At 36.8% G+C, this 72,089-nt stretch overlaps 1 long non-coding RNA gene across 1 annotated transcript; it reads right to left on the reverse strand.

Moving 5' to 3' along the window:
• Window positions 1-6,422: 6,422 nt before the first annotated feature.
• On the reverse strand, window positions 6,423-54,807 carry LOC141278463 (uncharacterized). Its single transcript, XR_012331218.1, has 3 exons — window positions 54,672-54,807; window positions 16,821-16,867; window positions 6,423-6,611 (listed from the first exon to the last, which is right to left on the reverse strand). It is a non-coding gene; the product is annotated as an uncharacterized lncRNA (long non-coding RNA).
• Window positions 54,808-72,089: the final 17,282 nt, after the last annotated feature.

Consider the following 72,089-nt stretch of genomic DNA (forward strand, 5'->3'; position numbering starts at 1 on the left):
TCCTAACTGCCCAATTCTCAAATTCCACTGCAAAATGTCGTGACATGACTCCTCGTATAATACACATGTGGTCCATAGTAAATGCTAAATAATGTCCATTTACTGAATAAGGGAATGAGGAAATGATGATGCTCAATTAAAAAAAGCATAATAAATTATGAAAATTTGTGAATAGAGTTTAGATATTGGACTGCTCTTTTGGAAGAGACAGGATGATTGTCATATAAATGGAATTCTACATGGTTGATGAAAATGATAAAAAGATATTGGTAAAAGTATATTTAACCAATTTCTTGATGCATTGAGTTCTACTTTTGAAAATCACATAGATGATTGTTCAAATTTCAACTTTTTTGACATCATTAAGAAAAATGTAATGCCTATAACACATAACTGAGTATTTCATTATATAACATGCTGTTCACTTATTGTTTATTTATGATAAATAGTCACTGTAAAGTTATGGAAAATTATTATTCATAATAATACTACCATCATTTATTGAGTGCTTACTATATTTCATACATTTCATACACAACATTAAAACAGTCTCTTAATGCATATCAATTTCTTTCTTCTGAGAATTTGTCTCAGTTATTTGTATGATGTTTTAAGAAAATTCTGTATCCAAGACTGTAAATTTTATGAGGGCAGGAAGTAAAGACATTCTGTTTATCACTACACATCCGGCATTTGGTACAAAAGAGTCACATATATTAGTTCAAACATAGATTTTTCAATAAATAAATGAGTAAATAAATAAATTAATGCTTCATGGTAGGTATTACTGTACCCATCTTACTTATAGAAATAACTTAGGCCTAGAGGTTGTAAAAAGCTTGCCCAAGCTCAAATAAGTGTGGAGCCAGAACTTGAGGCCATATTTTTAAAAATCCAAATTCATGCCATTATATGCTATGGTCTCCAGCTCACAGTGTTTTTTTCTTCTTGGCTTAGTCTGTTCAGGATGCTTAATAAACTACCATAGACTGGGTGGTTTAAGCAATAAACATTTATTTTGCAGAGTGGAGAGTGAGAAGTCCAAGATCAGTGTGCCGGCAGATTTGGTACCTGATGAGGGCCCACTTCCTGATTCATAGATGGCCATCTTCTTGCTATGTCCTCACATGGCAGAAGAGGGCAAGAGAGCTCTCTAAGGTCCTTTAAAAAGGCCCTTTAGGGCTTCCCTGGTGGTGCAGTGGTTGAGAGTCCGCCTGCCGATGCAGGGGACACAGGTTCGTGCCCCGGTCCGGGAAGATCCCACATGCCGCGGAGTGGCTGGGCCCGTGAGCCATGGCCGCTGAGCCTGCGTGTCCAGAGCCTGTGCTCTGCAACGGGAGAGGCCACAGCAGTGAGAGGCCCGTGTACCACAAAAAAAAAAAAAAAAAAGGCCCTTTAGTCCCATTCATGAGGTCCCCACTTTCACTACCCAATTACTGATACTTGCCAAAAGCCCCACTTCCTATTGCCATCACACTGGGGCTTAGGATTTCAGCATATGAACTGGGGGAGAGGGGAGACACAAACATTTGGTCCGTAACACTCCTCATTTATTCTCCAAAAAAAATTATATAATGTGTGTTATTGGTTTATATTAGAGACTTAGACAAAGGTCTCTAAAGAAACAATATGGACTACTAGAAACAATTTTTGAGACATTTCTGGTGAAAAGTAGGGATTAATTCATTGTTCAGCTTTAGATTTTGTTAAGTTAAATATGATAAAATAAGGGTTACAAAGGCCAATGCAGTGCAGGAAAAAAAACATAATAAAGGAAAATAAAAGCAATAACAGAAATCTCAACCTCAATCAATTTTTTAAAAGACTTTAAGAAAGAAGAAAAATAATATATAATCTGGATATAAAAATAAATATGTATATCAACCAATAAATGTCAGTAATCATAATTTTGATTCCTCAGGTAAAAGATTTTTCAGAATTAATTAAGGAAATAAAGCTATATGTAGCAATAGATTATAAGAGAAACACCTAATGCACAAAGAAAGAAGAGGCTGATAGTAAAAGATTTGAAATGACATACCAGGCCAACACTAGCTAAAAGAATTCTGGCAAGTAATACAGTATCAGTAAAATAGACTTTAAGACAAAAAGTTATATTAGGTTACATGCTACAAGAGGGATGAAGCTTAAAAACATTACACTAAATGGAATAAGCCAGACAGAAAGAGCAAATATTGTATGATTCTACTTGTACGAGGAATAGGTAAAATCACAGAGTAGACACACTCTTAGAAACAGAGTAGAATAGAGGTTATCAGGGGCTGGGCATATGAAGGAATCGGGAGTTATCATCTGATGGGTACACAGTTTTTGTTTGGATTGATGAAAAAATTCTGGAAATGGGTGGTTGTGATGGTAACAAAATATTGTGAATGTACTAATCCTACTGAATTGTACACTTAAAAATGACTTAAATGTTTTTTCAAAGTAAATGCATTCAAAGATTTTTTTATAGCTCTACTAGGTAGAGACAGGATCATTACCTAATACTAAATGTTCAATTCATATAGAAAGATACCACTTGGATGAACCTAATAAAATTACCTCAAAATATATAAAGAAAAAAATGAATAGACATCCAGGTAAAATTGATAAATCCATTTTCATAATGGGAATTTCAACATACTTTTAATCATTTTGCTAGGTCAAAGCAGAAAAAAAATAATATAGACATAGAAAAGTTTTAGTAAGCTTAATGTAGTAGAAATATACATTATACTATATCCTAAATTATAGCATATACATTCTTCTCAAGCACATTTATAGTATTTACAAAATTGATTGCATTTATATTAGGCTATAAAGGCAAGCCTCAACCATCCTAGTTTGTACTCAGGAAGAAAATAAAAAGAAGTTAAAGACATCAAAAAGGAATTAATAACACCAAAAGAATCTGAGTTGTTGAGGATAATATGAGTCTATAGAGCAAGTTAGCAGAATATTAAATTAAAATACAATAATCACTTGCATCATTATGGAATAGAAACAAAGAATAGAAAATGTGTATTTTTATAAAAGTCATTTGTAATAACAATAAAACATATAATTTATCGGGGGAATTCGAGCAAAAGACATGCAGGACTTAATAATATTTTAAAACTTTATCCAAATAATTTAACCAAGACCTAAATCAATGAAGAGATGTTTTCTATGTAGATATTGTCACTGTTGTAGAGATATCATATGTCCCCAAACTGATCTATAGCTTTAATACTATTCTAATTAAAATTCTAACAAGAGTTTTATGTAGGATTTTAAAATCAGATTCTAATATTTACATAGAGGAGAAAAGAGCCAAGATTGGTTAAGACATTCATGAGGGAGAATAATAAAGAGGGGTGATTTGTCCTACCAGATATTAAGAATTAAGATTAAAGCCATAGTAAATAAGTAATTGTGGTATTGGCGCATGGATAGACAGACTGACCCATAGGACAGAATACAGGTTCAGGCATAGAAGAAACCTTGATTAATACAGGGGCGGCACCTCATATCACTGGGGAAATGAAAGACTATTCAGTAAAAGTAGCTTAAAAAAGTAAATTCATATTTAAAAATTAAATTGGTTCCTTCCTCTCACCATGTTAAAAATAGTTGCTAATGGTTTAAAGATATCTCTATGAACATAAAGCTAAAATTTTTTTGAGGAAAATGTAAGAGAGATCCCTCTGAAATTAGGATAAAGAAGACTTTCTTAAAAAAGCATTAACCACAAAAGATTGATGACTATGATTACAGTAAGTTAGCAACTTCTGTGTCTTAAAAGAAAATGAAAATAAAGTCACAAGCTCTAGGAAGATATTTTCAGTATATATAACCACCAAAAGATGATTGTCTCAAATATATTTTTAAAACTCGTAAGTCAATAATACAATTACTCTGTAGAGAATTGGGCAAAAGACATGAACAAGAGTTTCACAAAAGAAGAAACATTTCGCCAAGCAAAATTATGGAAAGCAGTTCAGTCTCATTCGTAATAAGGGAAATGAAAAGTAGGATGCAATGAGATAGCTATCACTTTACCCACTCAGTTGGCAGGAACTAAGAATTTGACGACACAATAATTGGAGAAGATATGGAAACTCAGTCATTGCTGGTGCAGTATTAATTCTTTTTTTATTTATTTGTTTGTTTGTTTGTTGCATTGGGTCTTTGCTGCTGCACGCAGGCTTTCTCTAGTTTCAGTGAGCGGGGGCTACTCTTCGCTGTGGTACATGGGCTTCTCATTGCGGTGGCTTCTCTTGTTGCGGAGCACAGGATTCTAGGCGAGTGGGCTTCAGTAGTTGCAACACGTGGGCTCAGTAGTTGTGGCTCGCGAGCTCTAGAGCACAGGCTCGTTAGTTGTAGCACACAGGCCTAGTTGCTCTGCGGCATGTGGGATCTTCCCAGACCAGGGATTGAACCCATGTCCCCTGCATTGGCAGGCGGATTCTTAACCACTGTGCCACCAGTGTTAGGAAACCATATGTTTCCTAGCAGGACTGTGTAATATACACATTCTTGCTTATGTCCTAGTTCTTAGGCTCATGGTTGTTGGGTATGTGTGTTCTTATGATTTATAACACATTTGTTATTACATTGTACATCATTTTGTAATACATATATTATGTATATTCTTTTACATGTATTAAAAGGAAAATGCAAATTTAAAAATAATTTATTATCAATATAACAAGTCATTCAAGAAATCTATAAATTGTATTTTGTTTATACTTCTAGTTCAAAGACATCTAATTAAACAGAGGTTTTTATTTATACTAATCCCACTTATAAATGAAATTTCTGAAGCACTTGAATTTCTGCATTTGTATGAAATAGCCTTCTGAAATTTCCCTATTCCCGAAATTTAGCTGTGGTTTTAGTTCTCCCAGAGAGTGACTATAATCAAGAAGAACACATTTTATAAATTTCAAAATTATTTATTGTGCTTTGCAGTTCAAAAAGGTGTTTTTAAATATTTTTGACTCTCACAGTAAGCTTGGGTGGCAGGTGGATAAGGCAGTTATTAGAGGGACTATTTAAATAAACAGAAACTAAGTTTTTAAGAAGGTAGATGCCCTACACAGGGCCACACACTGGCTAGCTACATAGATTATACTTGACTTTTCACTTTTTTCTACTCTCTCCCTTACACCATTTTACCTCAAAAGATAATAATAAGCTTGTAAGTCTGTGAAATGTTTCACCACTTTCAAAATACCTTCTGAGTCACGTCATCTGTTTTGATTCTTGCATTCACCCTTGAGTTTCCTTAGCATATTTCTTCGTTTTCATAACATACATAAAGCATAATTTAAACCAAACAGAGTATTAGCCATGAAAATATAAGATCTTTCTGTTAAAAAATTTACTAGATAATCAAATCAAAGTAACAGTAATCTTGTTTTTGTTTCATAAACCCCACGGTTGTATCCACTGATTTGTCTGAGAAGTAACTAAAATGAATTATTTTGGAATTTTTTGTTTGTTTGTTTTTTTAAAGTAAATGCATGAATGAATGGTCATATCATCCAAACAGCTTCTGCTTTTCTGGGCGTCGTGAAGAGAGAAAGAAATGTTCTCCTCCCTCTAGAAATCTACTTATTTTACATTTAACAAAGTACAAAGAAAGTCTTTCCAGAAATATTTCTTTAATTATTAATTTAAATATAGTGATTGTTATTCAAATGAATAATGCAGTGTTATTAAACAGGATGATTTATCTTCAGTCTTATTTGTAAACATCCTGCTTAAATTTTCTCTCTCTTTCCCTAATGCCCATGTGGTCCTGCCTGCAAATGGTAGTCTGGTTATAGGCAAACTACATTTCACATTCCATCAACCCCACCTGCTCACACTTGGCAGGGTTTGGCCTGAGTTGCTGCTCATTAGAGGCTCTGGCAGAGAGAAAGAGTGGGTGGAAGAAGCAATGAAAGTAGTGCCTGAAAAGTGAAACTGAGGTTTAGGTTTTATATGGGGTTTTATTTGGTGAGTGGTTACACTGCTTTTCATTATACCAGATAACAGGTTGCTGGCAGCATATTTAAGAGATATGGAACTTTTAATGGGCTGAACATGAAATTAAAGCTTGATGAAATGAATTCTAATCGGTGCCGCATAGTCATATGTGTGCCAGGAAACGTACACGCTGGTGCTTTCATTGTAATCAGCTGTTCCCTTAAAAGCAGCAACAATCTCCACTTTGCTGCACATGGAGAATCTAGGAAACAATGCCATTAAGGGGTTATATGCCATCTTATGTTCCACTTTCTTTGTAACATTGCATCAGTTCTACAGGCATTTTCTGCCCCATTTACCAAACTGGCTCTAGTCAATGAAATTTTGCATTATAAGCCCCCAGGGAAAAAAACAATGCAAGAATTTTACTGTCCATGTTAATGTCATTTAAAACATTACTCAAACACATACTTAAGACCCACAGTTCTGATTACACAACTTTGGTTTAAAGTGGCTTCCAAACGGACTTCTTAACTGGCAACTTCTCAACACCTCACGTCTTCCCAAACTCCTCTTTTGAGGATAGGAGGGTCGAGGGAGTACAGTTTGAGATGCTGTAAACTGGGTTGTTTTCAATGTTATATCTTCATTGTCTGAAAAGGAAGAGAAAAGGATGTCCAGGCTGTTTGTTTTGCTTTGTTTTTCAAAAATTTGCGTGTTTAAATGTTGCTTCAACTGGAACTAATCCTGACCTACCTCTTGGGAGGCTAATGCCTCTGAAAAATGGTTTAACATTCTAAAAATGATGTGAGTCCAAAAGTTAAAGTTTGAAGTAGGAGTGAATAGTGAGGTAGAACAGCATTCTGTCTCTTTTTTGGAGGATTTGGATTTCACTCCACTCTTTTTGAGTAGGAGAAAACAGATCTGTCTTTTCTCTGTTTGGATAAGGAAGGGAGAGGGCTTAAAGAAGAGAAACATTTTCAATACCAGCTGTTCCCTAACTCAAGCCCTGAATAAATTTATTCCTTCTTGAGCTGGAGATACTAGAACAAAATCCTAAAGAGAATGGAAAATGGAGAGTGAATCAATGAAGCCAATTTTATTATTCTAAGTACAAATTTTTTAGAAAACACAAAGGGTAAGGGATAGGTTAACCACAGTTTAATCCAGAACCTGTGATAAGAGCATAGGTTTCTAACAAAAGCTCTGGACTATCGTGGGAGAGCTTTCAAGACTTCTCTGAGTGATAAACCCCAGTTGCTAATTCTTTTCATAAGGGTCTCCATCATATTTAAGCAATTATTACCAGATAGGTGAATCAAATAATGCCATCTCAAGACTGAGCAACCTTTATTTTTGGATAATTGTGGCTTTAACATCTAGTCTAAATATAGTCTTAATAGCAGTGTCTTCACATCAGTACACTATCTAGACTTAATATTTAAATTCTTCGCCAAGTTTAAGATCTCATGAGAAAGATTTAACTCATAAACATATTGCTAACTAAATTTACAGAGCAAGTTTGGGATGTGTGTGCTTAAGCTCAGCAAGAATTTAACTATTTCAGTAAAGATTTGAGTAGAATACAAATGAATAAGCATGTCAAATGGGAATTTTAAAGGAATGCTTCAGTGTGACTGCATATTTTATTCATTTTGGCCACTGACAATATGTCTGCTTAAAGCTCATATGTGGGACCTCCAGGCAAGCTAGAATTCTATCTTCCTTGACCCACCCATTCTTTTATGAGAAAATATTTACTACACAATCTTTCTTTTCTCCCCCTGTCTTATCCAGATGCTCTCTTCACAGAAAATTTCCATTTCTTTTGAGGCACCAATTTTTTTTTTATTTTTTTTATTTTTATTTTTATTTTTTTTTTTGTGATACGCGGGCCTCTCACTGCTGTGGCCTCTCCCGTTGCGGAGCACAGGCTCCGGACGCGCAGGCTCAGCGGCCATGGCTCACGGGCCCAGCCGCTCCGCGGCATGTGGGATCTTCCCGGACCGGGGCACGAACCCGCGTCCCCTGCATCGGCGGGTGGACTCTCAACCACAGTGCCACCAGGGAAGCCCTTGAGGCACCAATTTTTTGGATTTGCTCAAACAAAACTTGTCATTTTCCCTACACTCTAGTATAGGTTCTATAATGTTGCCTGGATTTTTCATCCTTCCAAACAACTCTCAGCTTTGCTGTCTGCACTCAGCAGACATGGGTCCAAGCACCATTTCTATCACTTGCTAGTACATGTTCTTTTAAACTTAATATGGTGAGCATCAGTTTCCTTGTCTAGACAATGAAACAGTTTTGCATAAGAATTAGAGGCACAGTGCAAAGATAATGTTGAACTTATTGGAAGCTCTTTTTTAAAATTTATATTGGAGTATAGTTGATTTACAATGTTATGTTAGTTTCAGGGGTACAGCAAAGTGAATCAGTTACATATCATATACATATATCCACTCTTTTTAAGATCCTTTTCCCGCATAGGTTATTACAGAGTACTGAGTGGAATTAATAAGGAGCTAAGGGAAGCTAGAATGAAGGTGAATGAAAAGCCATTCCTGTCCCTTCCAAATAGAGTCGGTGTGTGCTAAGCCCATGACTGTGGGAGCAGCCATGGTCTGTGAGAGCAGTGAGTCTTCTCTGAGAAAGGAGTCGTTGGCTGGGGCTTCGTTTCCCCAGTGACTAACTCATCTGGGCAAGGGAAGCGAAGCCTGAAATGTTCGGATTGCTGTGAGGGGAAGTCAGACCGACAGGCTGAGTTGCCTTTCTTGTCCTTGGCATTGTAACAGTGCACGGTCTTCTGTTGTTGCTGGAACCACTCAAGCATATAATGAATGGAGTACCAGTGATTGGAAACGGTCGGCCCTCGATGATATTTCCGCAAGTTGTTTTCCTTCTACAACTTGGTAATGGATTTTTCTAACTTTAACAGGATGGTTGAAGTGTCTCATGATTTTATATGCTGTTGCCCGCTCTGGACCCAACTCTGTCCAGTTATCATGTCATCTTTTTCAACACTGAAAATCAACCCCTCTCCAAAACCTTAAACGCTTTCCTTGGATGGTTACATGATCCTAAGCAAACAAAGAAAGTGAAGAGCCATTCTGGTTCTTCTGGAGACATTCGAACTCTTTTTTTCTTTTTTTGAATGAGTTAAGTTTCTGGATCTGTAGATTAGGTTCACTGAATTCCGCAGAGGTCAGGGCAGAGTAATGAACGTTTGACAGTCTTTAGTGCCGGAGGGAAATGGAGCTCTGTGAGGCTGACCCATTGCTGTGTGCAGAGGCCTGGCGGGCCATTTCCCTGAATGGTAAGGCAGAGGGCTGAGTTGTGAGTATCGAGTAATGAAGCACTATGAAGACAGACTAGCAAGACATACCTGGGTTACAATCCCAGCCTTCAGCTAACTAGGTGGATGAACTTAGACAAAGTTCTTAAAATTCATGAGCTTCAATTTTTACATCCTTTGTAGCACTGTGATGATTAACGTGTATTGCGTACTTCTTATATGCTGGTCACTAGTCTAAGCACTTTGTTTATTATATTATTCTATTTAATTTTCACAATAATCCTATGAGGTATAAAGCAAATATTACTCTTTGGATTGTAAAGGGAAGAAAACTAAGATAAAGAACACCTAGCTAAAGGTAGCAAAGTTAGTAATGACAAAGTTAGAATTTTAACCTAGGCAGTTGGACTCCAAAGCCTATATTTTTAACCACTGTGGTATAATTAAGTCACTTGACATATAGCCTAGCATATAATTAGTATTTAATAAATGGGAGACTCCAATATATACTTATATATTATTTTTATATTTCAATATATGTCATCTGTATTCAGGATTTGTTTTTGGAACTTTAAAGAAGAATCAGTAAACTATGCTTAAATTTTTTTTTTGTACATTTTCGTCTCAATTCTGTCTAAAATTTTTTTTTAATAAGCTCTGAGAATTTGCTGAGGGAGCTTTAGAGTTGGCAGCTACACTGGTAACTGATTTAGGAAGTTCTAGTTCCCCCTTATCACTGAGTGTAAACTCAGAGGTGACAGAGACGCTCTAGAATTGGTTTCTGCATTGGATAGGGATCTCTTTCTCTTCTGTTTCTAAGGACATGATTTTTTTCCCATGGAAAGGGAAACTTAAATGAGTCGATTTTTCATTTTTACTCTGTCATCTTTAGCTTTCTATGAATTGATATGATCTTATGATTCTTTTCCCTAACTTTTTGGGTTCATATTTTTTCAGTCAATCCACTGATTACCCTTTCACCAGTTGAGTTTCTGTGCTCTAGACGCCATGAAGACACCATTCTACAGTGGCTACACACTAGGAGGCAGAGTCCCTTCTGCCCTTACTGTTGACACAAATCAACACTATGCCTTAATGCTTTATGGAAAGGCCCTGCTCTAGTCCATCTTGAATAGAAAACCACAGAATTAACCACAAGGCCCTCTACATGCCTTCCAGAAGCCCCATCCAGCTTATTCTTCATACCCCCAGACACGAAAAAAAAAACTAATTAAATCTTTAAATTTGTAGAATTTAAAATATTGAATCAACCAGCCTTATTTTCAGATTTCCATTCAAGTCAATGTATTTTTTTTCTTTTGGGCACCTTAAAGTGTTCCTCAATTTTCCACATTATCTCCTAACATGAACATTTTTCTCCAGCCCCACCGACGTCCTTCCTTCCAGTTCTTACCTTGTTTACCAGCCATCGGGACTCTGCTCTTACAGCCACACGTCCTGTGTGTGTCCTCCCCACTGATGGTCCCTCATGAATCTACCTTCAAATTTATGTTATCTAAAAATATTTTTGCTGACAAACTTCACCCTATGATAATTCTTTGTATCCTAAGTATGAAATAAGTTTTCAGTAAATTATTGATTATATACAGATACATGGCTTGTGAATTCCTTGCTAAGCATATATTTAGATACATAACACACGAGGTAATGACAGCACATGAGCATTGTCTGGTGTCACGTCCTGTCATTGTTACTCAGTTTGTATCAGAACTTGATCTTTAACTTTTCCCACTTAATTCTGTCATCTGACCTCCTGTAAAGTCCCTACTCAAATGTTTCCTGAGATAATAAAAACACGTCAATAGTTCTTTATTCTTCATGTCAATTAAGTCAAATTTCTTATCCCTCATAATTGCTTAAATTTTTAAAAATTCTGATTTACTTTTGCTCTTTCTTCTACATTTAATCCTTAACTAATGTCTGTGTATATGACCTATTTCAGGATCTTATTTTTTAATAACTGTGCTTCATTCTAAGATTTTAATAGACCAGACCACTGAATTAAAAAGGGCCTTCGGGTAGGGGAAGCCCAATACCATTTTGATATTCGTGAACGAATTCACATGAGAAATCTAAATCCATGTGGTACATAAACTGAGCTTAGCAACCAAGTCTGGCATACTGACCATTTCACTAGACTTGTAAAAGCTGTTATTTTTGAATGAAGAAATGAAATTTGCATTGATTGCCTAAATAGACTGACATTCGTTTGCAAGAGCTTGATCAACTACAGCAAGCACACTAGCCAACTACCACGTTCATTGGAAAATAGCTTCAGCTTAGTGTAAAATTAACACGTTCTTTTCCTTTCTTCAGCATGGGCAGTAGGAACTTTTTGGTTTTGCTTAAGTATTATCTATTCCAGCTTATTCTTTGTTTACTTTTCTTAATGTAATAATAACACCATGGCACAAATGCATTCTTTCCATGTGAGATAATTATATGAATTAAGTTAGTCCAACACTGACACCTAGCTTGAGTTCAAAACAGTTTTTTTTTTTAATGTTTTGATTATAAGCAAGTAAATGAGCATATGTCCAATTACATTTTGGGTGCAATAGCTTTAGCCACCACATTTTGGCATTTTATTTTATTAGCTAAAAGTTCACATATGGTTTCCATGTCTCCAAGCTGTCTTTAAGGATACAAGAGTTGTATAACCTAACATTGTTTTCTTTCCTTCTCGCTCCCAGCCCCCTCCCTATTTCTCACATATGCTCCCTCATAGAGGTGCCTGTCGTAATTTTAAAGATTATATGTGCAAATTTTGAAAACCTGAAAGTTTGCTGGTGCTTTGAAGAAACGATGAAAGAAATGCTTCCAACCCTAAAATTTTTACCTAAAAAAAAATCTAAAATAAATGTCAAAATGTTTACTCTAGAAACAGCAGTGTTCGTATGCAAATATAGAAGGCTTTCAATGATTTTTAGCTGCTTCCTTCTTATGGCCTGGTGCCACAGAGTTCTTGTGGCCCCTTCCCTCTTCAGAACCCTCCCCAGCAGCTTTGGAATGAAGGAAGGGGGAAGCTCAGTGAACATCTTAAAGACTGAAATGTATGAGACACAGTCGTGCTGGTGAAGGACACAGGATAAGGGAGCACAAAGAAACATATTCAGCTCCTTTTGGTTTCAACATTCTGCCCTGTATATCTGTGTTACTGATACAGTTAATGGTTTGGAAAACTGCAAGACTTGCATATTTTGGCCAAGCGTTAAAGACAACCTTTCTAAACAACTAAAACTTGGTTACTTTTTAAGGTTGTTACTCTAGAATTTCAAGAGCCTTGGGGTAAATCAAATCTATTTGTTACCTTGCCTGTATATTGAAAATGTTATATCCAATTTCCCAAAAAGTGGGAATTTTGAATATATTGTTGATTTACAAAGATTTCTGAAACTTCATATACACATAGTATTAAATCAATATTAGACACTCTTCAAGTTCAATATATATTTAATTAAAAAAGGAAAACAGTAAGACCTTGAAATAGTCAACTGTGTTAAATGTTGCACTAGTTATGCTATAGCAGTAGATGAGATCTCTGCTTTCAAAGATTAACTTAAAAAGCTATTTGTAGGCAGTCCTTGAGAACCAGGACATGGAATATTTTGTCTCTCTTTCTCCTGAGGAGCAAATCTGATGGGTAGCTGATATGATGAAAGTGTTTGAGCTTCACAGACCAGACAGAATCTACTTATCCAGATGATTTTCTTCTTTCACCCCTACAGGCCAAAATGTCTTTTCAGGTGATAGAAGAATCTTTGTTTCTTTGTGGGGAGGAGATCACAAAAGAAAGCCAACTGCTTACCAAATGGCTTTAATCTATAAAATCATTAACAATCCAAAGGAGACATTTAGGGTTTTTTTCACTTATAATATATTGCATTTGAGCTGTGGGACGTATACCAATAGTGCTATTTAGAATTTGGGCATACCATGAATATCGAAGTGCAAGTATGTTGTCCTGACTTAGGTTCACTTTTCAAATATGTCTCTCACTTATATTAACTACCACCTTTCTATATTTTGACTCATTTTGACTCACTTTTTGCAACTAATTGCCAATGAATTAGTTAGAGGGTTACAAATTTATAGTTGAGTCAGAAGTTTCAATTGCCTTTAAATTTGGCAGAAATGTATTCAAGACTGTTCACTTGCAGTGTCCAGACCTAACATTAATAGTATTTAACCTAGAGAATACATATCTGTTTTACAGAATTGAGGCTAGTGGCTTAACTGCTCATATCACATGATATGAAGCTTGTAGAAACTAGGATGCTCTCAGACTGTGGTTAAGACATAATATACGCTATTGTTCCTTATTACAGATCTCTTGTTACTGTATTATTTCTAAGTGGGCCAATCTTTATATTATTATCCCATTTAGAGAGAATGCACAGAGTCCCATATGAATGTTCTCAGGAATAGTAATTATTTTAATGATAATAGAAATAGTAGGTACCATTTATGAAACATCTACTCTGTGCCTGGTACTATGTTCAATGCATCACATACATTATCTGGTTTAATGCTCCAACAATAACCTTATCCCCATGCTGTACACCAGAAAAGGAAGCTTAAAGAAATTACAAGTAACTTGCTCTAAGTCATACTACCCATAAGTGACAAAACTGAAGTTTAGCCCACAAACTTCTCCAAGAAACGGTTAATGAATTTTTTAAATGGTGCAAATTGTATGGTAGAAATTACCCTTTTAATATAGAGCATTTGATTAAGAAAATTATGTGAATTAGAAATTTTGAAGAATTTCACTACAAAGCATTTTAAAAGGAAGTATAATTTTTAATTAATATTTTTGTAATAGACAATGTATGCACTAGGTATAAAATTCAAGTTAGAAAAGATTATACAGTAAAAAGGATATCTTTACTCTTACTTATGATCCTCAGTTTATACAATATTTGCTAAAATACAATATTTCTAAGATACTTTGCCGTTTGAACAGCTATTCAATACAGTTCTGGCCAATGAGAGGAAAACAGAAATTGATAGTTGGGGCTTTGGGGAATGTTCTTTGGAAGGCTGCAGAGTGTACAGTGTCACTTCTCTCTGCCTGAAATATCAGTAAGAAGATGCTAGAAAGGGAACAACCATCTTGTAATAAGTAGATGGTAAGCCACATGGTGAGAATTAGTGAGAGAAAGAAAGAAGCAGCCTGGATCTTTGCTGGTATAATGGTGTCACTGTGGTAGCACCAGACTGCTTTTCTTTATTAGAAAAATAAAATTCCTAATTTATGCTTCACCTTTTTAACAACAGTGTAATATTCTACTTTGTGGATGTAGTATAATTTATTTCTCATCTCCCATTAAATTCCGTTTAGATTGTTTTAATGCTCCCGTTAAAGACAATTCTGCAACAAATATCCAGGTTCATGTCATTCTGTGCATAAGCATGCATATTTGTGCAATGAATTCCTCGAAGCAGAGTTGCTTGGTCAAAGGGCACACACATTTAGAAACTTTAGGTGTCGTCAAATTGCTCGTCACAGAAATCGTTGCAGTTTATTGACATCAATTTACGAAAAAGCAGGTTTCTCCACATTCTTATTAACAAAATGTAAAATTTTAGATTTTGTGTTCCAAACTGAAAAGCAAAAGGCAGATCCATATGTAGTTTTAACTTAACTTTCTGTCATTATAAATAAGCATGAAAATATTTTTTATTTGCTATATGGCCATTTATTTTCCTTTTTCCACGGACTTTGACATTCCTCGTTCAAATTTCCTTGTGTTCACTTTTACCTAACTATTCAAAGGAACTTTTCAAATATTAGGAAAATGATTGCTTTATTCTTATATAATTTATACACTTCTAGCTTTTAATTTGTATTTATTGTTTTATGTTTTTTAATCCATGAAGATCCTTTTACATTTAGTTGAATTTATTCATGCAGTTGAATTCAATTTATGCAATCAAAAAGGCCTTCTCCACTCATTATAAAAATATTCTCCTGTGGATTTGAATATTCAATCCTTTTTGGAATTCATTTTGATGTAGCATGTGAGGTAGGGATTCAATACCAGTTTCTTCCAGATGTTTACTCAGTTGTTCCAGCATAGTTACTGAATAAACACTTTCCCCTTACTAATTTGTAATGCCACTTTTATCATATACTAGATGCCTATCCATATCTGAGTCTATTTATGGCCATTTTGATCTATTCCATTAATCAATCTGTCTGGTCCTGTGCCAGCATCACACTGTTTTAATTATTGTAGCATTATAAGATGGTTCTACATTGGGCTTAGTCCCTCATTATTTTCATTTTTCAACATTATTCTTGCTCTTCTTGCTTGTTTAGTTTTCCACATGAACTTTAAAAACAGTATGTCTGCTTCTGAAAAAGGTTCTTATAAATTGAACATTAAATATATAGATTAATTAAGGAAAAATCTTTGAGATGTTGTGTCTTCATATCCAAAAGCATTATTTATTTATTTTCACATTTCATTTATTTTAATCTTATTTTATTTCCTCAGTAGCATCTTATGATTTTCTTCTTAAAGATCTTATGCATTTTCTGTTAATTTATTCTTCTATCTTTCACTTTTTGTTGCTATTATTATTGTAAAAGCGGTGTCCATCTTATCTCTTAACTTGCCATTGTATTATACATGGTTTCAGAATTTTAACATTTCCCCAACAAACTTATCAAATGCATTTCTTGCTTGTGAAGCTTTTTAATTGATTTTCTTGAATTTTCTAGGTAAATAATGTATCATTAGCAAATACTGGTAATTTTCTTCCTTTCCAGTTTTTAGGCTTATTATTGCTTCCTTTTCTCCAATTACAAAGGCTAGAGTAGAAGTTCAAATTCAAATTAGGGCTCTATTTTAACTACAAAAATATTAATAGGCTCTCCCAACTTGGCTCCCTACCCCATCCCCAATGCTATTAAATTTACCCTGTTACAGCCTTCTCTTGGAAGAGCTTAACAATCCATAGAAAATGTATGTTAGCTACAACTATTTTTTGGTGGAAAACAAGGTAGTGGAGAAAGGTAAAAATGGCGATATACTTAAAAACTATATTGAGAGCCAATGGAATTTCTAAATAATGAAAATATTTACAAGCCTTAGGTAACAATTCCACCTTCTTAAATAGTATTTGCAGCAATAAAATTCAATATAAAGAACATTTCCTTGGAGTTTAGTTTAAAGATATGTTTGGAAAATTCTTCACTTTAATCAAAGTAGATGTTCACATATATGATAGAGCTTTATAAATATGATCAATATTTTTTACTGGAATCAAATTTCAGTTATTTAATATGGAATGCTTTACATCTAAGTAAGTGAAAACTTTAAGATGACTAGATAACTTTTTAAAATTAGTGAACTTTGGATCAAATTATCAACTATTTAAGCCTTCTTCATTATCTGTTATATCTCACATTTGATTTTCATGAGAAACAAAAAAGTGGCTAAGAGGAACCATCGTGTAAGAAAAATGAAATCTGTAAAATAATGAATTAAATAAGATCAAAGATGATAAAGTGAGTTTACTAAGATGAATAGTTTACCTGTTGCAAATGTTGATCTCAAAACTAATTTCACAGCAAATTCTTTCCTTAAAAAAAAAAAGAAAGAAACATGTCATGGCCAATAACTGCTGAAAAACTGTGGAGACTGGCACTTCCAAATGCTTGGCAGATTATTAAGCCAATTTTTATTGAGTCCATTCTAGCTGTTGGAGGGTCTGTGATTCCCAACTGTTTCACATCAGAGAATGAAAACAAGTAGGGCCCAGCCAAGACCACATTGGTGACTGCCAGCCCCTTTGTATGCCAAACATGAAAGCAACAAGTCCAGATGCTTTGATCCTTGCATTTTTGGATCTAGCCCAAAGTTATAGAAAAAAAGCACAACTCATGTTAGGACAACATACATTATAACTAGAAATCAATCAATAGCACTGTGACCTTCAAACTCAGTAAATGTTTGGAGTTAGTTTCAGAGCATGTAATCTAAATTGGGGACTGGAAGTTGGAACTGATCCTAAACTAACAGAAAAAAAGGTATATTTTTAAAATACAGAGATTAAAGGAAGCAACAGATGAAGTTTTAATTTATATGTGTGTGTGTGCATGTGTATATATATGTGTATATTCATGAGGAATGTATTCTAATTTAAGAGACTCGGAATGGTAAGAAAAGAAAGCCACGACCACAATGAAAACCTCTTTCCCTGCATATAATTAAAAGAGAAACCAAACTGTGGCAGGAAAATATATTGGAAGGAAATTATGAGCTTTCTCCCAGTTTAGGGTAAGAGAATAATGAGATAATTTAAGAGGTGAGTCACTTGGTTGCTAGGACACCGTCCTGACCTGCAGCAGCACTCTGGCCTGCCAACTTAGGAAACAATGGCTCTGGTCTGGGCAGGACTGTGGCCCTGAATTCCCCAACACAGGTATATTGAAGAAATGGCAATGCAGAGCTGAGCTGAAGAATTGATGGCCAATCTGGACTTGGGCACAAGTAGAACGGCAGCCTCAACCCTAGTGTTTTAATCACTGCCTGTGGCCAGGGTAGTTACTTGAAAAAAAATCTTCTGGGACAGAAGAAATAACAGTTAAAAGCAGCTTAGTTTAGGGGGGCAGGATCTGGCAGCAAGAAGTAATTAAAAGTAATCTTGCATCCTTTATTTTATTTTGTTTTTTAACTTCACAGTAATGATTTGACTGTATTCTCACACAATTTCTGTCTAGACTACATTGTGTTAAAAACTTCACCATTTTGTATTATAAAGCTTTCGAATCGTTCCTGGCACCAAACAGACTGTTCTAGCACAAAAGCTAATATATTGTAACGCTGATAACGTTCAAGAACCTATCATTACGATTTCTCTCTTTTCTCTTTTTTTTTAAGTGCACTTTTTTTCTCAGTCGGAAAAGTAAATTAGTGGTGGTGATAATACTTTGCAATCTCTACTGACATGTCAGAAAGGCAATGTACAGATAGTCTTAACATTTTCAAAACCTTCCAGGAACTGGAGAAACCAGTTCCTGGAAGATCTGGTCTCAGCCTGCAAAAATAACTTTTTTTTTTCCTGTAATATGAACTTACTCAAAATGCCTCACAGCATCTCCAAGAGATCTGGGTCAGGAAAGATGATGATGCTATCAGTTTGACTGTGTTATCCACATATTTTCTGGATGTCCACACATATGCCCATGCACACGGCAGGGCCTATTAGTGGAAAGTATAAGATAAAAGTAAATTAAGGCACAAGATCAGAAGGTGGCTTGTTTGTAAATGAGCCCGTTTACCCAAGTCTGGGAGCAGCCTGATCTGTAACTTAGAAATAATCCATCTTTTGCATTTAATGCTCATATCTTTATACATGTATTCTATTCTCTTAGTGGAATTCTTCTTTTACTTGAAACAAATATTATGTCTAAATAGATATATAAATAGTGAGTTGAAAAAAGTATATATCTATTCATTTATCTATTCATTCTTTGTTGAGCCTTTATAACTTATGAAAGACTTTGTTGGAGGCTGAAAGGAATTTTTAAAAGTGGAAAACAGTATGCTACAGTAGAGGGGTTACAGATTTGGAATAACAATGTTTAATTCAATCCTGGATTCTTCATTTAGCAAGGATAGAACCTTGAAGAAATCACTTATTCTCTCTGCATTTCAGTTTCATCATTTCAAAAATTGAAATAAGGTCACTACCAGGCTCTACTCTGATCTTTGAGGATTAAGGAAGGAAATATTAAATAGATGACAATCCTTTGTAAACTATAAATGTGGGGTCAGCATAGGTATTATGGAGAGGACTTCTTCCTGTTCCAAAGGAGCTTTCCATCCATTTCTGGAGGCAAAGTACCTTATATCAGATGGTTTTGGTACCTATAAAGTAAATCCTTGGTTAATCGTGGATGGAAAAAAAAAAGTAACTGCTTTAATTATTAAATCTACAAAAGACATCAAGAGGACTAGGTTGGTGAGTGGAGGCTTCAAGATTTGAGAGGACCCCAAAAGATGGGTACAATTGCACTAGCCAAGAAAAAGAGAAAACACATGTAGTTGGGGAATTCTGTGAACCACAATACGAAAGTACAAATATACAACAGATATCCACTTAGTTGATCATCTATCCACTCAAAAGTATTTGTTTATGTGAAGAGGACAATTCGGCTGAAATTCTTTTGGAGAAGATGGGAGACAAAATGTAAAGCTTTCACTTCTTTCTGATATGCTATAAATAATTGTAAAACCTGGGGCAACTGTGTCATATTAGAGATAGAACAAGTAAAAGATGTATATCCCAAAGGAGAAAATATGAGAGAGGCTAACAAGAAATCTCTGTTCCAATTTCTCTAGCCCTAGCATGCCAAGTGGGGAAGTGACACTCAGGCCAAAATATAGTGATGTATTTTTGGAACAACTGTTGGCTTAGTCCAGGGTTTGGAATAATGATGGAGGGGTATTTTGGATGGTGTATCTGGTCTACTTTCTGTTGGCACCTCTGATGTTATTCCGAAGCTAGGTGAGCCACTCTGTCTTGTCAGAATGCAGGCAACTCTGGATGTCAGGCAGATGGCCAGGAACACCAAGAAAGGCCTGAAAGAGGGTCAGAGGTGGAGGAGGGAAAAAAAGGAGAGCTCAGTCAGTCCCATTCCCAGCTGGAGTACATACAAGAAGTGCTGGCAGTGTATGCCTTAGATCTGCAGTCCAACAAAGAGTCTGAATATAGGACAGTGGGTTACATCCAGTGACTGGGTTGGCCATGAACTTCCCAGACCGTTTAACTGAGGCAACAAGAAGGGACAGACACGAGAAAGATACATGACATAAAAAAATCAGAAAAACAGAAATGCAGCCACAGGATGAAACCTATCACGAGATCCATAATGATCTGTTTTTCCACCTCTGCCTTGGTATCACCTCTTATTTTTCCTTTTTCTCTTTCTCTGCCTCCAATTTCTCTGGCAAAACTCTCTGTCTTCTCCCTCACCCCTGTGCTTTTCTTTCCTGATTTCTGTTTTAACAACTAATTCTGTGAACACATTTTCAAGTTCAGGATTACACATCAGGATTTTTTGCAAACTGTTTTTAGAGAATTTTTTTCCAACAAACAAGCAGTGAGTGTTTAAGAGTTAATATCAGGCATTTTCATCTTCTGGTAATGGTGAACTAGCTTATTGCAAATGAACTCTCCCACCAAAAATAAGAAAAAATGGACAACACACAGACACACGTATACACATAATTACATCTCTTTATCTCTCTTTATCTCTGAATAGATAGACAATTTTTATCCTTAGGAATTGGGAGCTTTTAAGGCAGTGAGGATAACAAAAGTCAAAATTTCCAAGATAAAAGAAATATAGAGAGGTGGAAAGCTGAGCCCAATGTCCTGGACAATTTTTTTCCCCACTATATACTGATGCACAAGCAGAAGCTAAGAGGCTGAGAGGGAGAACAGATCTTCTGGAAGAGCTGGGTAGCAAAAATTGAAGTTTAGGCCTCACCAACAAGGAGTCCTCCAAAAGACCCCAGGCTTTCAGCTGGGACACCCCAAAGGGCCACACTTTTGGTGTAGGGCTAAATTGGAGTTAGACTGAACTTAGCAAAAACTAAAGTTCATTTGATAGTTTAAAAGTATCTGTCCCTACCTTAACTGCCTACGAAATTAACAACCTAAACCAAACCAAAGACAGGAAAGAGAAAAAACTCCAGAGAAATCCAGATCCAGTAGTTATCAGGCACAGACTCATAAAATAACCATAATTAATATAGTTAAGAAGATAAATAATAAGAGGATTTCAGCATAGAATTGAAATAAAAAATAAATTATAGAAATGAAAAGTATAGTATTTGAAATTAGGAAGACAATAGATGAGGTTAGTATCAACCTAGACATAGCTGAGGAGGGGATTATTGAACTGGAAGACAGATCAGAAAAAAAAAAATTATATCTAGACTGAAGCATGGAGAGAAAAAAGGATGGAAAAAAAAAACCCAAAACCAAAAAATAACATATAAAATATGGGGCAGGGGGTGGGGAGCTGGGGAAGTTCTAGAAAGAAAGAAAAGAGAATTTTCTAAATCTGAACAAAAATGTCATTAGACAGAGTTAAAAGTATTGTGAACTCCAGATGGAATAATACAGAGAAAACACCACTTAGGCCATTCACAGTGAAACTTCAAACCAAAATAAAGAGAATATCTTTTTTTTTTTAACAACTTTATTGGAGTATAATTGTAAATAGTATGTTAGTTTCTGCTTTATAACTAAGTGAATCAGCTATATGTATACATATATCCCCTCCCTCTTGCGTCTCCTTCCCACCCTCCCTATCCCACCCCCCTAGGTGGTCACAAAGCACAGAGCTGATCTCCCTGTAAGAGAATATCTTAATAGTGTAAAGAAAATAGACATATTTCCTACAAGCTAGCAATAAGACTGACAGCCAATGATGAAGGTCAGAAACCAAAGTAATGACCTTTTAAAAGTGCTAAAAATAATAACTGACAACTGAGAATTCTATAACTTGTAAAAACATTGTCAAAGATGCAAAATAATGGCATTTTATGACAACCAAAACCTAAGATAATGTATCATCAACAGATACACACCGATGGAAATATTAGAGGGAGTTCCTTTGGCAGAGTGAAAAGGATCCCAAAGGAAAGCATGGAAATGTGGGAAGGAATAATGAATGCGCCACGGAAAGAGTAAATATGAGGATAAATCTAAATAAATATTGACTGATTAAAACAATAAAGATAATGCCTTATCGAATTGAAAACATGTAGAATTAAAATATGTGGCAACACTAAGAATACATAAAAGGCATGAGGGTGATAAATGAAGTAAAAGTATTCTAAGGTCCTTGCATTGTTTAGGAAATGTGAAAACTAATTAATATTAAGTTATAAAAATCAAGAATAATTTTTAATAGGGTAACCGACAAAAGAATAGAAAAGAAGAGAAAATCCATAATTAACAAGCTAATAAAAGAGAAATTAAGGCAAGGAAAAATGGGAAAGGAATGTAGAAATGCTGAAACAAATAGAAAACAATACTTAGATGGTAAATTTAAAACCTAATATGTAAGAAATAACTTTAAAGTTCGGTGGAGTAAATGCTCTAATAAAATACAAATATTATCAAGTTGTATTTCTAAGAAAAGCAACAACAAAATCATATGATATTTACTCTTTAAATATAAAAATGTTTAAAAGTTAAATGATGGGAAAATTATATCTTACAAACCCAAAACCAAGGAAATCTGGTATAGCTATACTAATATCAAACAAAGTAGACTTTAAAATAGGAATCATTACTAGATCTAAAATAAGAATTTCTTAATGTTCCAAATTCTAAATTTCTCTCTACTTAGTTAAAGCAAAACTGATAGAACTAGAAGGAAATATTAAAAAATATACAATCGCTTTCATATACTTCACTCAGAAACTGATAAAAACAAATAAACAAACATTAGTAAGGATACCCAAAAATTGACATGATTAACAAATTTAACTTAAATGACATCTATAAAACTACACACTCAACACCAGCAGAATGCATATTCTTTACAAATGCCCTTGAAGCATTGACCAAAATTGGACATATGCTGAACCATAAAACAAGTATTAGCCAATTTGAAAGACTGAAATTATTTAAAATATGTTATCTGATCACAGTAGTATGAAGCTACAAATCAATCATTAAAAACATTTTCAAGTCCCCACATATTTGAAAATTAGTAACACACTTCTACATAAACTGTGATCAAAGAAATCATAATGAAAATTGGGAAAAAAATTAACTGAATGTTAATAAACATATAACTATCAATACTTGTGAAATACATCAGCTAAAGTTATGCTTAGAAAGAAATATATACCCTCAAATGTGTATACTAGAAAAAAGAAATGTTGAAAAATTAACTCTCTAAAGTAGAAAAGAAATCATAATGTGACAGCAGGAATCAATGAAATAGAAAACAAACATGCAATGGAGAAATTCAATAAAAGCAAATTTTAATTATTTTTTAAATACTAATAGGATTAACAATAAAGCAACACTGAGAGGGAGAGAGGGAGAGAGAGAGAGAGGGAGGCATTAATTACCAATATCAGAAATTCAAATGGTAAAGCCTACAATTTACAATTAAAAAGAAAATAAAAAGATATTATGAACAATTTTATGCTAATAAATGGGCACATGTCTAGAAAATACTTTGCATGATAGTGTGCTAAGCTAATTATTAGCTTCATATTAAACTATCTTAAAGAATAGGTTTTAGATTCATACTCTGTATGGGTCTAAAATGATCTCTCTTAGGACTATTCAGAATACCATTCTAGTCATTTTCTGCCCCTCATTTTGACAACTACAGGGCATTAGGAAATCCTTTAAGAGCTGTAGTACAGAATTAGCCCTTGTGGTTTTACTTACAAAATTACATATGGAGATGTTTTAGACAGTGACAACACAGAGGTTCGATGACATGGTGAAGGAGAGAATAAAAGCAGGGAGTTGAGAGTACTACATTATCCCAACCCTTCAAAGAGTTGCTTGGTATACATGCCAGGTCTTTGCCGAGGTCCAACAGGCCAAAGTGCCACAAATTTACTGGTGACGTGTCTGAATGTGTTTTCAAAGAAAAATGAACATTTGATACAAAAGGTATTCTTCCCATCTCCCTGCAGTCTCTTTCTGAATCGTTTTCGGTTTCTCTATTTCTTCCCTCTCTGTGTATGAAAGACTTTCCCAAGTTCCATCTTCAGCCTGGTCTTCTTGCATTAAACACAGTCCCAGTTGACCATTCTTTATGGATCACTCCCCAAAACCTCTAAGTGTGGCTTCTCCAATGAACTCAAGACACACATCAAATCCTGACACCCCTCACTGTTGAAAGTCCTCGACCCATGATTCAAACAATTCTGCCACTCAACTCCAAATGACCATCTCAGCTTTTACTGTTATTATGCCCTCCTACCCCACCTAGCAACCAAAGAGCCCCTCTTTCCTGTCACAACGGCATCTGCACAGGTCTACAAACTTTCTTTGCCCGCTTCTATTCACTCTCATACTCACTCCTCTCCCAGAAATGCCCTTTCCTCCTGGATCCACCTCTCACATTCTTCCTCATCTTTCAGGGGCTAGTTCAAATTCCATTTTATCTGAGAAGACTTTTTATATCAATTGCCCTGTTCTCTCCCTTCTCTGAAGCCCCACAATAATATCCACCTTTGCTAGATGAGCACTCACTCATCCCATTTATATTTTTAATAAATGAGTTATTTCAATTGTTTTTTCTACTAGATGACTACAGTGGGGACAGCCTTTTATTCATTGTTACTTTTTCTCAGCTCTCTGACCATGTTTATACAATGTAATTAATAGAATCCTTTGACTTTTGAATTTTTTCTCTGAATGTGCATTTTGCTCATGCAGATCCCTATGCTTAAACTGTTTCTCTTCCCCTGGAAAAATCCTACTTATTCTTTAACATCCAGCACTTGTGTCGTTTTCTTAATGAATTCTCCCCCCATTACCACACAGAGCCATGTTCATAATTTTTATATGTAAAATATGCTTTTATTAGAATGTCTAAAAAGTATTTCTCACAAAGACATGATTCATTTGGCACTAAATTTGTGATGTGAAAGTTGAATTATGCGTACATATGCTTATTATCATCTTGAAACCTATTTTATTGTGTGTCAGGAGATATTTATTGTGGTAATGTGAATAACTGCAAATCTACATAATGTTGAAGCGTATTTCAAAGCACTTTTGATTACCTGCAATTTTTTTTGTATATTAATTAATTTTGACTAAATGTTACAACCAGATTGTGTGAGAAAAAAATATATTCCCACTAATATGCATCTTCTAGAACAAAGCTTTTGAGGGCAAAGGCAGTTGCCACAAAATTGCAAAGTCAAAGGGAAAGTGTACAAGAATAGTGCCAGGAATCTCAATCAATGGTTCAGCGAGATTGCTTTGGCTAAAGGTAAGTGTCTTGGGAAGAACTCAAATTTTTTTTTTTTTTGTACATGGGCTTCTCAGTGTTGTGGCCTCTCCCGTTGCGGAGCACAGGCTCCGGATGCGCAGGCTCAGCGGCCATGGCTCACGGGCCCAGTCGCTCCGCGGCATGTGGGATCTTCCCGGACCGGCGCACGAACCCGTGTCCCCTGCATCGGCAGGTGGACTCTCAACCACTGCGCCACCAGGGAAGCCCAAGAACTCAAATTTGATCCATGCGGTGATGCTCTGGGAACAGCACTCCACCCAAAACTGAGAGCATACACGTAAAGTTCTCAGGAGTTGAAACCCGACCTTCAACCAAACGCAATATTATTCAATGACAGAAAAATTGTAACTCACTGAACGTTTTTGATCCAGACCCACATCCAACAGTTGGATGTGTATGAACAGCTAAACAGTGTATGTTCTGTAGCAGGCACTCCTAGTACAATCTAAAATACCATACTTTAATCTTATCCTGGGTCACATTTCTAGATAGGTGATGGTTTGAGATATTCGACTAAGTCGGTAGTTAAAAAAAAAAAAAAGCAGTGTCACTTTCATTAGAGATATATTTTAAAAGATGAGTTGAGTTGCTATATCTCATCCTCTACTGGTTTTCTTCAAAAACTCATAAACCTTGTTCAAAACACTGGGACGGAGTGAACGGAAAGACAAAGGACAGCTTTTGCTGTAGAAGTCACAGTTGAAATGGGAAGACAGAAAATATGCATGAAACTATAAATAACGATAGGAAATTCCAAAAACGAAATATGTAGCTTGTGAAAGTTTCTCTCACATGAGAAGAGATTTAGCAGATTGCTAGGATGGGAAGGAAGAGGTAATCATTCTCTGGGGGAATGGCACACATTCTCAGTCAAGAGGCAGCAACAATCAATGTCAGACCAAGTATAAGTCAGAGAAAGAATGCAATGTTCTTCATTTAATTCTCTTAGATAATAGACTCATGAAACTTACCAGTTCCAGTGTCAGCTTACACACTATACGTTCGTGGTGCACGTATGTAATTTGGGTTCTCATCTTTTCTGACAGTTCTCCCATGAGTTATTCTTCTAACTGGCTGAGTTTAATTCTGCCAAAGTGATTCCATAGGCAGATATCAATGACTGATTTTGTATAAATTACCCAGCAGTTTTAGATTCTGAATTTTAATCTGGTGATAATTCTGCGTTGATAAATGAGGTTGAATTTCAATGGGGAAACATGAAATACATTTCTTCGTATTTGTGAAAATAATTCTGGTCAAAAAGCATATGGCCCAATCTTAGTAGGTAATGAGGTATGAATCATTTCAACAGAAGTTTGAGAAAGTTGCTTTAAAACCGAAATGACTAAGGTTTTTTTTTTCTTTCCTATTTTCCTACAATAGATCTTCAAAGCTAGATACATACCACAATACTTATCCAACATGAGTGTTTTTGATTGAAGAAATATCTTTAACAGAAATAGGGTGTACCAAGAATTTTTTGGTTGTGTCTTTCTTAAATTGATGGTTAGTTTTTTTCCATAGCTAACAATTTGGGATAAACCTGAAATATTCATTTAACAGTTTTAAACCACACTTTCTGTGGACAGTTTCATTCATTCGTAACCCAATAAATCATCTGGTGTTTATTGAATGCCTGCTTTGTGCTCAGCTCAAGCCTCTGTTTATGTGAGATTTGAATAAAAAACTGCATCCTTGGCCATGAAGAGGCTGTAGTCCAATTGGGAAGACAGTCAGCACACAGAAATTGTAGCAAACTTGACCACACCCAATAGAATCAAATTTCTGAGAGTGTGGAAAAGGCCTCAGGTGTGATTTAAAAAAATGAGAAAAAAATTTCATTCTGAGGGAATCCCAGAAACTGAACAAGCAGAATTCAGGAGGTGAAGAGTGTTCCAAAGCCAAGGAGCAGCACTGACCTCCCCCCATCATGTCCCAGAGCAGAGGTGATCCTCGCTCCAGCAACGCCAGGCACACTGGTCTCCATGGCATCCCTGCACTGCACACAGTTCCACAGGCCACGTCTTTACAATGTACTCTCAGCCCCTTCTCTCATTTCCACGTGCCCAAGAAGTATTCCTTCAAGGTCTACTTCAGATGCTGCCTCTTCCATCATGATTCCTAACTGACCCGGCTGTTTTCTTTCATGAACTCTTAGTCCGCACCTTTCTTATTGAAGGACTATTTTTTACTTTGTATCATAGATCTTGGCATCTGAGCCTTAGGTTCTCACTTTTTTCCAAAAGCATCTTGACCCAAAGTGATTCTTCTTTAAACAGAGCCTAATAAGGGCTACACAGTTAGGATAACTTATTGAATGAATGGTTATGATAGAAACTAATCAACATATGTGGAATAAACTGTAAATTACATATTTGCCTTTATACCCACTTAAGTGATACTTGATAAACCAGGTGAAGTAGCACTCCAGGTCTTTGAGCAGAAAAGAAGATCTGCATGCAGGTTACATACAAGAAAGAATACAACCCAGTCTAGGGTGTTAGTGAAAAGGATTTGGTCCCAACTGTGAGGTCACAAGGGCAGGACCAGGCTATTGGTGGTGGTGTTAGGGGACAGAATGAAACTACATGATTTGGTAGATATAGGGCATCAAGTTGGTAGATAATGAGTTTGGTATATTTCTAATTTTTAAGTTCTGTAAAAGTTTGGACAATGTTTTGTGTGTCATGTTAGACGTCAAAATATTAAGCAGTGATTTGCAAGTGAAAGAGGATCACCGAAAAGAAGACTGCTAAACTCTAATCCCAGCCTGGGTTCCCAGCTGTGAGATGTTGAACAAGTTACTTGACATCTCTGATCCTCAATTTACTCAAACATACACTGGGGATAGTAATGTTAAGCTCTTTTGACTGCTCTGAAGAAGCAAGAAAAAGTACACAAAAGTGCCTACTGCAGTGTCTGGTACATATTAGTCAGCTGGTTAAAGGTAATTCTCAATGAATGTTTGCTGAATTTATAAACAAATACATTAGGGTGGAGGTGGAAGGGAAGGAGCAAAGAAAAGACACACAGAAGGAGTGAAGAGGCCATGGGAAGAGAACGAGAATAGTTCAAGGTCAAGAGAATCTATGGGAGATTTCAATGTCCTCTAATTGCTTTAAAAGGTGGCAGAAGACTACGCCAAAGAGGTGAGCCTCTGTGAAAAAGGAGTTAGAACGAACAGAGTTCATTGTTGTGATCATATAAAGCATACCACAAAATGAAATCGACGCATCTTTAATACGAATAATTCTTGTTGGTTCATTAGGTGTGAATTGTTTGGTATTAGGTATAAATAGTTTGCAGTTAAAATAATTGACTGTTACCATGTATGGCTGCATGGCTTAACTGAGCACTTGGTAGAATTAGTTAAGGAAAAAATAATGAACCAGGCAGAGGCCTTAGACTATACAGCCATCTGAATAACAAGAGCATGGGGGTAAGGAATAGCCAATGACATGACACATCATTCACTTAAAGAACATGTCTCTCTTAGAGAACAGACTTGTGGTTGCCAAGGGAGAGGGAGGGTAAGGGAGTGGTGGCTTGGGAGTTTTGGGTTAGCAGATGTAAACTATTATATGTGGAATGGATAAATAACAAGGTCCTACTGTATAGCACAGGGAACTATATTCAATATCCTGTGACAAACCATAATGGAAAAGAATATAAAAAGAATGTGTATATATAGCTGAATCACTTTGCTATACAGCAGAAATTAACACAGCATTGTAAATCAACTATACTTGAATAAAATGAATTTTTTTTAAAAAAAGAACATGTCTCTTGCTTCTGCACACCCCATTTTTTCCTAAAACTCCTAAATCTTAAAAGAATGAAGGGCAAGGAGTTTGTGGCATGAAACCTTTTAGGTTTCCTCAGGATATAGAAGACAATTTGGGTCAAAGAAAATGCCGGTTAAATACATCTGCACCATATGATTATACCCCAGAATACCTATTGACTGAATATCTGTATTGTATGCTATCTTCTTCATACCTAAACGGCTTGGACTAAGAAGAACTAATGCATGGCATTCAAGCCAGCCTCTACCCTTATATGTGTCTGAGTTCTTATTCCTGAGCCTGAGCAAATTAGGCCCTACTTTACCCATCAGACTCAGTACTCCTTCCTTGGACTTGCCCTCAGAATCCACCTCAACTCATTGCTCTAGCCAGTCAACTACAAATGGATTGGAATCAGCCTCTAAGTTAAAACCTATTTGTTATCCTTGGTTCAGATATTTATCTGCCTTAAGGCAGGCGTCTGTAACACATGCTCTCTAAAATTCATGTCTCGTTCTGTGAGCCTTAAAACTCTCAGTTCCAATCATCTAATTAGCAGAACAAGGTCATGATTATATATAAGAAGAAAACTCTTGAGTCTTGAAGCCTTAAGGTAAATCAAGTTCCTTAATTTATGTCTAGGGTTGCATGGATAACTATAACTTTATTTGGGTATCTTTAGGTCCTTCTAATTGTGCATGTGTGCATATGTGTTTATAGAATTACTTCCTATTTAATTTTACCCATGTTCATAATTTTATCCCACATTTACTTTCATAATCACTTTTTTATATTTTTTATTCTAACCGTCGAGTGTTTCTGAACTGACCGGTAATTCAGTCTGAAGTCTTCTAATCATTCCTCTTGGCATTACTAGTCAGTCTGGAATATGGTGATAGTAACACACTTTTTGACCCCCTGGCACTATGAATGATGATACTCATATCACGTTTAAGGAGAGCACACCTGGCTGTTCTCTCTTCAACACACTGGGCAACAATCTGAGAAGTGTTTAAACATCAAGTATTCCAGAATTCAAAGCTAGTTTATGATCTTTCATAAACTTTATATATTTTGAAAGGTTTTTTCTTCTTTTTTATAATTTCCTTCCTTTCCTCAATGTCATCCCTCAAATATTCCTGATTCTCCCTTCCACACAAAAGACCTCAAAGTTGTAGGTGTGCCTCTGTACTTATAGTCCTTTTTGCTACTCTTTATTTTTTCTTTCCCAAAAGCCATCATGGATTATTCTCATTATATTTCTTTCCAATTGTGTGCAATATTTTCCTCAAAGTTACCTTTAAGCAAAGAAGCTATACTATGTACCTATTTACCATTTCTCCCATGGCACCAAAATAAATAGAGTAGAAGGTCTAAATTCTTTTGGTTCTGTAGAATACACAGGCATGGCTCCAAGATGTTAGCACTTTCTGTATTGAAGGGCTGTTAGTAATGAACTAAATTCACCTAAAACATAGAGCAAAATTAAACTGTATTTCAAATAATTTTACTCTTTTTGTCATTTTTTCATTGCATACATTTATTGAATGGTATTAAGGAATTGTCTGAATAAATATTCAGTGACTAGAATGAACACATAACATTTTGGGGGTTAATGGGAAGATTAGCCCGGCTGAAACAGAGTGCTTAAAGCATTTTAAGGAGGAGTAATTTAGGTATAAAGTGTAAAAGCAACCAATCACCATAGGGTATTACAACTTCGAAAAGATGGGCACCCCTAACTGTTACTTGGGTGTCTTTACAACATTTTAATTTTCATGGGTCAGGGGGTGGGGATCTTGCTAAGGTTTCTACAGTTCATCTTAAAATTAAACACTCTGGAGACCATTCTTTAACAACTCCTTTGGGTCATTCCAAAACACCTCTGTTATGGAGATTAATACTCTGGTTCTGAGCCAAAAGCATGGTTTTCAGATGTTACAATTACCTGTTCAGCTTCTCAGGGGCAATTACTTGAAAGGAGTAAATGCTCTGGCTACAATTGCCTCTGTGAGAGTCACAGTAATTGCCATTCATCAGGGCAGCAACCTGCTGAGGGCATCCATTCATAAACTCTGAGCCATCAATAAACTGGAACCTCGGGCCCCTGGTGCCAACATGCTTTACACAATGAAATATTATTACCGGCAATTAGGTAAACAATGAGCCAACCCGGAAATGGAAGAGAGATTGCCAATGACTACCTTAGCACGTCATCCACAGATGTCTTAAATCTTTTCCTGCAAGAGAAATACCTTGGGATAACTCTTTCTACACCACCAGCATCCAACCTATCACAAAAACTTTCACAGATTAAAGAATAAAGAAAGAGGGAAATGTTAACAAGTGAGTTTTTGTTTTAATCAGGACATGTGGTGTGGGGCAGTAGACAACAGCTTTCATATCATAGCGATCCATAGATATCAGGTACCAGCTACCTTTGCAGGGGCTGCTGTAAGGTAGGGTTGGGGAGGAAGGGGGCCATGTAACTGGACTCAAGGCAGCTAACTCCACAGCCACGGTCCTGGGACAAACTGCTTAACAGTGTTCAGGGAATCTATGTTAATGAAAGCTGGTAATTTGTGAAGTGCTTAAGAGTTTAAAAAGATTTTGCCATCCATGATGAAATTTGATCACCATACTATATCAGTGAGTACATGGGGTGGACATCATCTTTTCTGTGTTATTATTGTCGTTTTTAATTAGAGGAGAGAATTGAGGGTCAGAGACACTAAGTAACTGCTCAGATTACTGAGGTCACTTTCAGACCAGTGCTCTTGTCTGCTTTGGTCAGGTTCCCCCGATTAAGGTGCTCAGACCAGTTTAGAAGCACGTTTCCAGCTCATCCCAAACCTACCACTTAGCCCTTGGGCCTCAGCTCCTCTCCCTCAGGGCCATTCCTCTCCCAGGGCTCTGACTTGAGGGCACAGGGCGACATGGCAGTCAGGGAGAGCGGGAGGAAATTGTGGTGAAGCTCTGCTTCTCATGCTGAAGCTCGAAGACCAAGGGGTGAAACCCAAGCCACCACCAGCAGCTTCAGACAAACAGAGACAGGGCTGTAAAAGTTATTCAAACTGACAAACACAATGGTCAGGTTGAAATGCAGTCAGGAAGTTGACATGTGGTGAATATTGGGGATGTTTTATGAAGTGACAAAGAAAGTAACCCCAGAACCAGATAATTCTAGTCATTTTTCTGTCTGAGTTGTAATTGATGAGTCCCTCATCGATACTCCTGTTGTTTTTACCCAAATAAATAATGCCACTGAAAGCAGTTTGATGGGATACGAGAGTACTGCTAAAACAGGGGAAATCTGTGACAGCAGAAGTGGTGGGAGGTCAGGAATTTTTAAAAGGCACCGTTAGAGAAACCATGTGGTTTGGGGTATGTTCCTAAGGTAAGGCAGTGGCCCTTACCCAGGAAATTCTTTTGACTGATAAATCATATTTTATTTTTATACGACCCAAGTTTATTAAACTCATTTTATATATCAAATAAGTTTAGGATCGATAAAATGTATTTCTGAAAACTAAGCAGGAAGTGGCAGTCTAGCGGTTAGAGCACAGGATGGAGACCCAGGAGTTCTTTATTTTATTTTCACCTCCTCCACCGCAAGCTCACGACTTAATGTGATCTGGGCAGAAGAGCAAATGATTTTTCTTCTCTTTCTCTCATTGGAAAAACAAAGTAAAACAGAAACAAAAACACAGACTTTTTCACCCTTTTCGAAGCACTTACCCTATTCATGCTTGCTTGCTCCTCTTATTTTCCTTTTTCTCCTTTCCTTTGATTTGTAAGCCAACTCAAATGTCTAGGGGAACCGTGGCAGGGTGTAAGATAGATAGATATTCTTTGTAGGTCTTTTAAGACCACTTCACATTTAAAAGAAAATGTCAAAGACGGGGCAAACCCTAATGAAAAGTTCAAACTATAATTTGACCTTCACTTAGAATAGAAACAGGGTTAAGTGAACAGGATCTTGAGAGCCAAGTATGTGTAAAGTATTCAAAAGAATTTCCTCTGAAATCTCAATAGAAAACTTTCTAAGATTGCCCTAACTCCTAGGTGTGGGATTCTTAGACTCAAGAGAGGAAATAAATATTAGAAAATAACTATGAAATAAAATACTTCCCAGGCTCAAGAATATCCTGGTGTAGTCCATGTCTAAAATTAGGCAAGTAAAACAAGTCATTGAAGAATTACTTTAGATTTTTAAAACCATATTGGAATTAGGAAACATTTTCACAAGAAGATGTGATTTACTTTTTCACTACTTTTCTGTGAGTTTAAATGCCTCATTATTTTCTCCCTCATTAGGTTATAAACTTTTGAGAGCAAGGACTATAGGTTTTATTTATTATTGATTTTCCATAGCTTCTGACAGTGTTGATTGACAGTCTGAAGTGTTTGACTCTCTAAGCTAAAGGATTTTTCCCTGATGGAAGTATGAAAATTTCCTATTTTTCTTAAAAAGAAAATGACATCACAGACATAAATTGATATAGTATCAAAATTATCAGGAATCTAGAACATCAAAGATTTTATTTTATATTTTATAATATTTATTTTATAAAATTCACAATCTTGTTACACAATGAGCGTCTTTAGAATGAGTTGAAAGAACCTCTCTGGCTTTTTAGATTTTAATCTAATCTTTGCTATTTTATATTAACTCCAGTTAAACATGCAATTTTCAAAGTTCTTTTGTTTGTTTGTGACTCTAAGTGCCAAATACACATGACTAGTTATTTGCGTTTAGGGTCTTTATCGAAAATCCTGGACTGGAGGGAGTTTCAGAGACACGGAGACCCTAGGTTGCACTGAGCCTACTGGTTTATTGGATTGTACCCTGTAGCACTTAAATCTCCAGCACAGAATTTGGGATTAACTACTCACAGTTTTACATCCTTATCTATTGCTCATGGGTGGATATTGTTTTCTGAAATAGATGATAAGGTCCCTGAATGTAGCTCTTACAGGATCAGTAGCATGTAACACAACTCTGAAAGGTGAAAGCCATCTCATTTATCCAAGATTTCACAAACCAGAGTACAGCAGCTTGATAAAACATAACAATTTTTTACCTTGTACTAATAAAATTGTGTGGAGTCTGCGTGTGTGAGTAACTAATGATACGTGAGAAGTGACATGCTGAAGACTTCTAGGTACAGAAAAATAAGATTTTGCATTGTGTTTTTAAATGCATCTATTAGTCACTTATTTTAATTGTTAGTCGTGCATTCCCTCACATGAAGAGAAATGCTTTCAAAACATGTTCCTGACTCAATAAGAAAATGTTCAACTCTTACCTTCTGATTTGTCATTAGGAACAGTGTGACCATCACTTATGCGTCACAAGATTGGTAAGCAAAATTAACCTCGAAGAACAAAGTGTTTATGATGCTGAGAGAACAAACACAATTCTCTACAACAAATTGAATGACATTCTAATTAATGTCTCAATGATTCAAGTCACTCGTTGTTGGAAGATAACTATTAAAGTAAACCTTTAGTATCATAAGAAAACTCTTCGCTTTTTCACTCAAAATAGGCTGAGATTCTTTTATGATGACTATAAAATGATTAACTATAGATATAACTTAAATTTTATGGCAACAGGCATGTAATTTTTTTCTCTCATATTATCTCTTTTCCCCTCCAAAAAAGCTCATACTTAATCCAGTGCTTCAGATTTTCTAAAATCTTGTGTCAGCAGCTTTTTCATTAAAGGTTTTAATTAGGTAGCTTTGCAATTTATGGTTCATGAATTTATACTGTGATTGTAGTCATTATTGAATCAAAGACTTTGTGGCCCGTCGTAAATTATTTCCATGTAATATGTTCTTTCCATTTCTCAAGATATTGTCACAGGTAGCCAGACTCTTTCACCCATTTTCCATGAATAAGGATGGCATTTGCTCCTGGCAGCCATTCTGTGACCAAGAGGAGAATCAGCCTGAGAAGCTGACACAATGGCATCAGAGCAAAGAGATGATTGCCCTACCTCTAAACCTCCTTTAACACAAGTAAAATAATTTTATTATTATTTCAGCTTAAGTTTGACTTACAGACAAGAGTAAACTAAGACAATACTCAAAGACTTACAGACAAGAGTAAACTAAGACAATACTCAAAGAAAAAGAGAGTAAAGGGGTAGCACAGAGAAACTACTCAAATTACAATTTTTCCTGAAGTCTTCCATGATTATTGACTAGATTTGACCCAACTTATTCAAAGACAGGAGTTAAGATAAAAGCAATAATCACAGATCAAAGAGACAAACAATAATAACTCCAGAGGTAGTTGCAAGCAAGAGTTGTAGGTTGCTCTAGTGGTGGTCCTGTACTTACCAGCTACTGCTGCTATTGTTAAAACCTTGGATTTCCTCTACAATAGATGAGGTGTATTAAGCTTTATTGTATGAATCAAGTAATTTGTTATCTACTGCATTCAGAATGTGGTTCCTTTGCATCACCAAGAGTTGAAACAACCTGTTACTTAATTTTGTTTATTTCTACGTGGCTACCTAAGAAGAAAGAGAGAATCATTTCTCAGCCTTCATACAATGCTAACAACCACTCAGGTGATCGCCTTAGCTTAGTGCTGAAGATTTTCCTTGCATCATCATTCGACTCATCCAATTAATGGATAACACCTTTGTGCTTTGACGGTTTCTAAGCTAAGTATATGCTTTCTGTTTCCTTCATAGATGGCCAATGGCTGTTGACTATTAACATGTACAACATTCATTTTTTTTGGTCTTCTATTTTTTAGTAAAGTATTTCAATAACTTTTTTTTAAGGCAGCAGATAGAGCAGTCTGGAATCAGGTTGCCTGGGTTTGAAACCTAGTTTTTACTCACAAACACTTGGACAAGTGGAAATGTTTCTGTGCATTAATTTCCTCAATTGTAAAATAAGGAATAAGTAGAATCTATCTCATAGGATTGCTGGGAGGATATCATGAATAAATATATATAAAGCAATTAGACTAATACCTCACATACCATAAATAATTAGCTATTCATTCATTCAACAAATAACTCATTGAAATCCTAATATGGATAAAGTGTTGTCCTTGGACTTGTGAGAATGCAAAGGTAAAAGAGTCTTTCTCTGCCTTCAAGTAGTTAACTGTCTAGTATGGGAAACAGGGCACAAACATAAATAACAACAATGTCGGATAGTATTAAAAAATCACGTAAGTCTATTATATATGAAGAGGCGACAAGACATAGGTGGGTCAATGCTAGTATTGTTTTTCCCTTGTATTCATGTAATTTACATAGTGTTGCGATTTAGCATTTTTCTGTTGCTATGTAGGTTCTTTGGTCAAAACTTGCTTGCTTGTTTCCTGTTGCCTGTTTTCCTATTTATCCACATAGCAAAGTGGCACAGGGTATTACAAAAGCAAACAAGGATGCTAAAGAAAGTACCAAAACATAGAAAACATATTGTGGCCTTCTCCCTGTTCACTAATTGAGTAGAACTGACCATACCCTCATTTGTGACTCATTGTACCCTGCAAATACTAAATTTGAAAGATCAAAGATCACATTCTGTTGAGTTTTGAATCCTAAGTATCTAATGAAATGTCCCTGATTTCAGGTCAATTAGAATATCACTTTCTCCTGGTCACAGTGATTGGTTCAGAAAAAGGGAAAATCACCCAAATTAGACTCAGAAATTTTCTGCTAGAACAATTGTTGAAAGATTCATTCTGTCTACTCATTTTGCCAAGCTGTTGGAATATGAGATGGAGTTGCCAACAACCATCTTGCTGCCACCTGGAGAAAGTCTGAGAAGGAAGTAGAGGAGAGGCAAGAGAGAGGGAGAAAACTGACAACACTGAAACGCTGGATTTGGCTGGGCTTGACCCACTAGTTGGCCTTCTCAGTTAAAAAGTAAATACACCCCTTCTTTGTTTAAAACCAGTTTGGATAAGGATGCTGTTTGCTCACTACAAGACCCAGAGTATGTGTTATTCTTATTATTCACAGGATTTTTTGTCAGTAAATATTTCTAAAACATAGTCTTAGTCTTTGAATAGTTATGCAAATGAAACAATCATCAACATTTCCATCACCCCATCCCAACCACATTTCTCAACTTTGTTATTTGCATAGAGCTTTGCACTTTACAAAGTATTTCTTCTCTCACACTGGATCCTAATTACAATCCAATCATCAAGTAGGGAAGCATTAATACTTTATGTGCAAAAAAATTAAGGCTTTGATCAGTTAAGTAACTTGCCTAGCTTAATTCATTTAGTAGATAAATACCTGTTTTCAAAAGCTTAATTTTCCATCATAAAAATAAATGTGTATTGACTTAGTCTTATAAGTCTTATATGAAGCAACAGACCCAGATTTACCCTCTCAAGTTAAACAACTGGAAAACCTGGGTGTGGGGGGAATATACACGGTTGACAACCTGGGGGTTAGTGGTCTCAACTACCTGCCCAGTCGAAAATCCACGTGTAACTTTACAGTCAGCCCTTTGTATCCATGATTTCATATGTATCTACAGATTCAACCATCCACGGGCTGTGCAGTACTGTAGTATTTATTGAAAAAAATCCATGTATAAGTGGACTCCCGCAGTTGAAGCCCATGTTGTTCAAGGGTCAACTGAATATATACAGAGAGATAGATAGATGATAGATAGATAGATAGATAGATAGATAGATAGATATAGAAAGTTTCAATAATTTTCAGGCAGCACAACCAGAGAGCTATAATCTCTGAGAGAAGAGAAACAAATAAGATGAAGCATACAGTCATTCAAGCCTAATGCCTGGAGGCTCTTTCCAGGCTGCGAATCAGGGAAGAAAAATACAAAGCGCCTTACAGCCTTTCTGAGTTGAGAAAACAGTTCAGGGAGGCCAGAAAGGAGGGTATTTCAGTGAAAGACTGCTCCCTGCACAAAGACAAAGCTCCAAAGATCTGCAGAGGAAACCTTCTGTTTCTGGCTGAGTACTAATCAGTGCCAGTTGAGAGAAAATAATCCAAGTTCAGAGAAAAAGCCACCAGAAAGCAGTAGGTAGAGCAATTCCTGATGCTCACATCCATCTGAGAGTAGTCTGAGTTCCCACCAGCCAGAGTGGGAAGACATTAGATTACAATAATAGGGTAGAATCCTCGATAGGGTTATGCACTGGTGGTGGACTGAATTAGCCCTAGACCAAAGGATCCTCTGCTTCCATTCTAGAAAAGTTTAAAAGCAAGTCTCAGCATGATCTAATCGATTTTAAGTAACCTAACTGCACACCAAAGCAAAATTCAACCCTATTTAAAGGAATACAATATGGTCCAACTACGAACAATAGAGAATTTACACCGTCCAACATCCATTAAAAATAAAAATTACCAGACATGCAAATGTGCAGGAAAATATCATTTCTAACCAGGAGAAAATCAATCAAAAAATAAAACTGTCCTAGAAATGACGGAGATAAAGGAATTACCAGAAAAGCACATTGAAATAGTTATATGTTCCATATGTTTATGGAGGTAGACAAAAACATGAGCGTGATGAAAAGAAAAATTAAAGATATGAAAAAGACCACTTCTAAAGATGAAAAATAAAAATTAAATGGAAAATAATTTAGATGAAATTGGCATTATATTAGTCACTGCATAAAAAATACAGTAATAGACTCTTGAAAAAAATAATTGAAGTAGTAGAAACTATTAAGGCATGTTAAGTGAAACTACCCAAAATGCAACACAGAAAAAAAGATCAGTGACCTATAAGACAAAAACAAGCAGTCTAATACATGTGTAATTAGATTTCAAGCGAGGTGAGAGAAAGGAATAGAAAAAATATTTGAAGAAATAATGCTATTTTTAAAAATGTGATCTAAATAATCTGCCTACCAATATAAGAAGTATAAAGAATCTCAAGGAAAATAAATGTATGTGGTATACACACACACACACACACACACACACACACACACACACACACACACAGGAAAATTACTCAGCCATAAAAAAGAATGAAATCTTGCCATTTGCTACAACATGCATGGACCTAGAGGGTATTATTCTGAGTGAAATAAGTCAGACAGAGAAAGACAAATACTGTATGATTTCACTTATATGTGGACCTGAAAAACAAAACCAATGAACCAACATAACAAAACAGAAGCAGAGTTATAGATACAGAGAACAAACAGGTGGTTGCCAGAGGGGAGGGGGCTGAGAGGAGGGAGATTAATAGGTACAAACTTGCAGTTCCAAAATAAATGAGTCATGGGTATGAAATGTACAGTGTGGGGAATATAGTCAATAACTATATACTATCTTTGTATGATAACATATTGTAACTAGACTTTTGTGGTGATCATTTTGAAATGTATAGAAATATCTGATCACTGTGTTGTGTAACAGAAACTAACACAGTGCTGTAGGTCAATTATACTTCAAAAAAAACAGATGAACTCACAGAAAAAGAGATCAGATTTATGGTTAGCAGAGGGAGAGATTGGGCGGAAGAGAACTGGACGGAGGCTGTCAAAAGGTACAAGCTTCCAGTTATAAGGAAAATAAGCACTAGGGATGTAATGTACTACATGATAAATATAATGAACACTGCTGTGTGTTACATATGAAAGTTGTTCAGAGAGGAAACCCTAAGAGATCTCTCATCACAAGGAAAAAAATTTTCCCGTTTAGTTTTCTGTCAATATGAGATGATCACTAAGCTTATTGTGATAATCACTTCATGATGTATGTAAATCAAACCATTATGCTGTACACCTTGAACTTATACAGTGTTGTACGTCAATTATATCTCAATAAAACCGGGGAAAAAATGAACACTAATTTATGTAAAATGTTTGTTGTGTTTAAGGCAAAAGCTCAAAGATTGGGAATACATCTCTTCCTGATAAAATGTATTGTCATTGTTGGAAATGTTTGTATTCTCTACCTTTGCTAGAAGGTTTTTCTAATCACCAAGGCTAGTGATTTATCTGAGTATAACGCAAGACGTCTTCTCTAATATCATTAGATGGTATCAGTCCATTATATGGTCTCCCTATGTTATTATATGGTTTGTCATAGTTACTGCCTTTAATATTTAGACCTATGGGTATAAGAGAAAGATTACTCTCTTCTGTCTGGATCAACACTCATTAAACTAGCCTTTACCTCTGATCACAATAATAATACATATCTAATATTTTAAAAGTCCGTAAAGATACTCACACAGGAATAATAGTTTCTTCTGGAGAAACGAATGGAACAGCAGAGGCTATAGGGTAATTTCATTTCATTGTTATACTTTGTTTCTGTTTTTTTGTGTAAGAATGTATTTATGTATCATTTTATAATTAAAAATGTAAAATAAAAAGGAAATTTAAAATTTGAAAAAATATGGTAAAGTAGAAAAATAAATTCTACATATTGCTGTTAATATTTTGTGTATTTTCTTCTAGTAACTCTTCTATTTTTATAAATGTGTAATTACATATATTTGTAAAACTTTGGTTATACTCTTTCAATTCACTTTCTCATGGTTATATCGAATTCATTCACTGATCATAATTTATTTAACCATACTTCTATTGCTGAATATTTTTATGGCAGTGTAAACAATGTTACAAAGAACAAAATGAGCATAAATCTTTTTTAATATACCAAATTTTTTTCTTAGAGTACATTCCTACACGTGAACTTGCTGGCTCAACTGTGTATTTTTAAGGCTTTTGTTATATCATACCCATATTGCTCTCTAAAAAGCTGTTATCTTACATTCCTAAAATTAATTTATAATTGTCCTCATTTCCCACCACCCTTGCCAAAACTGAATATGATCATTTTTTTCACCTTTGTCAGTGTTACATGTGAAAAATCATTTCTTCGATTTTTTTTTTTGTGATGTAGACACTTTCTTGTGTTTTTCATAACTTGTATGGTGAGTAGCCAGTTATTTTCTTTTATCAATTTTCCTCTTATTAATGTACCTTATTAATTTATAAATTTCTTCATAAATAAGAACAGTTCTCTATTTTTACTTCATTTTTAAATTTTTACTAGTTTACCATTACTTTATTTATGACATTTTATGAAAACAGTTTTTCATTTTTATGTACTTGAATATATTAACGTTTAAATTTTTGATTATTTACTTTGGGTATCTACCAAGAATCAGATTTATCTTCATCTATACATTATTATTTTATGAATTTAAAACTATATCCTCTTTAACATTTTAATCCATCTGCAGTTTTTAAAATTATTATGAGGTGGGTTTCCCTGGTGGCGCAGTGGTTGAGAGTCCGCCTGCCGATGCAGGGGACACGGGTTCGTGCCCCGGTCCGGGAGGATCCCACATGCCGCGGAGCGGCTGGGCCCGTGAGCCATGGCCGCTTGAGCCTGCGCATCTGGAGGCTGTGTTCCGCAACGGGAGAGGCCACAGCAGTGAAAGGCCTGCGTACCGCAAAAAAAAAGAAAAAATATATATATATATTATGAGATAAAAATTTCTAATTAATTCAACAAATTATGCCATCCTTCTTCCCAATTAATTAAGCCATTCTTTCTCACTAATGAAAATGGATTCTTTATTATATTAGAAAACACATTTTTTTTTCCTGGTTATCTAGGGCTATTTATTCATCACTCTTACTTGACTTATATATGCAAAGTAATACATTTGTGTTCAAATATGGCATGAATTTCAAATTTTCGTCACAAGATATTCTCGAAGTAGCAACAATTTGGTTGAGTAAAATGATGAGTGTGTCTTGGGTCACTTTATCAGTTTTCTATTCCCTTCCATTAATTCATCTGTCCTTACACTAGTACCACACCAGAATCATTACTATACTTTGGATAACATGATATATAATTTTGAGAGCTCTCCTCATTATTTATTCTTTCATTGCCTTTTTTGTTTGCTTATTTTCACTTATTTATTCTTCCATAGAGGCTTTAGAATCCATTTTATTGTAATTGCTTTAAATTTGTACATTTATTTGGGGAAACTTACACCTTTATAATATTTGCATTCAGGAACATGACATACATCTCTATATAATCAAACCTAATTATATGTTTCTCAATAAAATTTTATACATATAGATACTCTCAATTTAATTGAGTTTATTCTTAGGTGTAATTTTATGTCTGTTTTAAAATGTATTTTCTTTTGTCATTTTATTATTCTAAATGGACTACTATTGGTAATTACCCCAGTGAGACTATCTTTGAAACCTCAAAATAGGTCAGAATTATTTTCATATAAGGGGGTCACTAATCCATTCTTATCAGGAAGAGATGGCTACCATAAAGGGAATAGGTAGCAGAAAATACAATGTGACGAACTTGGAGGTGTTGTTCAGTCTGAAGGGAATGGACACTCATGAGCTTCAACAATTGTTGTTATTTAGGACTCTGCTTGGGCTCCTGATTTCACAAGAGAAGATAGAAATCTGGTTTTACATAAAATAAGTTCAGAGTTTCTGAGGATACATGAAAAATGATAGCACTCTAGGAAAGTTAAACATGCGAAAGTAGTAAAAGCCTAGTAAAAAAAGAGAAGTTTTGTAATACATTAATTTACTTACTCCAAAAATGTTTATAGAACACTTATTATGTGTCATATTTTGTGGAGAAAAATGATAAATGTGTTAGTCAGCTTGAGCTGATATAACAGATGGTATACACTAGATGGTTATACACTGGATAAACATTTATTTCTCACAGTTCTGGAGTCTGGAAAGTCCAAGAACAAGACACCAGCAGCTCTGGCATCTAATGAGCTTCCCTGGTTGGCAATACTCCATGTGTTATCATTCCATGTGAACTGTCAGACATCAATGCCAGGAAAGTAACACATCTATGACTCCACAAGAAGAAGACAATGGGAGCTCCACATTTGATACTTTTCCTGGACTCTGACTTATGCCCTTCTTCCCTTGGTTGGTTTTAAATCTGTATCCTTTCCATGTAATAAATTGTAAGCATGAAGATAATCACTTTCAGTGAGTTCTGAGACCCTTCTTGCCAATTATTAAACTTGAGGGTGCTCTCTTATGTTTCCCTTAAACTTTTTCAGCTGGCTTAAACTCTCATACTGGTCATTTGGGTTAACATTCTAAATAACTTGACCCTTAACCCCTTAACACACACACACACACACACACACACATACACACACACACACACACACACAGAAAAGGTATCAAATAGAGTTTTTCAGTTTTCAGTGATATAGAGAGAAAAGCCATCAAGAAAATATTGTATCTCTACTTGAAGCCATTTTTGTTAATGACGTGGAGAAAGTAATTCTCTGAAGGTAAAATTTTTCCAGAATTTTAATCCAATTAACTCTAATGAATTGATTAGAGTTAGATCAAAATGACAATCATGATTATAAGAATACCTAGTATTCTACATGTTCTAAATAAGGCCCGCTCAATGTGCTAAAATCACTTACAACTGAGATGACAGAACCATGTGGTAATCTTGGAAAATCACAGAAAAGTGCCAAATCTAGTTTCAAAAATGGATAAGGGAAAGAATTTTATAATTGTGCATAGATATATATCTATGGTAAAGTAAAAAGAGATCAGATTTCGCTTTGATTGATAGTGAACGAGTTTTCCTAACTGATTCTTGGGAAGGACACTAGTCTGTAGTTTAGGTTCACTAATGACAATCTAATTCAGTATACAAACATCTCTCTGTTTGAAATCTGGGGCTGCTCTGAGAGAAATCTGATTCTAGTCCAAATGACTCAGATAACACCGCTACACAATAGTTCAAAATGATAAACTGGGTAATATTGAGAAGGTGATTAAAGAAGATGAAGTAAAATGGGTAGCCATTTTTAACATGGATGAAACAAGTTTTGGGGACAAGAGAGTATCCTTCAAATATCTGAACAGTCATTAATCAGAAACATGCATACTTCCACCTACATGGCAATGATGGGTGGAACCAATTCCAGGGTGCAATGAGCTCAATGTAACTAGAACTTTCTAATAACCATAGCCGCCCAAGGGTGGAATGAACAAACAGGCATCCTTCAGGGGAGGGTGGGGAAGCATTTGTCTAAGCATATGATGGGGACTTTGTATAGAACAATTAATATGGTCAAGCGGATTTTAATTAAGTAAGCTTTTAAATAAATGATCTTTAAAGTGGTTTTTTAAATGCGTCACCTCTAATCACCATCAAAACTTCAGATTTCATATCTTCAGATTTGTTTTCCTAGCCCAGGACAATTTAGGAGTAGTAAATTGGGGGGACGTAGTTACCAGAAATTATATAACTTTTATTGAACTCCTAATATGTTTTTTACATGTATTATTTAGTTTATTCTTTCTTAATAGCAGAAAAAGTCTACTATTAAGCCAACTTTGTAATAAGAGAGATAAGGTCAGGCATTGAAATAACCAACCCAAGGTCAAACAGCTAGTAAGTAAAAGAGTACACATTCTGACCAACCCAGATTTCTCTACTTCTAATGGTCATGTTATTTCTCAAACCACTTCTTTCTAGTGGCAGGAGATGAGAGCCAACAAAAAGCCAGTGAAGGAATGAGAGATTTCTTATAAATCAGACCCAATATCTTACAAACCACAGCTGTCTGGGGCCATTTAGTGTGGGTACGAACAGTCTCTCCTATTTCATAAAGCTCTTGAATGTGTTACTGATGAGTGCAACAATTAATTTATTTTCATATACATGCTCCACATTATCAAGAAAATATAATGGTGCATTCAGTATGCTATGTCTAGGAAGATCAATGCCATTGCCATTTTTAAGAAAAAAATTTTCTGTAAAATGTTCCATTGCTTCATAAAATTACATTGACTGAGGTTTGCATAAAAATCACCTAATCTGTTTTGTGATGGAGTTCAGAAGTTTGCCTGAATCAGCTGTAGACAATACAAGCATGTGATGATGTTATCAGGATTGTTTGGTTTCAAGTGCCAGAAATTCAATGGGAACCAGCTTACATGATGAGGGAAACTTATGAGAAGACTACGTTTCTAACTTCAGGAAGGTACAACTAAGCTTCAGAGATAAGTGAACAAAGCAATCAATCTTCCCCAGGAGCCCCTCTTTCATCTTTTGTCTTTCTATTCACCTTGGCCTCTCCCGTTGTCATCTTCTTCCACTGCAGACCGGATTCCTCCATGTTGTGGATGACGGCCACCAGGAGTACCTTAGCATTACCTCTTGGAGCTCCCATCGTGTAAATTCCAGGGAATATAGCTTAGTTTTATTTGAAAATCATGGATAGAGACCCTATTACTTCGTTTAGGTCAGGTATCTAACAATGAGTCAATCAGCTTTGTCCATGAGAAGGAGTTCACATAAATCAAAAAGGTCTCTGAGGGACCAACCTCAATATTAAGGCCATTGGTCCTGTAGGCAAGCAAATTATAAGCCAGGGGGACACCACAATTAGCATCTATTAAATCTGGCCCTCAGGTGAATTAAAAATTTTTAGGGAAAATTCTACCAAACTATGAACAAATTTTAAACATAAAACGTTGGGTACTTAATGGAATAAGGTTCAGTTATCTAGAAAATGTATTTATTTGGGGCATTTCACTGTTTAATGATATGGGACAAAACAAATAATCAAAGCCTTTTGCCAATGGTGTCTTAGCAATAACAGAGCATTAAGTTGCTAAACCAATCAGGTGGCCTAGAAAACAAAGCCCTTTCAGATGTGATTGAAGTCCTAGAGAAAAATGGAGTCCTTGATAGAATGACATTTTTGTAAAATATTCCAAGGACCTTTTCCTCTTCTAGGTCAATTGCTCTGAAGCATTCGTTTATAAGTTGAAGTGAACATGGATAATATTATTCTCCTATCCTGAGGTCAAAGGCAAAACTCGGTGAGAGCAATACATGGAAATGTACATTAATCATTAGAGGAGGCTTAAAAGTGTATGCTCCAATGATATGGCTACACAGATACAGTTCTCAGCTGGAAAACTATTTATGTGAAAATTCAAGGAGCTGCCACTAAGAGAGAGTTTATGCCGAAGGCAAATTGTCAAATCTGAAATGTAAGGCCTAAAAGCTGGTCTTGGACAGATTTAAAAAAAAACACAGCAAATAGACTGCGTTGTTGTAGGCTAAAGCTCATTTTCAGAAATACATTGCTCGGCACTAAAGTGGACAGTCTAATCAGTTCCTCTGCAGAAACAGCAAGATTTTTACAAATGAACGAAAATCTACAGAGATGAAGCTGTGACTGGAAAATTTGATCCACATGGCTGTATTTTTAGATCTGTCAAAGACTGACCACCGTTTGCAGTTTTTCTAGCAATAGCTTAATGTAAAATTAGCCTATACGTAGCATTTCTACGTTTCATGGAGTTATGCTATATATTATACCTTATCTACTATTTGTAGAAAGGTCAAATATGCCCTTTATTCATTGCAAATACTCCTTCTTTTTAAGCAATGCAAATGGTAATTAGCCTACTCGGCATACATTTTGTGTAGGATTCTGGTTAATTAACTTAAAATCCTCACCTGTGATAAGAAAGTTTGGTGGAAATTTACTGAGGATGGAATGTACTATTTTGTTACCTTCAAAAATATCTAAAGGGTAAAGAGATGGTGAACATATGGGGAAATTCTCACCACTGGAATCCAAACAGGAAGATTTCTTATTTATTCAACAGTATGTGGGAAAATCTTGAGTGTGGAAAAATAGTGACTTCTCCATATTTAAAACTGACACAACCTGCTTGTTTTCACAGGCGTATCGTTATTATTTCACAGATAAGTGAGTATATAAGTGTGTCAACACATATATACATGTGTGTGGGTAAGTAACATGGTGAGCAGGGGAGAAAAGCTCTAGAGTAAAACCATTACCCTATTTTAAACTAGGCTTTTACTAAACCTATTATTGGCAATTTAGTTGACAATCATATTGCTGTGTGATATTCAAATGTCAAATGCATATCTTATTTTCAGCTAAGACCGTTAACATCATTCCTTGTCAAATGCACTGAAATATGGCTAGGTCTAGCTCTGATTAGATAAGGGACCTCATGCTGCTGTTAGCAAATCCAACCCCAGGGATTGATTCCCAAGCTGGGGGAAACGGCAAAGTTATTATTGCTGATGGTGCCAAAGCTAACAGGTTTCACATGTCCTTCATGAACATATGGCTACAGCCCCAACAGTGACACCGTGAAAAGTCATTTGTTCAAGTGTCCTAGAATCCTTGCTGAAAACAAAGGTGAAAAACATAAATTTTAAATACCCACCCAACATGGCAGTGTGTTCAACTCATTGTAGGTTGCCTGGTTCACTGCACTTACTAAAATCATATGAAAAATAATCCTTTATGCATGTGCAGGAGTTTGTCTCATTAGAGAGACCATATAACATGTACGTTAGAATCCAAGTCAGGGGTTTGAGTCTGGGCTCTGGGCAATTCTAGCTATTTGACTTTAGCAACGTTCTCAATTTCTCTGAACATCGATTCTTCTACACAGTTGCAATAATTGTGAAAATTAAATGAAATAGTGTATGACCAGTAAATGATAGCTCCTCCTGTCATGTTATTTAACCTTTCTCAACTTCATGAAATGTGTAGGGTACACATCATAGTCTTGTTCTAGATCAAGAAACAGACACCCCCGAAGGAGAGTGGCTTGTCCAACATCACATGGCTAAGAAGAGTGAAAGAGAATCAAGCTCAGGTCTCCTGATTTGAAATCCAGTATTTTTAAAGTGTCTGTGGAGGAACAGAAACCCTGGAAATTAGACTGTAGTTAAGGTACTGCTATACTTACAGAGGCAAAGTGAAATAGTGGATTGGTCCAATTACCTCCATAATTCAAGCCCAAAAGTACCAAAACACTTTTATGTAGTATGTCTGAATATTTCAGGCCAAATATCTGAATAATTGTCCAATTATTCATATCATTTTGAATATATGTATAAATCTGGTCTTTTTTGTGGAGGAGGGGACCAGGGTAGGCTCTGAATCATGTCTCCAATCTTTCCAATGTAAATAGAGTATTACTTTTCATTTCCCCCTTCTAATTTGTTTCAAAATCCAGTGGCTTTTTTCTTTTTTATTAAATTGGAGATTGTGGAGAAATGGGAAAATCTTTACTGAAATATGGTACTTCCAACTGTAATTTTGGTTTGAAATAGGCTGCTTACAAACACAACTTCATACAAGAGTGACAAGTCATGGCCTTCGTGGGTGTTTATTGGGGGTGGGGCAGAGTTCAAAATCCCTTCAGCTTTTATTCTAAGCACGGAATCAAATTCTGACCCTGGAGAAAATGTTTCGACTCAGTTAAAATGGCTTATATCCAAATTAGTCCAAGACAATTCTGCTATCAGAAGTGGACCAAAATTACAGTTATTTGAAACTAAAAGAAACCCACCCCCTCTTCTTTTTTCTGACATTTACTAACCGTATACCTGTTTCAAGGTAGAATTAAATTCTCTGATCATATTTCCTTAACTACAGCCCTGAAGCGAACATAATAACAGCATTAAAATAGAAATTAGTATAGTTTAGAAAAAATGAATGGAAGTTTCTTTAGCTATAGAAATACACATCAATTAAAATAGACTGGGCATAGTAAAATCGAGTGTCTGTACTAAAAAGAAAAAAAAAACTGTCAGCCTATCATCTTTTATGTTTTGTAATAAATATAGTGCTTAGCAGAATGTGGGAATAACGTTAACGTGGATTGACAAGTCTATTATACTTGAACAGGTACCATGAGAAAGCAAGTGTCTTTGTTTACCATGAAGTCTGCTTGTAGAATGACCCCTAGAGATGAGGAAGGAAGAGGTTCAGACATAATTAGGACTCATTTGAAAGGCTACCGCTCAGTATAATGGTGTGGGTGTATGTTCCTCTGCGGTAGCGTGCCCACCCTCACTTATGGTTGCTAATAAGGTCTCTGCCCCTCTGGTCAACGTCCAGGTCTTTGCTCTAAAACCCGTCCAAACTGAAAGGCAACGAAAAGTCTCCTCAAGCTAGACAAAAGGAGTGTGCCCAAAGAAGGTAAGATTGCCACTCTCCTCTCTTTGATAAGTCCTATCTTTGGAATTTTCAACCTACTTTTAGTAGTCGCTGCACTCTGCTACTCCATGTATACATTCCCCTGGGTGTGAAATGGAGGAGGAGGGGCAGTGCCTTTAGAGAAGAGATTGATGAGAGATGAACCCCACACATAGAACCTCAATAGACTTTTATTGACCGGACATGAAAGAAAGCCTAAAAGGCAGCAAAAAGAAAATGATAGAATAGGGTGAGGTTACAGGTTATCTTTTTAAAGGGGGAAAATATACCCACTTTTAACCTTCCCTTGCATGAGGAACAATCTGAGACCACTTTTTTTCTCACCTTAATCTAGAAAGGCCACATTATGAATCAAATAAGATAGAAGAAAAAGAAACAAAACAAAACCCTTTGTCAAATTGTGATGGCAAAGATGCTGATAAAAAGGATTTTATTTAAATAGCTATCCTTTACATATATTTTGGCCCCCAAATTCTACTTCTAAGATTTTTTCCTAAGGAAATAATCATAAATGTGCACAGAAAAGAATTTCAACAAAAATAAAAATAAGAGACTGGTTAGAAATATCACAATGCATGCATATATACAATGGAAAAAATGCAACTATTAAAACAGTGTCTGAAGATTTTAACTTAGTCTGTATATACTTGTTTAGTTCTTACTGTTAGACAGAGCCTGGCCGGGCTCTAGCATCCAGTGGTGTCTGCTTTCAAAAACCTCACACTCTAGCAGTAAGACAAAAATGGAAATAATTATTTATTTATACTTGAGATAGTGTAGTTATTCTATATTAATTCAATTAACATACATTATGTGAAAAAACAGGCTAAAGGACATTATGCTTTTGATTTTATTAAATATATATGTATATATACATATATTCACATATATGTATATACTCATACACACATATTTATATGCACATTGCATCTGTTAGCTATTGCTGCATAACAACTCACCCAAACCACAATTGTTTATTATCACTCATGCATTTGTGCATCACTATTGGTATGTGGATTGGCTGGAACAGCTCTGCTCCACATGTTTCTCATCCTCCTCAGAACAGTGTGATAGTCTGAGCATACTGTTTTTATCATAGTGACAGAGGTACAAGGGAGAAAACAGAAACAAAGGAAGCCTCTTTTGGTCCAGGCTTAAGAATATACAATGAAAAATGTAGAAAAATCACAAGACACCTAGGCGCCCACATTAGTTACCTGAATGAAAGGATTATGTGCTTTTTTATTTTTTCTAAAGTTTCAACAACAACAAAATGTACTTTTCATAATCAAATCCCAACAAAAACTTATTTTAAATATTTTACCAAACTGAATTTCCACAGGTTTCCTCTTTCTTATAGTCCTTTTTATAATTACTCATATAGAAGGGAGGACAACTGGAGAAAGAAATCTTAATATTTTATGATGTCTATCCATATGTCAAGAGATCATAATTACCTAATGTGTTGCCTGGCCTCCGTATCAGTATAAACTCTGTAACAACTGACAAAGTGATAGAGAATTGTGAAGATAATATCCATGTTTATTTACTTTATTTAAGAAAAAACAAACACTTAAAGAATTTCAGTGGGTTTACAAAGGTAATTATCTCCTTAAATTTACTTTTATGTGCATGGGCATAACTAGGTACTTTTTAATGGTAGGAAGCTAGATAACACCTTGAGATGCTGTTATTGCTTTTCAAAGGATGCGTGATCCTTCATCTCAAAGCATTCCTTTTAGTGGCACATAAAAGCAATGCTTTATGCCCCATCCCTGTTTTATGCTTTCTTTTCTTGGGTAAGGGGCTTTTTTTTTTTTCTTGTCCTATTGACTGGTATAGGAAGCCTTTTTCCCCTCCTTTTTTGGTACCATGATTAGGTTGAATGGTTGATGTTTCTAGTGAATCATTCCACCAATTAGGCCAAAATATTAAAAGACAAGTAACTTGAGAAGGAAACTCACATTTCTATAGCACTTTGCAGCAGATGTATCCTATTTACTGCTTTATTTTATTGCTTAATGACTGGATCTGAAGTAATTGCACCATTTGACAGATATTTATTTGTAAAATGTGATTCATTCAGTCAGACACTTTTACAGTGATTTTCATGCCAAGTGTTAAAATTGTGTAGTCTTGAGTAGCTCTTTCAAAAGATGCAAACATGCATGTAAATTCCACGCATCAAGCACATCTACTTTCGGCTCTTTTTTTATTATAGAAATATTCCAGTTGACAAAGAGTGCTAGTGAATAGACGGCAGGGACTTCTGGACTTTAATCAACCTCAATCACTGGCAGGTTCAGAATTAATTTCCTAACCATGAATCACCTGCAGACAATGAATCACGTTCTAGAGAATTTTGCCAAGCAAAACAAGCCATCATGCCCTGTACAACTTTTGAGGACGGGGCCATGGAAACTCATTTGACTAGCATAGTTGAAGTAATGAAAAGAAAAGAATACTAGAGAATAGTGGAACAAGCTATCAGTGTCTGGTGACTTTCAGCTTTACAAAGACAAAGGAATCAAGAGTTCAGCATGAAAACACTCTTTCTGAAATGGTCTACTCACTGGTGGGATCCTGTTCCTTAAATTTTAGCTAATTAGAGTCAAGGTAAAGGATCCTTTGTTAATATTTTTTTGGCTGTGACAGGTTCTACACATTACAGCACAGTCATCAGAACATTTTCACCCATTCTTTAACCAAAGTGTTAGAAACCTCTTTGGTTTCTGATTCAGACACTGTCTCACTATGGAAAGAGAAGAGTGAGGAGAATTAAACAAATATCCAGGTAACACAGATGAAGAAACACTTTTGAAAGAAATAGCCAAGTCATTTATATACTTAAATTATTGATATGATTGCCTCAGTTTTCCATTTTCTCTTCCAGGTGTACAAACGAAGGAACCTATGACTTTTATTTGTTTCTAGGCATCATAAAAAAGCTGAGATAAATTTCAGTTGCAAGACATTCAACAAAATAAGTAGAACTATACACAATATCATCACAATAAAAACTGGTCATTTAAAAAGGAAATATTTGTATTGACAAATTTGGATAATGTTAATTTCAAATTCCATCAACAAGTAAACAACATACAACAATAAAAAAGTGAAAGACTTCGGCCTACTAAAGATATCTGACATATACAGCTCTAAATTATGCATACCATTGCAAAGAAAATAAAAAATAAATAGAAAATTATTATCTAGAAAGAATAGTAATAAGAATTTGCAAACACATCATTAGACAAATATCAGAAACTCAAAGACTAGACAATATACATTTTTAGAAACTGGCTTGAATTTTTTTGATTGATTGATCATTACTGTCAAATAAATTCACCTTTACAGATTCATCCAATTTTGGCATACGGAAAAAAAGAAGGAAGATTCATGTCATATGGCAGAGAATGGAATAATTTTCCAGACAGGCAATCGATATTTCATTTTAGACCATGAAAGCAGGTAAATCGGGCTATAAAGTATCCATTGTCAGCTACTTCAGCCAGGTGAATGGAACACATTAAGCATTATTATTGAGTGATGCTAGCTGGAATTTTTGTCTTTGACTTTTATACCATCCTCTGTCCTTCAGTGTGTTGTCTTCAGATCCAATCATACCTTTTCACTTACTGATTGCCTTGGCACCTGGGTTTATAATTCTCCTCCCTTCCACAGGTTCTGTTATAATTCTGAGCGCCTGGAAAAATGTGTGTTCAACTCAGACAAACCCTCAGAATGCTGACCTCATCTCCAGTGACTTACTTTCCTGCACAGTGCCCTTCAGGCACCCACGACCAAGTTGTAAATCTGGGACCTTAATCTTTACCTGAAACTGGCCTAGCTCTTAAATTGCAAATTCATACTCTATAGGGATTTGACCCAAAACTCTTTTTCTTTGACTGTTGCTTAATTATTTCCAATACTTTAGTCTTTCATCTCAATTTTATGCCACTTAACAAATAGTACTGAGAGCCCACTTGGTACCTTATATTGTTCTAGACACTGGATTTCTTGGAGCGAATCAGGAAGTCAAAGATGCCTGCTCTCATGGACCTGTTTGCAAAATCGTTGACGTTGCTTCAGTCTCTCGATCAACTCTACCATATCTTCCTTTTCTACACAGCTTAAGTCTCACAGTCCATCATTTCAACATCTCTGTTTTTAATATCCTTACCACTTTGCTCATTATTCTTCCATCACCTACTGGCAGAAGTCCAAGACTAGAGAACCCTGACCACCTCCCTCTAATCATATTCATCTCAGTGGCTGAATACGACTTGGAGGAAATCATGTAACTGTGCAGATAAATACCACAATAAATTCATAGTCACCACAACAGCAATGGGGCCCTCACCCCTCCCCAGAAATCCTTTCTTCTGTGTTTTCCTAGCTGTATTTCTAGATCCCCAGGTACTTATTTCAAATAAACAGCAAGGTTAATAATGTTGGCATCCAGGGCAAGCATTTCCAAATGGACCCACAAATCAAATCTATAATTCATGTTGTGACTAACAGATGATGGTGATTATTATCAGTGCAGAACATCTGGAAGCATCCTTCCCTAACTAATCAGGGCTCAGAGACTGAGGCAAATAGAAAAGGTTCTGGGCCTTGCTTGGGGTGGAGCAACTGATTCGCTTTGCCTTGGTGTTAAACATTTTGTTGGGTCTCACTTTAACTTTCAGCTTATATTCAGCAAAAATAGTTAAAGAAGGAAGCTTCCAGTATGCTTCCGTATAGCATATTCCATGCTATATGTTATGCATATAGAAAGAACAAGCATATATAACTTCCCTAAGCTGTCTGACCAGCTGCTATAGCACAAACTGATTAAGGATGCCCCCAAAACTTAGTTATTTGACATCTTTGTGCCTTCGTTTTCCATAAAATGTACATAGTAGAACCAACTTAATAGGGCTGTTGTAAGGATCGAATGGGAAAACATACTTAAAGTGTTTGAAATATGACCTGGCCCCTCATAAGCACTCAGAAAATGTTAGCTATTAGTTGCTGATCCTATTCTCATCCATAATTCTGGCTCCCTCTCTCTCCTTTCTGCCACACCAAATTTCTTTAAAATGCTGTCTGTGTAAACTCCATTTTCTTACCTCTCTGGATCTCTTCACACCACCACTCCCAACCTGTTCTTATGGAGGTCACCAATGGCCTCCTCGACCCTTCCCCTGGTTCTTATTTTGTTGACCTATTAGCATCATTTGACACTAGTGACCACTCTCTTCTTCCTGAAACAATCTTCCCTAAGCTTACATGAAGAGACACACCCCTTGATTTCCTCCTGTATTTCAGGTTACACCTTTCACCTCCTTTTTCAGGATTCTTGTCCGCCTACTTTTTCAATGTTGTTTTGCAAGGTCCTATCATAGGGTTTTTCTTTTCTCACTTTACATACTTTTCCCTGGTGTATCTAATATACTCCTATAGGATTACCATTTCTGTTCTTTAGGGTGGAGACTAAGCTACAATGAAAAGAAGAGTGGTTTAAATAATGAGGTTTATCTCTTTCTCACCTAAAAGCCAAGTTGCGCGTGGTCCAGCCTTGCTCTACGCTGTCACTCAGCAACCTAGCTTCTTTTGTCTTTTTTCTGCATCCCTGAATCATCTGCATCACCATTGTCTGCTGTTTGAAGCTGGCTTTCTGTTAAGTTCAAGGACCTGAGGGAGGCAAAAAGAAAAGAGGAAGTTCAGGGGTAGGGACTACTCTTTAAACCAACGACATGGGAGTTACATACATCACGTCTATTCATATTGTACTGGTCAGAATGTGGGCAAATGACCACATGACTCCACAGTGAGAGCTGGAAAATGTGGATTTTGGTTGGGCACATCCTTAGAGAGAAGGGGCAGATGGATTTTAGTGGGCAACAATAAGCCAATAGCTAGAAATTCTGTATCTTCAGCCCCGATCCCTTTCCTTACTTTTAGACTCAAACATCTAAATGCTTACTGGACAGTTTCACTTATCTCCCACTGACACCTGAAATTCAGTGTGTCCCAAATAGAATCTATATTTTTTTGTGTCCCGTGATCCCCATACTCCCTTCACCAAAAATGAGTCCTCTTCTTTTGTTCCCTATCACAGTAGTAGAAACACCATAGACTCCTCCCAAACAGATAATTTCACATCATTCTTCACTCTCTGCCTTCATAATGCTCGAACTTCCCTCTCTATAGAATCTATCACAATGGCCTCTTGATGCTCTATTCTAAATACCCCTCAAATCCTCAGGCCACTGCCAAGTTACTACCTTGATTAGTCTCTACCCTCCATTATTACCCCACATAAATTTACAAATGTTCTTCATTTTCTGAATCTGTTTGATTCCTCAGTTTGCACAGCAGGAATTCAGATAGAGAAGGACATTAAGTTCTCAATCTATTTGGCATAGTGATCAGCAAAGGTTTGGATAGTGGCAGATTTATATAAAAATTTATCTGAGTCTCCTTACCCCTGAATTGAGACAATATAAGCTGCACTAATGATAATGTGGGTAACAAGGGATTCCCGTATCCTCTACAGTAATATCCAAGTGATCTTCCTAAAATATAAATCTAATCTTACCACATATGTAACTTTTCAATGGCTTCCTATTGCCCTTAAAATAAAGTCCAAATTCTTTTTTTTTAATTTTTTTTAATTTTTTATTTATTTTGTTTTTGCGGTACGTGGGCCTCTCACCGTTGTGGCCTCTCCCGTTGCGGAGCACAGGTTCCGGACGCACAGGCTCAGTGGCCACGGCTCACGGGCCCAGCCGCTCCGCGGCATGTGGGATCTTCCTGGACCGGGGCATGAACCCGTGTCCCCTGCATGGGCAGGCGGACTCTCAACCACTGCACCACCAGGGAAGTCCATGTCCAAATTCTTAACATGGCTTAGAGGTCTTACATTTTCTGATTTCTACTTAATCTTGAGCTTTCTCATCCTGAACTTTTGACTCCAGACATAGGTAACGTCTTGTGGTTCCTTGCATGCACCATCTCTCCCTTGTCTTGAGGCCTTTGCACATGGCATTCCATTTGACTGGAACTCACTTCCTTAACACTGATCCTTTAGCCTGACTAACGCCTAGTCATCCCTCAGACAACAGCTGAGTTATCATGTCTTCCAGGAAGTCAGGGGACTCTTACTTGCAGATGGGATTAGGTGCCTTTTATTATTTGCCCCAACAGTACCACGTGCTTACCCACTATAACACTTATAAAACTGTGTTATAATTGCTTTTAATTATCTATTTCCCCATTAAGAATGTAAACTCTGTGATGACAGAAATTATTCTGTTTATTGTTGCATCTGCAGAGATTGCATAGAGTTTAGAATGTAGTAAATGCTCAATAAATATTTTATTAAATATTCATTTAAGACTTGGATATATGAATAGTTTGAAATGAGGCAAAAAGTACTAAAAAAGTATTTAGTGGAAATTAAGAGTTCTTGACACAATTATAATGAAGAGATTAATGTTTACTGAAGTACACTTTTATTTAGAAAAATAATCTAATAACACTTAGAGAGTAATGAGCTAGAATGAACGCTGTCAGGACAGCCATGGAAATGTCAGAGTCTGCCTGACTTTGGTCTCCTTCCCTAGCCTGAGGCGTCTCATACAGTCCACATGCACAGATCTCTTGCCTTAGCCCCTCAGTCCAGGTCTTTGAGGCTTACGAGGTGAGAGTTATGAGGAGGTGGTAGGCACAGAGCCATTAACCCATTAGCTGGTCTGACTCTTCATTCTGAGTCAAACCTCTCTTTGGGGCACTTGTTCTAGGAAACAGTACTCAGCTATGGTGGCAACCAACTGGGAAGTGTGTCACTGGTGATTACTCATACCAAAATTCCAAGGCTTATATGTGTCTTCTTTTTACATTAAAGTGGATTCACTGTCATCTCTGTTATAACATCATTCTTACCATTTTTCATTCGGATATTTTCTGGAGTGGGAAAGAAATGTTACCAACTATGCCGAAAATGACCATGATAGCTGGATATGCATGTGACAAATCACCTAGTTGTCTGGTTTTAAAAATGGAAGTGCAGTTTTCTCTTTCATATAAGTTAATGCAAATTTTATACAGAAAATACGGAACTGTCAGATATGAGTCAAACAAGAGCAAGCTAAAGTTAACACTGCCACATTAGAAGAGGGCAAAAGGAAAACTCTGTAGGCTAAGGAAAAGTCTTAGGACTGAGCAAGGCAGGGTGTTGCAGCTAAAAGAGGAGGATGGAGTCATCTTCTGAAAGCCTGTGTGTCCGAAGCATCTGCGTTTAACTCCCCCAACTAGGGAGAAGCAGCAATTTCACCAGTGGGTTCCAACAGATGTATAAAGTCCCGGTAAGTGTCTGTTACCTACAAGAAGGAATGTGGATGCTGTCATCATGCAGGTAACCGGGTATAATTATGATTTTTTTTTTTGCGGTACGCGGGCCTCTCACTGTTGTGGCCTCTCCCGTTGCGGAGCACAGGCTTCGGATGCGCGGGCTCAGCGGCCATGGCTCACGGGCCCAGCCGCTTCGCAGCATGTGGGATCTTCCCGGACCGGGGCACGAACCCGTGTCCCCTGCATCGGCAGGCGGACTCTCAACCACTGCGCCACCAGGGAAGCCCATCATGAATATTTTTGCAAGGGTATTTAGGGGCCTGACTGCCCATACTAAACTAATAAACTGCCCATACTAGACTAATAACATACTAGTCTTTTAAAATGTTATTGCTAAAACTAATCACACTGTTATATTTCAAATATAACATTTAGTCCTACATTCAACTGGTGCTATGTTGCAGCATCCAGCTTTTAATTTCAGACCTCCAGGCTTAATTATTTTTTTCTTTTTCTTTTTTTTCTTTTTACACCTTTATTGGAGCATAATTGCTTTACAATGTTGCATTAGTTTCTGTTGTATAACAAAGTGAATCAGCTATATGAATACATATATCCCCATACTCCCTCCCTATCCCACCCCTCTGGATGGTCACAAAGCACAAGTTGATCTCCCTGTGCTATGCAGCTGCTTCCCACTAGCTATCTATTTTACATTTGGTAGTGTATATATGTCAATGCTACTCTCTCACTTTGTCCCAGCTTATCCTTCCCCCTCCCCGTGTCCTCAAGCCCATTCTCTACATCTGCGTGTTTATTCCTGCGCTGCCCCTAGGTTCATCAGAACCTTTTTTTTCTTTTAGATTCCACATATATGTGTTAGCATACAGTATTTGTTTTTCTCTTTCTGACTTACTTCACTCTGTATGACAGACTTCAGGTCCATCCACCTCACTACAAATAACTCTATTTTGTTGATTTTATGGCTGAGTAATATTCCATTGTATATATGTGCCACATCTTCTTTATCCATTCCTCTGTCGATGGACACTTAGGTTGCTTCCATGTCCTGGCTATTGTAATGAACATTGTGGCACATGTCTCTTTTTTTTTTTTTTTTTTTTTGCGGTACGCAGTCCTCTCACTGTTGTGGCCTCTCCCGTTGCGGAGCACAGGCTCCGGACATGCAAGCTCAGTGGCCATGGTTCACGGACCCAGCCGCTCCGCGGCATGTGGGATCTTCCCAGACCGGGGCACGAACCCATGTCCCCTACATTGGCAGGCGGACTCTCAACCACTGCGCCACCAGGGAAGCCCACATGTCTCTTTTTGAATTATGATTTTCTTAGGGTATATGCCCAGGATTGGGATGCTGGTAGTTCTATTTTTAGATTTTTAAGGAACCTCCATACTGTTCTCCATAATGGCTGTATCAATTTACATTCCCACCAACAGTGCAAGAGGGTTCCCTTTTCTCCCACCCTCTCCAGCATTTATTGTTTGTAGATTTTTTGATGATGGCCATTCTGACTGGTGTGAGGTGACACCTCATTGTAGTTTTGATTTGCATCTCTCTAATGATTAGTGATGTTGAGCATTCTTTCATGCGTTTGTTGGCAATCTGTATATCTTCCTTGGAGAAATGTCTATTAAGATCTTCTGCCCATTTTTGGATTGGGTTGTTGTTTTGATATTGAGCTGCTTGTATATTTTGGAGATTAATCCTTTATCAGTTGCTTCGTTTGCAAATATTTTCTCCCATTCTGAGGGTTGTCCTTTCGTCTTTTTCATGGTTTCCTTTGCTGTGCAAAAGGTTTTAACTTTCCTTACGTCCCATTTGTTTATTTATGTTTTTATTTCCATTTCTCTAGGAGGTGGGTCACAAAAGGATCTTGCTGCAATTTATGTCATAGAGTGTTCTGCCTATGTTATCCTCTAAGAATTTTATAGTGTCTGGCCTTACATTTAGGTCCTTAATCCATTTTGACTTTTTTTTGTGTATGGTATTAGGAATTTTTCTAATTTCATTCTTTTACATGTTGCTCTCCAGTTTTCCCAGCACTACTTATTGAAGAGGTTATCTTTTCTCCATTGCATATCCTTGCCTTCTTTATCATAGATAAGGTGACCATATGTGCGTGGGCTTACTCTGGGCTTTCTATGCTGTTCCATTGATCTGTATTTCTGTTTTTGTGCCAGTACCATACTGTCTTGAGTACCGTAGCTTTGTAGTATAGTCTGAAGTCAGGGAGTCAGATTCCTCCAGCTCTGTTTCTTTCTTTCTCAAGATTGCTTTGGCTATTCAGGGTCTTTTGTGTTTCCATACCAATTGTAAAACTTTTTGTTCTAGTTCTGTGAAAACTGCCCTTGGTAGTTTGATAGGGATTTCATTGAATCTGTAGATTACTTTGGGTAGTAGAGTCATTTTCACAATGTTGATTCTTCCAATCCAAGAACATGGTATATCTCGCCATCTGTTTGTATCATCTTTGATTTCTTTCATCAGTGTCTTATAGTTTTCTACCCACAGGTCTTTTGTCTCCTTAGGTAGGTTTATTCCTAGGTATTTTTTTCTTTTTGTTGCAATGGTAAATGGGAGTGTTTCCTTAATTTCTCTTTCATATTTTTCATTGTTAGTGTATAGGAATGCAAGAGATTTCGTTACATTAATTTTGTATCCTGCTACTTTACCAAATTTCCTTTGCAAAAGAAAAAAATGAGCAGACAGAACCCCCAAGACAAATGGTAAAAGCAAAACTAAACAGACAAAATCATACAAAGAAACATACACACATACCCTCACAAAAAGAGAAAAAACAAAAGGGAAGAGAGTAACCAAACCAATAAACAAACCCACAAATGAAAACAATCACTAAAAACTAAACTAAGATAAACATAAAACCAAAATGAAATCAAATGCAGAAAGCAAACCCTAAGTCCACAGTTGCCCCCAAAGTCTACCACCTCGATTTTGGGAACACTCATTGTCTATTCAGGTATTCCACAGATGCAGGGTTTACCAAGCCAATTGTGGGGATTTAGTCCTCTGCTCCTGAGGCTGCATGGAGAAATTTCCCTTTCTCTTTTTTGTTCACACAGCTCCTGGTGCTCAGCTTTGGTTTTGGCCCCGCCTCTGTGTGTAGGTTGCACTCAGATGTCTGTTCCCTGCCCAGACAGAAGGGGGTTAAAGCAGTGGCTGATTAGGGCTCCCTTGCTCACTCAGGCTGGGGAGAGGGAGGAGTATGGTAGTCACAATTGGAATGCAGGGCGTGACGTTGCAACACCCTGAGGCGTGCTGTGTGTTCTTCTGGGGAAGTTGGCCCTGGATCACAGGACCCTGGCAGTGACAAGCTGCATAGGCTCCCGGGAGGGTATGGGTAGTGACCTGCACTTGCACACAGGATCCTTGGTGGCAGCAGTGGCAGTGGTAGTGGTCCATGCATGCCTCTGTGTCAGAGATAATAGCCATAGCTTGCACCTGTCTCTGCAGCTCACTTAGACGGTGCTGTCATCTGTGGGTACACAGAACAGGAAGCCCCTCTCCTCATGCACCCTGAGACAATGGTCTCTTGCCTCTCTGGCAGGTCCAGAGTTTTTCCCGGACTCCCTCCTGGCTAGCTGTAGCGCACTAACCCCCTTCAGACTGTCTTCACGCAGCCAACCCCAGTCCTCTCCCTTGGATCTGAACTCTGAAGCCCAAGCCTCAGCTCCCAGCACCCACCGCCCCGGCGGGTGAGCAGACAAGCCTCTTGGGCTGGTGAGTGCTGGTCGGCACCGATCCTCTGTGCGGGAATCTCTCCGCTTTGCCCCCCGCACCCCTGTTGCTGCGCTCTCCTCCGTGGCTCTGAAGCTTCCCCCTCCCCCGCCCACCCGCTGTCCCTGCCAGTGAAGGGGATTCCTAGTGTGTGGAAACTTTTCCTCCTTCACAGATCCCTCCCAGAGGCATAGGTCCCATCCTTATTCTTTTGCCTCTGCTTCTTCTTTTGCCCTACCCAGGTATGTGGGGAGTTTCTTGCCTTTTTAGGAGTCTGTGGCAGTGTTCAGTAGGTGTTCTGTAGGAGTTGTTCCACATGTAGATGTATTTCTGATGTATTTGTGGGAAGGAAGTTAATCTCCATGTCTTACTCCTATGCCTACTTGAAGGTCTCCCAGCTCCAGGCTTAAATTAATTTAGTGGACAACTTATGTCCAAATATTCTCATTGTAAATTGGAATTTGCATGGAGTAAGACACCAGGCTCCAAAAAGCAACTATCTCAAGGGCCCCTGACCACACAGCATATGCACATCTAAGAGAAAGTAAAAAGAAACAACCTTCCTCTGGGCTACTCCTATCAGCAACCACATAGAAAATCTACGTTTCACCTTGACCTGTTCTACTGCCTGATCTTACTAGGCATCCCTGTGGTTTTGCACTTGGAGACATCTGGAATATGGTCAGCGAAAGCTGGGTATGTTCTAAGACGAAGGGTCCATGGAATCTCCCCCAGAGGTGTGAAGAAGAAAATTCCTGTTAGTTTTTCATGTTTCACATTAACTCTCTCAGGTCCTGAAGACCCAAATATAGACAGGTACTCACTCTTAATTTCATTATTCTTCTCTTTTGTTCATTTGCTTTGTTCATTGTTTTTGTTGCTCTTGTGTGTTTGTTTTGTTCATTTGAAAAGTCAATACCTTAAAAAAGTGATATTTTTAAAAACCTGAAGAAAAAATTTCAGAGGACATTGTGTAACATCTGAAAGAGCTAGGAGTCTCTCTCTTTCTAAAAATTTAAACATTCTCAGACTTGCTCTGGAGGAAGAATCTATAGTCCATGCAGACATCAATCAGCTGTCCTTCATCTTGCGCCACCTCTCTTTCCTCAAATTATGGGTGAAACTATAGCATTGTAGAACTGGCTACTCCCCATGAATCCGAAGCTGTGCTAAAGATCATTTTCTACCACGCTGAAGGTTTAACTACAACTATACTTAATTGGCACTGGTGGGCAATTCATTAGGGGCATTGCAGTGTGACTATTCAGGAAATGTCTGCCTGCCCAAGTGCTGGCAAGCCTGTTCCTTGCAAATCTCCCAAGATCACTTGTCGAAATGTTTTGCGCTGCAGTGTTGATGATATGCCCAGTTCAATCAATCAACCAACAAATATTTATGTGAAATGCCTGTTCTATCACTACTGCTGACATGAAACTCCTCCTCTGTTGGCCAATGTGCTCATGTGAATGGTGCTCAGGCCAAAGTCAGGGTGATCTTTGACCCCACTGGATGCATGCTGTTGTTTCTAGCCCTTCCCAAATGGGAAAAAAAAAATCAATTAATCCACCAAAAAAATAGTTATTGAACACCTACTATGTACCCACATTTTTAATAGATTTATATTTCTTTTCATCTAATGAAACTCTCAGACCAGGGTCATTCACTCCTTCTCTCCTTCTTTCTCTCTTCCAATAAGTTTACTATATTAGCACCCAATGTTCGTGTAGAATTGTGTAGCTAACAAAGTATTTTGATTCTTAACCCTAACAGCAATACTGGGAAGGGGCTGTTTTTTCCTCTTGTACAACTGAAGAACCAGGAGATTTGGATTTGTCTAGAGTCACAGCCCATCGAGAGCAGGGTAAGCACTCAAGTCCTCTAACCCCAGAGTGACTTTCCCCAGAACCCCATTGCTCCATGCTAAATGTAAAGCACTGGAATAAGGGTTTGAGTCTGAGAATAGGAGTGATACTCAGATGAATAAAATAGTTTTGAACCTCAGGAATTTAATATCAGAGGTAATCCAATGATTTTTGTCTGACTTTAAAACAGAACTAAGAGCCTGATGCATTTCAGAACTCCTCCCTCATATCCAGCTAGAGATGATATGAATCTTTGGAATCTTCCATAGTTGCCTGGCCTCAAAAAGTCCTATTTGCATGACTCTATCTTGGGACTGCCTCAAACTGTATTTCTCAATCTCGAAATCAAACTTACAGTTACCAAAGGGGAAACGTGGGGGGAAGTGATAAATTAGAAGATTGGGATTAGCATATACATAGTACTGTATACAAAATAGATAACTAACAAGGATCTACTGTATAGCACAGGGAACTCTACTCAGTATTCTGTAATAAAGTATGTGGAAAAAGAATGGATATACATATGTATGTATATTCTTTTTATGTATCTATGTATACCTATATATATATATATATATATATATACACATATATTCACTTTGCTGTACAGCTGAAACTAACACAATATTGTAAATCAACTATACTCAAAAAAATTTTTTAAATATAAAATAAAATAAGAACAAATAAAAAATAAAGAAATGAAATACATACACACACACACACACACACACACACACACACACGAAACTACATTTCTCAGAGCCATGATTCTGGACAGCTGCTCTTCTAGCTGTGTCTAAATGCAGTGTCCACTTCTTCCGCTCCCCCTGCTCTCCCAACTCTGCAATTCACCTCAGTGTGGTTGTTAGCCTGGCCCTGTCCTTCCATTCAAACAGTCTGTGGTAAGGTCATGATAGACCTTCATGTCACTGAAGTCAAACACAGTTTTTTCTCTATCTTTGACTTGTCAAGAGGCAGAACTACGTAGTGGTAAACAAAACACAGAACTCTGCAGTCAGACTGCCTTGTTTTGAATCCTAACTCCTCTGTTTGTGATCTCAAAAAAGGTACTTAACCTCTCCATGTTTCACTTTCTTCTCTCACAGGACTGGGTGATGACAGTATCTGTATCATAATACAGGTGGAAGACGTCAAGGAATTAATATAGGTAAAACCCTGAAAAAATATCTGACACATAGTAGTAAATGCTCCAGGTGTTGGCTGTTACTATTTATTACTTTCTAAGCTGCTCAGCACAGCAACAATTTTTTTCTTCTGTGATCACAGTCTTCCACTGATCTCTGTGGCACCATGTTCTCATGAATCTACTCTATCCGCTCCAATAATTTTTCTCACTCTTCTTTGCAGACACTTTCTCTCTCTCTTTTTCTTTGTTTAAGTTCTTCCTGTTTTATTTACAAGGTAGATTATTTGTTTCATTTTTCTGTCCCTCAGCAATTCATAAAAGTCACACATTAGAATACCAGGTTCATGCAAATATATATTTTCATGACAGATCCTTCCCCTGAATTCTTGGTGGACATAGCCACCTTCCTTTTTAATATCTCTACTTGTGTATCTCACATACAACTTAAACCCAATCTTTCTCCCCCAAACTTGTCACCTTCTGGCATTTCTCTTAGTAAATACAACCAGCAGTCACTGTGTTATTGAATAGTGCAATAGCTCTCAAAGTGTCATCTTCTCATCACTCTGACCCCACACATCAAGCAGAATGGTCTTTTCAAACACAAGGAGATACTGTCATTATCTGCTTAGAGCATCTTGATGTCTTTCTTATACTTTTTTTTTTTTTTTTTTGCGGTACGTGGGCCTCTCACTGCTGTGGCCTCTTCCGTTGCGGAGCACAGGCTCCGGACGCGCAGGCTCAGCGGCCATGGCTCACGGGCCCAGCCGCTCCGCGGCATGGGGGATCTTCCCGGACTGGGACACGAACCTGTGTCCCCTGCATAGGCAGGAGGACTCTCAACCACTGCACCACAAGAGAAGCCCTCTTATACTTTTATAATAAAGACTAACCCCTTGACTGAGCCACAAAACCATATCTCAACAGCTTTAAATCTTCTCATGCTTCCTCTTGCTTTCCTACTACCAAGTCATTGACCCTTCTTTCATTTCATTAAAAGTTCCTTGCTCCTTCTCACTGCAGGGCCTTTGCACACCCTGGTCCTTCTGCTTTCTCTCTACTCTATGACTCCTCAGTTCCTATTCTTCTTGACATCTTGGCTGTATCATTACGTCATCAGGAAAGCCTCATCTAACCTTCCTGGTCAGATAGATTGCTCACATTTCTTTTCTTCCTAGTATTTATCATGGCTGTAGTTCCACATTCCTTTACAGTTTCATTCCTTCACAGTTTACGTCTGTCTCATAGATTAGACTGTAAACTCTATGAGGCTATGCCCTGAGGGAGGGTGGTTACTGTTGTATCCCCAGGACTGCATAAAAATGTTGCTCCAGTACAGATTTACAGTAACTTAACCCTGGACAATCTGAGCTCAGTTCTATCTCTATAGCTTAATGCCTGGAGTGCATGGACCTCATTTTACAGAAGAATTAGCCCCATGAATAAAATATATATATATATGCTAATTATGGCAGAGTATCTACTAATTGTACGTAAAACCTGCTGTGTTTGAATAGATGTGGTCATAGGAATTGAAGTCAAATGAATTAGAGGTTTGTTAGACAGCATCATAATTTGCATGACTGACGATCAGACTTGGGAGAGTAAAGCATTTCAATTTATTCTGACTTCTTAAGACTGCTGAGTCTGCAATTCCTGGGTCCTGTCTACTCATGGGCAGTATTACATGGCCAAAATGTAACAGAATGATTTTATTTCTTAACTTTATCTTATTTGTGCTATAACACATAGCCAGTCTTTGAATGTTTTTTTCCATAAAAAGGAACTTTTATATTATGATGACTAAACTTAGACCCTACTGATATTCCCAAAACCCCAATAAAGGAACAAGCTGGGAATTGCATTATTTTACCTTCAGAATGGTCAGAAATATTTCAAACTTCAGCCTTTTGGTGACTTTATAGATGAATAACAAAGTGGTTGGTTTTACTAAAAAATCAGCGCGAAACAAGCCTTTCCTCTTCTTCGACCCCACTGCAGTAAGTACTTCATTAAAAAAATAAAGAATTATTTTGTGGCCTTGATGTTCAAGTGTCAGAGACACTAAATTTACTACACAAACAAAATTTGATGACTCTGCTGGAAAAAAATTTTCCTATTAATAAGATCTGTTAAAAAAAAAAAAAGAAAAAGAAAATAACACGTATCTGGACAGTTCATTTGAATGGCCACAAGAGAGCAGTAAGAAATTAAAGCTTAGGAAGATGACTCACAGTCACACTTTATATGTATGTGTTCTGCTATTAGGAAGAATTGAAAGACAGACCTATTTCTATTTGTCCTTAAGTTTAGAAATATAGTTTAGAATTTCTTAATTTTTTAAAGCCCTTTAAGAAGGACAATATAGATAGCATTAGCTGAAATTTCCTGAAAAGAATCTTGAGCTAAGTCTTTTTAAAAGCTCAAGTTCAAGTGTGAAAATAGAAGAAAATAATTACTCTGGGCAAAGGGACCTCTTGAGCAGTCATCTGGTCCATCCCTTTGGATTATTCAAGCCTGACAGAAACGTAATGCAACTCATTTACAAAGTCCCTCAGAAGATCCCAGCATCCTGTTCTAGAATATAGCCAACACTTTAAAATGTTAGCTATCAGGAAATATATTTTTATGCATAATTCTATTCTCTCATGTTGTAATTTAGCTACTATTTTGAATAATATCAAGGGAGACCTCGGATCTTTCCCCAAGGCCCGCCCCTTTCTCTATATGTCCCTTGCACTTTGCTGCCCATACGAACTTTGTCACTTTTTACTTGGAATTTTGGATGCCATGAATTCTAAATTGAAAAATTATAAATCTGCAAAGTGACCAGCAGTAGCTCCAATATACGAGACATTGTTAAGAATCAGTCTCAGAAAAAGATTAATGGCCAGTAGAAGACTAGATAAAGGTCAGGAACAAGCAATTCACAAATGTAGACTCTCAGTTAGTCACTAAACATAGGGGAAAATGATTCATGCTTCACAGTAAACAGAGGAATGCAAATTAAAATGGGGTACTTTTATATTACTACATAAGCACAGATTTAAAAGAATTATAATGTCCAATGTTAACAAGAGAGAATAGCCACTCATGAGCACTGAGGCATTTGGTGGAAGAACTTTCCTGAGGGCAGTTTGGAAATATATATCAAAAAGTTAAAAGTGTGAATTTTCTTTCACCTTGTAATTTTGCTGTTAGGAATTAACCCTATAGAAGCAATCAGTCAAATACAGACATAGGTCTTAATAGTAAAAATAATTGGGAAAATAAAAACTTAAATTGTCTCAAAAGGAGAATTGGTTAAATAAATTAAGACATGGCCATACAAATGGACCATTATGCAAATCATTAAAAATACTACAAATATACATTTATTGGTATTGAAAGCCGTTGGTATATTTTATGTTAAAATGAGATTGAAAAGAGCACAGTGTGATTTCACATAGGAAGAAACTGTGACTAACTACGTAGAAAAATGTCTGGATGATATATACCAAATAACAATTATCTGTAGGTAATGGACTCAGGAGATTTTTTTCTTTCTTCTACAGAACTTCTTGTATAGTCTGCATTTGTGTTCGTTTGTTTTTAATCAATTATACAAGTTACTTATAAAATTCATAAACACACAAAAAGCTACTTCTACACTTGAAAACATCCTTAGAAAAACTTATAAGTTGGCTTGGAGAATTTATAAGAAGTTTGAAGTTTAATCTTCATCTAGGAAATTTTCTATGAAAACACAGATTAATAACTATGATCTGTGGTTATCTATATTTTTAGTACAGTTATATGAAAGAAAACAACATAGCAACAAGTTACCAGGTTATATGCAGCTTGTGTCTATATGCTGCTAATATAAGTAGATGAAAATTAAAAACAAACATTCACATGGTTGGTTTACTTCATAAGGTAAATAACATTGCTTTTTAAGAGGAAAAGAAAATCTTCCTCACCTCTTTTACCCAGGAACAATCCAGTGACCTGATATCCAACCGATTTCATTTTTTTCCAGATGTTCTAAATGGTCATATTCTCATTGATTTTCAGGCCCATGTTCAACCTACAAGTAAAATAGTGAAATATCTTTTGAAAGGGCTTTTGCTGAATTCGGCTTCTGTGTGGCTGAAGATCTCCTATATAAGGATAACTTTCAATTGCTGCAGATTTGGAAAGGAATCTGAGGTTTTCCTATTATAAACTACTAGCAATCCTTCATTTTTAACACAGCTCAAATTATCTTATGATTTCTGAAACTATCAACTACTGACTATCTCCTGTGAATCGAGTACCAGTTTAGACCTCAAGACAAGCTGCAAGACAAGTATTAGCTTCAATTTGGGATGGTGAACAGGCTCAGTACATCGCCTGTGACTGGCTAAATGGTACAGGGGAAGGACAGGGGTAACCTCTACACTCTTTCTGCCCCCATAGTTTTGCATTTTTCTTTTGTTTAACATGGTAGAGGCTTTTATCCCCCCAGCTGCACACTTTTTTCCTCATAGCATTTCCTCCGCCATTTGAGGCCCATTTTCCGCCTACCCCGAACCCTTCCAGATGCCCCCGAAAAAGGTCTATGAGGTACCTTTTATGAACAGCGTTTCAAAGTTTTGTAATTGTCTTCCTGCCTATGCTCATGGAAATTTAGAGCTGGGCTGTAAGGTTGGGTGCAAGGCAAAGCAGCCCAGTGGGCCAGTCGGGAGCCCCCTTCCCCGCCCGCTACCGATGGCCTGAATCACCCTGAGGTAATCGCCCCCTTGTTGTACTCCATGGTTCCCCATCTACAAAATCAGAACACGTGTTGTTGCCACACTCGTGGGTCAGTTACAACTCCACCCCTCTTAAAAATGGATTTTATCCTTCTTAGAAAAATTTAAAGAATGCGTCATGGAGATGTGAAACCAGAAAATAAGTGCCTCTGTTTCCTCCATCACATCTGAAAATGTCTTTAGCTGCCAATCAAATTGTGTTTAATAGCCAGCGCTTTTTAATATCCTCAACTGGATGGCTCACAGGATGGCTTTGAAGCAGGACGTTAAAGTCTGGGCCGCACAATGAAGAGAGCATTGCCATCAGTGATGAGTAAATGCACTAGTCATTTCCAGTCTCCCTTCTGGCTACCTTTGAAAAGGAATTACTTCACCATACCCTGACCTTTGTCCTCTTTGGTAAAGAGGTTTCTTGAACTTCAGAGGATCTCTTGATTCTTACCAGTCTCTCCCCATCCCCTTTCTTCCCTATTCCCCGAAGGCCACTCTCTTCCCACTCCCAGGTCTTTTGTTCATGTATGCTTTTAAACAATATGCTGAAAACAAGAAAATAAGTTTGAACTTTAAAAAAATTTAAAGGGAACCAAACAGAGCAAAGACATTCAAACAGCAAATGGGCAGGAAGGCAGAGATAGAGGAGATGAAGGGAAGGGCTGTGAGTGGGGCAGGAGATTAGAAACACGGTACTTCCTTTCCTACCAGCTCACCAGGCTTGGGTGAGTCACCTGACAGTAATCTTGTCTGGCAAAGGGGATGTAAGAATACTTCCTTAAAGGAATTCTATGTGAGCAGATACAGTAATATACAAAACCTCTTTGAAAAATGTTCCCATAAAAACTCCAACTATTCTCTTTATCTCTCAGCTTGCTTAGCCTTTACATTTTGGAAATCATGGCAAGGTACCTTGCTGACATTAAAACAAGGGGAGTGTGACCAGTAATTTTCTGGAAACTTGGCTTTTTTAGTAGAGCTAATACGTTATATGGCAAGTATGAAGTTGCTCAACTTAATTAAAATAAAATGTCAGATTCCAATTCCACTAACATTCATGAGGTACCTAGCTTGTGCTGGGTTCTCTCTTTAGGCACTAATAGAAATTAAATGAATGTAGGGCTCTGGCAAGAATTAAGGTAACTATAGAAATTAGGGGATGAAAGTTAATGGGCCCTGAGTTAGTTGTAGTAGATTAAGTAAGACCAGTCCTGGGCTTTTTCTGGCCAGTGGGCTTCAATAAATTCAATGATTTGGTCATTCATCCATCCATCCAACAAAAAATGTATTGAGTGGCTCTACCAGGCCAGGCAATGGCCCACCAAAAATAAGATAAAGTCCCCTTCCTCAGGAAGTACACATTCCTGTATAGGGAGACAAAAAATAAGTAAGCCAGTGAAGTAACTAGATAATACTAGAGAGTAATGAGTGCTGTGAAGGAAATAAAATAAGGTAGTTGAAGGAGAAACCCTCAGAAGATTCTTTAGATAAGGTGGCCCTGGAAAGAACTGTTAGCATTGGTGATATGATGAGTCAGCTGAGACCTAAACGATGGCTGAGAAGTCAGAACTGTGATGAGTGAGAAAAAGTCTTTCAAAAAGAAGGAACAACCAGTAGATAGTCTTCAAGGAAGAGCCAGGAAGAAAGTCATTGTGCATAAAATACAGTGTGCAAAGAGGAAGTGATAGGAACTGAGGTCAGGGAAATGGTACGGCCTAGATTCTAGCAGGTTTTTGATGTCACAGAAAGGAGTTTAGATGTTGATCAGCGTGCAATGGAAAGTCATTGGAGGAAGGATTCTAGCAGGAGAAAGAAAATATCTTATTTACATTCATTTTTTAAAGAAAATTCAGGGTCCTCTGTGAGGAATGGATTGTAAGAGAGTAAGAATGAAAGGAAGGAGACAAGTTAGGAAGCTTTATCAGTGAGCTTGCAAGTCTGTATAAGCTTATGAAGAAGCTTATATTAATTTATATAAGAAGCTGTGTAATTCAGGTGAGCAAAGATGCTGCCGTGGACCAGATTCACCATGTTAATATTGGGTAGGACTGGGGCTTTTTATGGTGCATCTAGAAGTCTTTGGCAATGTTCCTTTGAAAGATAATGACAACTGTCTCACCAAATGAAGTTGGTGGTGACAGAATTAAAACACAAAAGCGATGCACTACAGCTCTGCACTAGACAATCACTTTCTCTTTGAGTTCGATTCATTACGATTCTCTTCTACCAACTTAAAAACATTTTTACCAGAACTGATAATGTGGATAATACTTACTCTGTGTTCACCTCCTTCACTACGACCCCTTGGATTCTCAATCTCCCCAACCGTGGCAGGCAAAGAAGAGGAAGGTAAGGCCATAAGTTGCTGGTGTTAACATGGAAAATGAGAAGTAGAACTGCTAGCAGAACGTAGGTACTACGTCTGGACTTCAGTAAGGCTGTAATCAGAACCACATTGCTTTGTAACAGGAAATCTGGGCTTCTAAGAACTGCAAAGTGGAGATTTACCAACTGACCTAATCATGCAAAGAAAATGTCAAACTGCAATAACAGATTTTTGTACTTCTGTCTGCCTAAAGAGCAGAGGTTGGGGCCCCTGCCCAGCATAGATCAAGAAGCACACAATCATCCAGGCTCCATGTTTCAGTAAAGAGTTTTGCTTAAATGTGCCAGATATTGTTAAAAATACAAAGAACCCTGTTCATAAACACCAGGCTTTCTACTGATCCAAAAGCACATGTTTATTTGTGTGGTCGGTGGCCTGCATATTTTAAGAATCATGTAAATAATAAAGTCAAACTACTTTAGTTGATAAGAGTGAAATTGATGGCCCAATAATCAGACACATTTGTGGGCTGTTGTATCTGTACATACGCTATTTATGAGAAATAGTGACCGTATACTTGTGAGAGACTTAATAAAAACATATTTCAATATTTACATCTTCCTTAATGGGAAAGGAGGGCCTTTCTCTTCTTTGCTTCATGAACACAACTAGAAAACAGAAATAATAATTTAAAAAACCTGTAATAACTATTCATTAGCTATGCCTCCAGGGAAAAAGCAATACAACAGTTTAAGACCAA

Source organism: Tursiops truncatus, chromosome 4 (genome assembly GCF_011762595.2).
Source record: "Tursiops truncatus isolate mTurTru1 chromosome 4, mTurTru1.mat.Y, whole genome shotgun sequence".
NCBI classification, from domain to species: Eukaryota; Metazoa; Chordata; class Mammalia; order Artiodactyla; family Delphinidae; genus Tursiops; species Tursiops truncatus.